The sequence below is a fragment of the Balaenoptera ricei genome, chromosome 5 (assembly GCF_028023285.1).
Source record: "Balaenoptera ricei isolate mBalRic1 chromosome 5, mBalRic1.hap2, whole genome shotgun sequence".
In the NCBI taxonomy this organism is placed as follows: Eukaryota; Metazoa; Chordata; class Mammalia; order Artiodactyla; family Balaenopteridae; genus Balaenoptera; species Balaenoptera ricei.
In genome coordinates, this window is record NC_082643.1 from 8121996 (window position 1) to 8182943 (window position 60948).

Consider the following 60948-nt stretch of genomic DNA (forward strand, 5'->3'; position numbering starts at 1 on the left):
TACTGGCTTAAAATAACACGCATTTATTCCTTATAGTTCTGCAGGTCAGAAGTCCAAAATCGGTTTTACTGGGTTACTGGGCTAGAGTTGAGATGAGGGCCAGTCTTTTTCGGAGGCTCTGAAGGGAGGCCGTTCCCCTGCCTCCTCAGCTTCTTGAACTCCTGAGCTTTCAGCTCCTTCCTCCATCACTCCAATTTCTGCTTGCACCATCACATTGCCTTCCCCCCACTCTAGCTCTGACTGCTGCCGAATCCTTCTGAAGAGGACCACTGGGACAACATCTGGCCTGTGGGTTAATCCAGTATAATCTCCTCTCTCAAGACCCTTCAGCTAATCACATCTACAAACTCTTTTTTTTTCATATAAGGTAACATTCACAGGTTGTGGAGATTAGGACACGAATATATTTGGGGGCCATTATTCAGTCCACCATACATGGCCACAAAGGAAACTAAAATGGAGGGGGTAATAAAAAAGAATTTAAAAAATGGTAAATGCAAGGAAAGAGGAAACTCAAGGATGTCTTAGTCAACCGTGTCCATTGACTGAGTTAAATAGAGACGCTCGTGGGAAAATACTGAGACAAAGGCACTAGATGTGTTAATAAAGAGCTTTGCCAGGTTGGTTTCAAGCAGAAACTATATCTCAGCAGATTGAAGGGCAAACAAAGAGGAATACATAAAGTCAGTAAGACAATTATTTCAAGAAGGGAAAGTGAAAGATTTGTTTAGGGAAGCAAGGGAACTCAGAGAAGATTTTTGCTTCATTTTCATTAAGAGTGCAAGAGACTTGAGCATGTTTATACCCTTAAGAAAGAAGCCAGTGGAGAAAAACTGAAGAGAGCCATAGAGAGAGGAGGCAGAGCACTCCATGGGTGCGTAGCTGCGGTACACCTAGCTGGTCATTGCTTTTTCAGTTAGTATTTCTGCTTCATTAATGAGAAAACAGCCTTGAACGGCTGAGTTGAGGAAAGAATGCGACATCAAGTATGATCATTCATACTGCAGTAAATAACTTGTGGACCACACAGTCTTTAGTCTCCAAGATTATACTTTGAGATGCTTTCCTAAAAAAAATTAATCATGAATTGATATTTGCACTCCCATGATCACTGCAGCGCTATTCATAGTAGCCAATATGCGGAAACGACCTAAATCTCCATTGATGGTGAATAAATAAAGAACACGTGGCACACACATACAATGAAATATCTTCAGCCTTAAAAAAGAAGGAAATTCTGCCCTTCGTGACAACATGGATGAACCCTGAGGACACCATGCTAAGTGACATAAGTCGGTCACAGTAGGACAAATAACTGCATGATTCCACTTATCTGAGGTATCTAAAATAGTCACGAAGTCTGCTCATGGGAGCAAAGACTAGAATTGTGGTTGCCAAGTGCTGGGAGGAGGGGAAAACAGGGATTTGCTACTTAGCAGGTACAAAGTTTTACTTATACAAGGTGAATAAACTCTAGAGATGCTATACAACATTACGCCCATACCCAGCAATGCTGTACTTAAGTGCTGTACACTTAAACATCAGTTAAGAGGGTAGATTGCATGTGAAGTGTGCTTAACACAATAAAAATTTTTAATTCATCATGCCAAATATTCACTGCATTTTACTGCACATACTGCATTAAAATTTTATTACATAACTAAAAATACGTTTTTGCGGGAAAAGTTCTAAAGTACATATAAGAACAAGGAGGAAAATCTACTGTTACCATTTAAAGATCAAATGTTGTTAAAATTTATATATACCATATATATATAAAATATATATATACCGTATGCCTTGTATGTACTTCTTTTTTTCATCAACATGGGATTATACTCTACAGTAACTGGCTTGTTTCGATTTGCAATGTTTTATAAACATTTTAAAAAATTAATATAGACCTGTTAATGGCAGCCTAACATACCGTTGTATTGCTGAGCCATAACTTATTTAACCAGTCCTTTACTTATTGGGCATTTCGTTTTGATTTTTTAATACATACCCAGTGCTGGATTAATATTTTTGTATAAACATCATTACACACTTGTCCTGTTTCCTTAGACGAATTCCTAGATAGGAATCACTGAGTCAAATGTTATGCACTGAGTCAAATGTTAAGGCAATTGATGCATAAATATTGTCAGACTGTCCCCCAGAAAGGGGATTAATGTGGTTTCTATTAACAACACCAGCTGCGAATGTCCACCCTTAGGGGTATCAGATCTCATGCAGCATTTACAAATAGAGCAGGGTCTAGACAGGGATGGTCTTAGTGTGAATCTTAATCTGATACTTACTAATATTTCCCCACTGTAGTCTTGGGCAAGGAATTTAACTTCTGCAGGTTCAGTTTCCTCTTCAGCAAAATACAAATAATAATAGTTTCTCTATCATAGGACTTTTGCCAGAGTTAAATGTGAAAAGAGAGGGAAAATACTTGAATAATGCCCAACTCAGAGTAACTGCCTGATAGCTATTATAAGTCTTCTTATCTGCTATAAATTATACTTTTATTGATAGTGAGATCGATATGCAATTATATAAATAGTTTTCTGTATCTATTTCCATTTTTGTTTTTCCTTGACTTGACTTGACTTCATTTCCTTTGCCTGTTTTTTACTGGACTGTTCATCTTTGTTCTCATTGATTCATAAGTGATTTATAACTTAATGATAATAATCCTATATATGACATATATTTAACAAATATTTCCCAAGTTTGTCAGTTGAGTCTTAACTTAGCATTTTGTGATTATCAATAGAAGGGTTTTTTCAACTTTTTGTTATGAAAATTTACAAACACACAGAAACATTGGAAGAACAATATATAAACATTTACCAAACAATCAGGTTCAACAGTATCTTAACAATGTGTCACATTTGCTTTATCTATCACTTTACGTTTTTGCTAAAACATTTCAAAATATGTTGCAGACAGCATACCACTCCACATCTACATGCTTTAGCAGATATCTCCTAAGAATTGAGATGTTCTCATATATCTACGCCAACATCATCATTACTCCAAACTTCACGTACACCTAGTTTAGAGAAGTTTTTAGTTGTCTCATTAAAATTCTAAAAATAAGTAAATAAATAAGGCTGTTAGTCTTCAAAATCAAAGGAGATCTTTCAGTGACTCAGTTCTTCATTCCTGTAAAATTTCTAGCAAGCCTAGAAGAAATTATAGATATCACAAGTAAAAACCACAAGATTTTACTTTTTTTGCACCACAGCTGCAGGGAGGAACGGGAGAACAGAGAATTCTCCCCAGGCTGTGAGAAGCCCAAGTCACCCTTGATCACCGCACTCTCTCTCTTTTCTAAATATTCCTCATAAAGTAATTCAAATGGGCCCAACAGCTCAACAAAAGACACCTGGGAATGAGTGCCTAAAAGGCGGCTGGGGCACTTGTTAGCCTCATATAAACGTGAGTAAACAGATTGAATAACAGCTTGGAATATTTAGTTGAGCCCTCCTTGAATCAGCCGGACATGCGAGTCATTTGTCTTTCGATTACCTGCCGTCTCCCAGGCACAAAGGTGTCTGTGTCAAACATTCACCCACAGAGCAGCCCTCCTTTCAACACGTCTTGGTGCAGTAAAAAAAAAAAAAAAGAAGGCTGGTGTTCCCAGAGTTTTTTTGCAACCACATATGTAATAAAGACAAATTTGTGTTTTTTTTCCAACCATTTATGCCTACTCAATAATTCTACCAGAAGAGGAAAAATGTTGTCACTGAAATCTAAACCTAACGGTGCAAAATAGAGATTATAAAATGTGTGCTCGTTTGAAGTCTCTCACTAATGGGACTATTGAAGTTTGGGAGGAATTCAAATATTTTACTTTTAACTACGACTTAGAGGCTGGCAGTCATTAAAGCCTGCAGAACTCAGCACCTGCTCAGTGATACTTAATGAAAAGCAGAAGCATCTCTCTTTTGCCATGAATTCAAACAATTTTAAATTATAACCAGTAATGGGCCTGAAACCCATTATGAAAAGCGTGGGCTTTTTGTGCCCTGGAATCTATATCATCAGCAACTCCCTGGAACCAGGAACATCGGCCGTATCAGCAGAGAGGGAAGCAGGCGTCCACAGTCACCCTGCCTCCAACCAGGCACCCACGAGGGCCCGATCCAGCCAGCCCAGCACCCAAACTACAGTGGGAGGTGTCGGTGGGTTTTCTTCTGTACCCAGCCACAGTCCTTCCTGGCATTTAAAGTTCAAATTCTATTCCAACATATGGATGCTACTTTTCCACATCTTACTGACTCATAAAAAAATGCACAGATAATAAAAGTACTAGCTGATATTTATTGATTTATTTTTTGAGTTTATGGGCTCCCGTTGTGTAAACTGTCTTACTGCATGACATGTAATAAACACGCGACCGAGTTCTGTTAATCTATCTTCTCATTTTTCAGTATTTCATAGTGATCCTTTAGGAGACTATGGATAAGTAATAAACCCATTTAACAGGTAATGAAAGTGGGGCTCAAAGCAATTTCATGGTCTCTCAAGGTCATACAGGAAAAGGATCCTAGGTCTCATCCTGTACGTGACAGGACTGAGACTGTTGCCGAAATTCTCTGTTAATCTGGTGCTTGTGCCGCCATGCTCTCTAGGTTTGGCTCATGTTAGTTCTTACTCTGCATGGGTGGCAAGGCTCTGGGTATTTCTGCCCTGGGCGCCATCCACCCCCAGGGAAGGCAACCTGGAAGAGAAGGGCTGGAGGAAATGTAGGAACTGAGACGCTATTTGCTGTGGTCGAGAGTCAAATCCCCACCCAACGGAGAAGGCAGACTCAAAGTCCCTGGCCACGGGAAAGAGCAAGAACACCGAGGTGACTCAGGGGAGAAGAGGACCAAGGAAATATGGAAGCTGCGCTGCTGAGTTTCAAGGAGATGTCACCGCATTTCTGGTGGAGGGCTGAGGCAGAGCTCTGGAAAGATGATCATGAATAGTATTAATAGTAAGATGGTTAAGACCCCTGGAATCATGAAAAGCCTCACATTACCCAGTTCAGTGTGTGATGCTATGTCCCCCTAGGTCCTGCCACCAGATAAAAAATGCCTCTGTTTTGCTCCTTCCTCTGGTTGTCAAATCTTCAGGTGACAGGTGACACAGGCAGCAGCACTGAGGTTAACGGGTCATGTCATCAGGAAGAAAGGGACTGTATGTCCTGCAGGTCCCACTCACACTAACTATGAGCCATGGTTGTCTCAACTTGCCTGTCATTTAAAATGTAATCAGTAGTGGGCTTCCCTGGTGGCGCAGTGGTTGAGAGTCTGCCTGCCAATGCAGGGGACACGGGTTCGAGCCCTGGTCTGGGAAGGTCCCACATGCCGCGGAGCAACTAGGCCCGTGAGCCACAACTACTGAGCCTGCGCGTCTGGAGCCTGTGCTCCGCAACAATAGAGGCCGCGATAATGAGAGGCCCGCGCACCGCGATGAAGAGTGGCCCCCACTTGCCGCAACTAGAGAAAGCCCTCGCACAGAAACGAAGACCCAGCACAGCCAAAAATAATGAATAAATAAATAAATAAATAAAGGGAAAAAGATGGTTCAATTAAAAATAAAAAAATGTAACCAGGAGCAAAAGGTGGCATTTCGCTCACCAGGCCCTGCACTGAGGGCTTGCTCTGCACTCTCATTTATGCCTCACTCCTTTCCTATTAGACTTGATCTCTGCTTACCGAGAAGAAACTTAAGAGCACACAGTTAATGTGTGGTGGAGCTAAGTTTTGCACCCAATCTTTCTGAGGCCAGATTATAGAGCTCTTTACTGTATTATACTGTCTTTACTGAAATAAATTGGTATATCTAAAAATTAAAATAAATGAAAAGAGAGAGAGGAATGGAAAAGAAAGAAATGCATAAATGCATGAGGGGATGCTATCTGCATTCTTTTGTAAAGGCAAATTCCATTCCCATGTGAAATATGCAGATGATGTTTCCTGCCACATACACAACATGTGACTGTAAATGACATCAATAAAACATTTTCTACACTACATGCATGTACGGCCAGCAGTTGGGTGAATGCCGTATCCAGCTGGGTCTGCTGACCCAGATGGTCTGGAAGAAGTGATGGTGGATGACTCCTTAGTGCTCTCCCCTGACTTGATTTCCACTGGAAAATAAGTATCTGCCCTTCCCGCTGCAAGTTACAATGTTCTACTGCTTCTTGATTTAGTAGCAAGCATCAAGATCAGCAACACAAAGAAGGAATGAAAGGTACAAGCATCAGTCTCTTGGGGGACATTATAATATATATTGCTATCCGCATTCCAAGGCTGAGAAGTGATGCTTTTCAGAGTATTTATGGATAAGTCTTCCCTGATGAGGACGATTTGAATGAAGTCAGTGAGCGTGAGAAGGAATTACTGCCTGAAAAAAGCAAAGATTATTTGTTTCTATTCCCTAGTTTGACCACTGCTATTGGGTTACTAGGTACTTCTAGACTGATAGTTATAGCCCGTTTAATCAGATGGAAACATTTGGAAATAAAAACACAGACAAATGGCTAAATTTGTTTGGATTATTCTAAATCATGAAATACTAATGTCTTTAAAACTTGACCTTCTTCAAAGTACCTGATGCCAAAATACTGCAGGCAGCCTTAATAAGAGAGCTATAAAGTTATCTGTTGTTTTTTAAAGTTAATGTTTGTTGACTATTTTGTGACAATAGCCACATCTATTTCAAAATGCTTTACTCAATACACTTACTGGGTACTAAGAGTACTAAGGATGTCAATATGAAAACACTTTGCAAGGTAGATCTTTGTCTGATATGTAATGTTAACATTCCCCGGGGTGAGGAGTTATCTGGGGAGATTTAAAAAAAAAACAAAACCTTTCCTTCTGCATAAAAGTCTTGACTATACCTCCTCCCCTTCCCTTCAGGTAATAGAAATAATATTGGCTCTTTTTCTTCTTGCATCTCTAGAAATTCATGCTAGTCCTAAAAAATGATGAGCATCTTATACTTTTAATTTTCTCTAAGTTACAAATTAATTTTCATATGTAAATTCCATAGAAGGAAATGTCTGAGAAGAGTGATGGTCAAAGAGGAGGCGGGCAATTCAGTTAAGTCTGAATTTGTCCCTCACACACACACACACTCACACACACAGGCACACACTCTCACACACTGCCGAGGCATGCCTGACTTGTCCATCTCACCATAATCCACGCATTTTGATAAGATCAGGATAAATCTTTCTCTTTTAATGGAGGTGAAACTAACACCAACTACACTAAAAGGCACTTACATTTATCTTAGAATATGCTAGGACAAAGAAAAACAAAAACAACTTTGCAACTGAACCATGTATATGGAGTTAAGCCATTCTGGTAGATTCTTGTTCAATGAATTAAGGTTTAATTCACAACTTTATTTTTTATACACAAATGAAAACTAGTGAGCAGTCCAAGCACCAACTTTAATTAACTGGAAACCATTAACTGTTCTTTCCTAATTCTTTGACTATATATTCTACTCAAAACCTGGATTCTTTCCCAAAGGAACTCCATTAATTACGGGGAACCTTTTTTAAGTTTGTTCCTTTCCATTCCTAAGCTTTTGTTTCTCTCTCTAAAAATGTATAGGGCATATTATCCTAATTTGGAGGAATGCAATTTCATAGCAGAATATTTTTTTTATAAATTATTCTGAGCTATCATTTAAAAAAAGAAAAACAACCAAAAGCCAAGCACAATTTTTTTAAGGCTATTCATTAAAGGACAAAAGTTAGTGAGACCAGCGCTCTCGTGTCTGACATGCTCTAAAGTACAAAACGATAGAACAAGTCACTCACCAAATGTAGAGTGACATATTCATTAGAATGTGGGACAATGTGAGAATAAGAATAGGGGAAAATATTTTTCAAGAAAGGAAGGAATACTTCAAAATTTTAATAGCGACTGCCTCCAAATGTAGAATTATGAGACATATTTTCTTCTTTCTCATATTTTTTCTATACTCACTCAGCTTTATTAAATTTAGGGTGGGTACAGAAAGAGCTATGATTCAAAATTCCAAAATCAGAATGGAAGAGGCTCAGATGTTTTTCGTTGGGAGTCATACGGTAAGTTGCTCTCAAACATCCTGTATTTGACATTTCTGTTGGTGCAGGCAGCTTCCATGGAGAATAAGACAGGCGGTTTTGCCAACATGATAAAATAATAATTGAATTAAAATACTTGCTTGTGTTTAAACTCGAAGATTTCAGAGAAAGTAAAAATAAAATGTAAAGGCCTTTCCAACATCCCTTCTGTAGTTCGTTATCTGAAAACCTGGACACAGTTTTTAAACCAAAGTAATTGATTCCTTCAGACCAAAGTGTTTTCGTTTCTCAGGGCTTACAAAAATCCCTGAGATGGGTACAGTTAATCTAATTTGTAAAGCACAAAGATTGAAGCTTTACACATTTGCATAAAATTAAACCTACCAGTCATTAATCCAGAGGTGACTTCTGTCAGTTGGCAGTTGTTTTCTGACTCTCTGGACATAAAGGGAGGGGATGGCATGTTTGAATGGTTCCCTGGGTCTGGCATTCTGTAATCCCCCAGACAGTTCTTTCAGCACACAATGAGTCAGCCCGGGGTTGTATTCTCTGTTCTGTGCAGACAGTGACAGAGTATTCTTGTGGGACTTCACCCTTACATTTGTCTGCAGGCCGTGCAAATTAGATGCTTTCACATAGTGAGAAAAATAACTTCCCAACTACATTACAGTATAAACATTTTCCCCTGAACTTAAGGATAGTTGAGTCATAAAAATGGCTTATAGCCTGGGTGGTCAGAATATAGAAGCATATACAAGGAAGATGAAATTTATTCTGGAAAATATCATTTCCCAGTCTGGTAAAGGCCCTCAGAAATGTTAAATTATTATGAAATGTTGCAGAAATGTTAAATTATATTCTGCTTGTTCTTTGTCCTTTAACCTTTCTTTGCCTTATGATTATTAAAAATAAATTAGTTCCCTTATATGTATGTATAGTTTTTATTTATTTATTTATTTGTATTTTGTTACTTAGAGTAAGGTTTTTGAACTTATGAAGGTTAGTATTTATGAACACCGATGAAGGTATTATCATGCAATATTATAGCAAAAGTCCAGGAGTTTCCTGCAGTGACAACAAAATCTTTACATCCTCCTTCTCCACACCCATAATTCACCCTGGTGTTCTTGTGGGGGAGCTTGGGTGTTCACGTCTGATTGACAGGGTGAATACAGAGCAGCAGATGGCAGAGCTCAAGCAGAGCCTCTTTGTATTCATTCAGTTATTCATCAAGTATTTATTGAGTGACTACTATGCACCATGCACTGTCCCAAGGTCTGTGAGTCAAAAGAGACAAGATCCCCACTTTCACAGAGTTTATATTCTAGTGGAGAGAGACTCACTAAACAAATATATTTTAAACATTTAAGAGCACATTTGAATATTCCAAAGATAAGAAAATAGGACAGTGCGAGAGCGTATACCTAGAGGGAGTAGCCAAAACCAGAAGGAAAAGCCACTGTAGGCAGGAAACCTCCACCCTCTTAGGATCCCTGGCTGGGTCTGCAAATGAAGCTGACAGAGTCACAGGAGAAAAGCATACACGTTTATTTCACGTAAGTTTTACGTGACATGGGAGCCTGCTGAGGGAAATAGAGACGTGAAGAAACAGGGGAGCTCTGGGTAGTTCACGCTGGGTTTGACGAGGAACGGGCAGTGGCGGAGGAGTACAGTAGGTTAGAGAGTGTGGGCTCGGGGTCGTAAATGGGGGGAAATGGCAAGGTCTGTTTGTCAACATCCTTCTCGCTGTCCCTTTGTCTTAGGAGATAAGGATGCTTCTTTCCCCCAGATATAGGGAGGGCACCTCTCAGATGAGGGTTTTATAACCTGTTTCATGGGAGATGGGAAGAGGGAAAGTCACAGTGACCTTCCTGCTGCCATTTTCTCAAATTCCTTCAGCTTAAAATATTCGACATGCCAGATGCCATATTTTGGGGTACTGTGTCCGGAACCCCATTACTATCCATGTGAAGATCTGAGGAAGGGAATTCCAAGAAGTGGGGGGACAGGTGCAAAGACCCTGCAGCAGGAAAATGTGTGGGTTTCATAAGCCATGGAACACAGCGCGGGGAAAGGAGGAGTGGGAAGCAAGGACGGGCCACACGACACAGCATGTGGAAGGAACTGGTGCCACGTTAGATTTTCTTCTGAGGGAAATCTATACCAAATGCCTCTCACCGTTTATGACTTTGCTTCTGAGACTCAAAGGGATCTTTGTTCAAGAGGAGCCTCTTTTTTATAAGCTGTTACTCTAGGCTGTTCCTTTGGCCACTGATAAAAGAAACTTTCCCATATTGTGGAATGGAGAAGTCATTCTGGCTTATACATGCGTTAACTTGAATTTTATCCTAACTAGAACAGCCTGTTTGTGGCCTATCAAACATACATTGTACATCTGATTTAATTAGTAAAGAAAAGGGCACATTGAGCAGAAGTAAAGAATGTCCATGTTAAAAGTAAAGATTAAATGTCTCCCTTCCTGGGACGCCCGTGCTTGTTCTTCCACAGTAAGACTCCCTTCCCAGGTACCAAGGTCATAGTGACTCACTGTGTATGTGCTGATCTGGCTTTTCTTGCAACCTTGAAGGTATATATCCCTGACTTGTTCGATCTTCTTTGTTCTGAGAAGACAGGAAAACCGTACTGAAAACCTTGCTTCCCTGGAGCAGTTCCTCCGAGTTATCTGAGAGGCCGTCTTCCGGGCTATAGTCCTCAAATAAAACTCTTTGACTCAAATAAAACTCTTTTCTATTCCTACCATAGATTGTTCGTTGACTCTTTTCATTGACACCACTCTTACCCCAACAAGTCCCAGTAGCCACATGAAGGATTAGTCTGTGTTTTACGTGATTATTTTCTAACTCCGTTTCTAAGCTCTTTAGTGTGAAAATTTTAAACATAAACAAAAGAAGAAAGAATAGTATAACAAACCCCAGTTTTCAACAATGATCAACTAATTTTTAATTGCACAAGCAATACATGCTTTCTGTAAATAATACAAAAAAAAAACCTCAAAGAAGAAAAAACACAATTCCTCTATGTAGAGAAAACTACTGATAACTACAGTATAATACTACATCTTTTTTTTTTTCATATACATATATAGGGTAGGGTTTTTGCTTGTTTCTTGTTTTTGTTGTCAAGATGAGTCCATGTTGTACGTGCTATTTTGGAAGCTCAGGCAACCTTTAAGCTATTTCCTCTACTCTCTCCTCACCCTTCCCATGGAAGTTTCCATCTTACCCCAGCTCATGACATGTTTATTTTGACATTCCTCCTGTTTATTCACCTTTGTACATGTCCAGCATAGCTGAACCATGTTGCTCGGGAATAATTTCCATGTTGGCAAACTATCTACATGGATGGAAGCTGAAGGTCAGGAGAGTGGTTAGAAATGTGAGCTCCAGATTCCAATCCTGACTCTGCCTCTTAACCCTCTGAAGACAGGCAAGTTATTAGCCTCTCTGTGGCTCAATTTCACTGCTCATAAAATGGAGAAACAATCGTTTCTACATCCTAGTCTTGTTATGGATAATGCAGAATAATGTATGTACTCAGGGCCCTTGCCATATATCATGAGCTCAGTAAATGGTTGCTATATTTATTATTAAAACACTGGTTATTGGTGAACTGAACTTTTATGCCAAATGATAATATATCAAGGATAGTGATTTAACTTCCCAAAAGCTGTACACAGCACCCGTGGCAAGTCACTGTCTTATAATAATACCACAAAAAGCACTCTTGCTTTTTAAGTCCTCAGTTGAAGTTAGACTAGATATAACCAAGCAAAGAGCTCATGTGCCCGCAGGGCAGAAAGCCAAACTCTGGCAGTGGGCGTTTGCCCCAAGGTAAGGGTCTACTGCAGGACACCAAGCAAGGGAGTGCGAGACAAGCCTCAGATCCACTCCCACTTGGTCTTTGGGTTGGGGGTGTTTTAAAACAAAGAGGCTGGATTAATCATCATCGTGTGACATTTCTTAATCTAGTTCAGGAGTCAGAATGTCTCTGGTTTAGATTCTCTGGCCAAGTGGTCCACAGCTCAGGGTCTGTGAGCTCATCTTGCCCTGGAGAAACAGCCTGAGTTTATATGTTAATGATGATATCCATAAGAGCAGTTTTAGTACATTAACTATGTTATTGACAGCAGCAATTTAAGTCATCCGATTCTGGTTGATTAGTGTTCAGTTAGCAAAGGACTGAGGTCAGAGGGGACAAGAAAGGGACTGACGTTTTGGATAGAGAGATTCATCATAAACTTGGTAAGGGAACTTGGTTTTAGGGGGACTCAGTTTCAACGTGCCACGTTGGCATCTTATTTATTAATCAGTGTATCCTATGTAATATGCTACTTAGTATATAGAATAGCACCACTTGGGAATACTGTATTTATGCTGAAAATATTTGGTCTTGGTCTGTGTTCAAGAGGGGCCAGCTAGTATATGATCAGCTCTCCCAGGTGAGGGAAGGAAAAGCCAGTAGTGTGGGAATAAAAAACATATTACCTGTCATTAATGAACAATAGTGAGGCTATGAGGGCAGGAGGAATCTTGCTAACACAGACCCTCATGACCGTTTGAGGGATAGTTTATGTGGGCTCCACCTAGCAATTCTCTGTGTGTGCTTCATTCCTCATCTGTAGGTAGCACTGAAAAATCATTAAAAGTAAAGGAATATGTTCTCCAAAAGGGTGAAGGAGAAAGCCATCTCCTTAGTAATTCTGCCTTGCAATTTTCCTTCCACCCTATTTTGCTGACATCAATCTTCTTGCATTAGATTTTTAAAAAGAATGAGACTAAAAAGGAATCAGAGAAACAGAGCAGAGATTCAGCAGAAAACTTAAAGTGAAGAGGTTGATCACCTTTGTCAATTTTAGTTTTAAGATGAGATTTTATGGAAAATGACACTGTATTGCCCTCTGCTATAATCAGGAGGAAACCAGCCTCTTTACCTCTCATGCTGAGGTGTGATTAGATGCCTAGCAAAGTATTTTCAAAATTTAAAGTTGTTTCCATAAGATTGTAATTCCAGCTCTACCACTTCCTTAAGTTCATTTAACATGATATGGCCTTAGTGTTACATTTTACTAGGAGCACTCATGCTGTGTGGTGATTAAATCTGTGAAACAGCTTTTCCTAAAAGTAAACAAATAAAGACTCCATTGAAATTCCTTAACATGCAAGCTCTCTCCCTTTGTCTCCCTCTATCCCCTTCTTTCTTTCTCTCCCATTTTTCCCTTTTGCTTGGCACTTTATTCCTTTCCCTTTCAAATGGCTAGCTTACCATAAACATTTTTCCTTCACACACACACACACACACACACACACACACACACAGGCACACCTGGCACCACTCACCCAACAGTGTCTGCTACTGATTGGCTTCCTCCAAAAAGGACAAAGGGTCAGTTAGAGGAGCCATCCTTCAGTTTGCAGTGGAAATCTGGCAAAATTGCTGAAATTGGTAGAACTGCCCTTACAACTCTGCAGACAAGTAATTGGATCCATATGTCCTGCCTTACAGAATATTTCAATGAAATTAACTTCAGCGTGGGGCTCTGATTTCAGTAAGAAAAGGGGCAGAAGTAAAAAGACACACCTACAATGATCCACCTAGTTTATTTCTTGGCAAGTGAGTATCACATCTTCTACAGAGACTTGTGCTTGTGTTACAGGGGAAGTGGGTGTCTTAAAGCTGTCCGCAAGAAAGCAGGAGCCTAACCTAAATTATTAAATGTCTCTAAGCACCTACATGCATGCATACATACTCTATAACTCCATAACCATTAGATTTCTGAAAAATAACATTTGACTGGGAGTTCATCAGTCAGAGATCTAATATGATTTGATCACTTGAAGACAAGAGCATGAATAAAACTTAAATTCAAATAAAGCTTTATTAAAAATGCAAATCACTTTCACTATAAATATTAAGGAAGGCTCCACGAAGTTTAACACATCAAAAAGATTGTTTTATTTCTGCAGCTGTGGAGAGGTAGCTAGCAACTCAGAAGAGGAACTCCAGGGTCTCACTGGCTAGGTTCAAATATTTCATCCTTTCAATCCTGAACTTCATCTCACTCCCTGGTAACATCCTGCAAAATATCATTTCTCTTTCCCAGAGAATCCAGTCTGGATTCTAGCTACATAACCTTGGAAAACTCTGTTTCTCTACACCTAAGTTGCCTAATTTGTAAAACAGACATAAGAGGGTTGTTGTGAGTATTAAACTAGTTAATTCAAGTAAAGTTCTTACAATAATGCTTGGTATATAGGAGGTGACAAACAGAAGACCTTTCACATTGAACTTGTCTCTAACAAGAACTATTATGGTGCATGCTTATTCTATCACTAACTTGCTTTGGCCTCTGCAAGCCAGTTAATGCCAGTTATCTTGCTTGTATGAAGGAAGAGATAGGACTTCATTTCTAACATTCTATATATATATAATACACATAGAATATTTACATTTCCAGGACGTTTATTGGACTTCAGTAGCACATAAACTAGTTTAAATATTGTTGTGTGTGATATGGGCTTAACAAATCTAAAACAGTCACAGTCATTGAGTAACTGATCGCAAACATTTCTAGTTCAGGTGCCAAGTTTGGGGAAGGCAGAGGTAGCACCATGATAAAAAATAATAATAAAATTCTCCTTCCAGCCAGGTCAAGAGACATGACAGAGAACTGTACCCAACATCCTTGTCAAATAGCTCATGAGGGCACTCACTGTATAAAAGAGAGTTGAAAATTCTTCTTGACTGATTATTGGGAAGAAAGTCAGGCAAAGTGTAGCAACGCTAGACAACTCACCAGAGCACCCTGGGATAACATTAATTGGACTGGATTCTCTGGGAAAGAGAAATGATATTTCGCAGGATGTTACTAGGGAGTGAAATAAAGGTCAAGATTGAAAGGATGAAGTGCTTAGAAATTGATCAACAAAGTTTTCTGTACTTTGTCAACCACACATCAGTTAGCATGTTACCACCGAGAGGTTAATTTAAGACATGGATGCTTTGGGCTTATATTTTTCTTTCTTATAAAATGCAACAAAATCCCTGCATATACCAACTGTTCACTTCATCTTTATTAAATCAATTAGTGATCCCTCTTAAATTTTCAGCCAGAGGAAACTGAAGTAGAGACAAACAGGGTTTCAGAGAACTTAAGAATGTGTAAATTTAAAGACTAAATACCTCACATTTTAAATGAAGCATATGATAAAACAACTTGACCAAAGCCATATGACTTAGTGACAGGAGCCAGGACTAAAAATTCAAGTTGCCTGACTCTAAGGTCATGCTAGTCCCATTACACCAAACTGCCTTCACTTTTGGAGATGAACAAAATCTTCACAAGCCAAGATTCAAATATCAAGTTTCTGTTCTATCAGTTACACTCTAGACCATTCAAGCTCTGTGGTTCAAAAGAGATTCAAAATTCCATGACTCTCAAAGTCTTAAATATACCCTCAAAGAATTCCAACACAAGGTTTACTAGTAGCTTTATAGCATATATATCTTGGGTTGGCCAAAAAGTTTGTTTGGGTTTTCCCATTATGGAAAAACCCAAACAAACTTTTTGGCCAACCCAGTAATTCATCCAATAAACAATAATTGTTGTCTTGGAATCATTTGGATTTATTATGAAAATTCTTGAGACTGTTTTTGAGAAAAATAAGCATATAAACAAGGTTAAAAATGGGGTAGAGAAGATAAATCCAAAATATCTCACTTCTGTCTTTCTTTTTTTTAAGAGAGAAATATTACTAATTGGGATTTCTCCTATGTCAATTGAATGATTTTTACCTAATTCACTCTTCATTACAAAAATATGTAAAGATTACAAATATCCCTTTTTAACCTACCGCAATGACAAAAGTTTTCTTGATGCCATTTGGTCGATCACTTTAACCCAGTAGCCTGGGTAAGAATCACCACAATGTAGGGGGGTGTCTGAATGTTCCACACATGTTGCAACTTCTATTATTTTTGTACTTGATATAACTGAAAGTCTACTAAACCCATGACTGTGTTAATTTTTTTTTTTTTTCAGGTTTGCCAGGCATATGAGGGCTAGAAAGCTATCCATACTGTCAATAGTGTGTGCCTTTTTTGGAGTTATGGTTTCTTGTGAAAATATATGTTTTGGCTCAGATATTAGCTTGATGCAGCATTTATGATCAGTAATGTTTTTTCAACTAGCACATGTGCCCAAGAAGATCCTGGGAAAATTTTTGAGTGAGCATTGTACTGAATAAATGCTTTAGCATACTCAGTGTTCTAACTGTATACATTTGATATCTCTAACATGTCTAATTCACCATTTCCTCTAAGCAGGGAGAATGCCAATTTTGGTCACACCTGTTTTCAAAACCAATAGTTTTTTTTATTTGCTAAGATTCTGTTTTCTATAACTTCTGTTGTTAGTTTCTTCTTCAGTGTTAATTTGGGACCCAAGAATCGCAGTAGATAAATAAGGGAGGCCTAGGAAAACTAATGTAGGGAACGAAAACTGAAAAGCATGGGATTGGTCTAGACCCAGAAGTGGTCACAATGGAACCAAGGATCAAAGGAAAGATGCATACCAAACCAGAGGTCAGTCAATGGCCTGGTGTGAAATCCAGAGAGTTGGAAAGCAGAGAAAGGGAAGAAATGGGAAGCCAGGAGGAAATGAGGTCTCAGGCAGAAAACTGAAGTCAGAGCAAGATTGGGAAGGGGAAGTTGACACACCACCCATCCAAGCAATCAAGAATCAAAGAGGAAACACTCTTGGGAAGAGAGACTCTAAACCCAAAGTCTGTCTCCACCAGGATTAGTTTTAAATGTTTCCATCTATGGGCAGGAGCTAAGCCCGCCACACAGAGAGACAGGTGGTTAACCAGGAATCAAGAGCAGATCCTGACAATATTAAGATCTACTTTACTAGGATACTTAGAGTGGAATTTTATTCAACAATAAATTAGATAACAAAGATATAATAATGAAGAAAACAGGTAAGATTTCCTACCCTCATGGAGTTTACATTTTATAGAGGTAGGTAAATACAGGTCATGGAGCATAGTTACAGAACACAACTTTTCAGACTTGAAAGGTAACCTAATTTCTATCCTTATCTAGGTCCACTTCCATAAACAGCTATCCTAGCATTTGCTCTAATTAATTCCTGAACTTGTCTCTTTTTTTTTCTTATTCACTTTTTCTAGGAAATTTTTTTTCACATATTCCTTTTCTTTGTTCCTATATTCACTTCTGGAGCCATTCTGGTTTTAAGTTCTCATTCATTTTTTTAATATCTCATGATTCCCATATCCAATTCAAATCAATATGAATTCAATATTTCTAGGCTCCAGAGAAGACATCAAAAGGAGAAAGGGCAAGTCTCTCCACTCAAGGAGATTTTATTTCTGCAGGAGTCCATATGTCCTCAAGAAGCTGTCAGACCAGGATGAATGTTATGATGGCCCACACGGGAGGCATTATGTACTGTGGTGGTAAAAAGGCTATGATAACAGAGGACAGTTTCCAGATTCCCAGAACAGAACTGAAATTGCTTTCAGTTGGCAGGCATCGGGAAATGCTTATAGAGGAAATCTAATGAATTTATAAGAAAATTAAATAAAATTAGATAAAATTTAATGAGTAAACATTAAATTCAAGAGTAGGGACTGTGTCTGATTCCTCATTTTATCCCTAGTACCTAGAACCAGAGCCTGGAATGTGGTAATAATTTAAGTACACAACAAATATTTGTTGAACTGATCTTGAATGATTGGATTAAATCCTGGACAACTAGGAGGACTTCAATTAAGTAAAACTGGGGCAAACAGAGCAGGTCTTTTCGAAGAAAAGAAAGACACGACATGAGCAAAAATAAGAAAAGAGAAAAATGTGAGCAGAGGGTAGCCTAATTTGGATGAAGTGTTTACAGAAAAGGCCCGTTTGAAAGCTTAATGATTTTATATGAGACTCGCTGGTTTCAGCATCGTGGTGAAAGCGTGCGCCCCATATCAAGGAAAATGGGGGAAGGAGTAAGATAACCAGGCAGACTCAATTCAGATGTCTGGCTGAGTGAGGCTAATAAGAAGGGGCCCAGGAGAGAAGTGTCAGATTGGAGAGAGCAGTATGGTAGGGAGAGAGCTAGAGGAACAAAGAGTGAGACCCAAGTGGGGAGGAAGACGGGACAGGTGGGGTAGGACCCCAGGACCAAAATCACAGGAGGAAGAAGCCTGGGCTGGGTGGACACAGGCCTCATCTCGGCTTCGCCATTAACTATTCGCTTTGGGGGCGAGTCACTTCCTTCTGAGTGTGTTCTCTCGTCTGTAAAATGGAGATGAAACCTACATCACCCTATCATGTCTACATAAGACAACTTTTGTTAGATACCTGATATATACAGTATACCACCATAAAAATAAGTATGTTTCTATAGAATTACATAGAGAATATGTTTACTCATAGAAAAGACGAATATATAGCAGTATTGGGTTGGCCAAAAAGTACGGAACATCATATGGAAAAACCCAAACGAACTTTTTGGCCAACCCAATACACTGATTTTCTAGGGCTGCTGTAACAAAGTACCACAAACTGCTGGTGTAGAACAACAGAAATGTGTTCTCTCATCATTCCAGGTGCCAGAAGTACGAAATCAAGGTGTTGGCAGAGTTGATTTTTTCTTGGAGGCTCAGAGGGAGAATCTTGCCTCTCTCTTAACTTCTGGTGGTTGTTGGCAATCCTTGGTGTTCCCATGCTTATAGTCGCCTAACTCCAATCTCCGCCTCTGTTGTCACATGGCGTCCTCCTTGTGTGTCTCTGTGTGTCTCCTTTTCTCACAAGGACGACAGTCATATTGGATTTAGGGCCCAATCTACCCCGCTATGACCTCATCTTAACTAATTACATCTGCAAAGACCCCATTTCCAAATAAGGTCACATTCTGAGGTTCCAGGTTGGCATGAATTTCAACCCAGCATAAGAAGTATATTCCTAACTTATTCTTATTTTTATAATAGCTTCGACAGGCTATTATTATAAGAACTAGGATTTGAGCCTTAGAGGGGAGGGGAACAAAACGGTTGAGGTCCCAGGTCAGGAAATCTGAATTCCATCTATTCCTCTTCCCACGTGTGTAGCCTCGGAGGCTACACCCTCTTTAGTGGTTAGTCTTCTCATCTGATAAACAGGGGGCAGAACTTCAGAGTGTTTGGGGAGGACTAAGGGAAGTAATGCGTGTGATGCACTTTGCATGGTACTGGCCCAGAGGGATGGTGCTCAGCTCACTCTAAGGAGGCTAACCTGTGCTGCAGGTGCCGGTGGGGGGGTGGATAGGGGGAGGGCAAAGTTTCTGCTCATGTGAACGTGACTCACCATTCATCCGGACACAGGCCGAAAGCACTACGTGGAGAGCCCCTCTCATCTTTACAATCTAGCACTCTGCCACTACGACTTCCCCAGGCCAGCTTGCTCAGTGCTAACCCAAGTGACTCGCCACCGCTCTTGATCCAGGTCCCATGGAAATGCCAGGCCACTGGCCACTGTCCAAAGTCTAGCACTTCAGTTTGCCCACCAGCTTTATACACTATATTATTGGACTCCGAAAACCAACTGCTTAATCCTCATCGTCAACTTCTTCTTAAGTTATTTTTGGAAAGAACAATTTAAAATATATGTAAATAATGCCTTAACTTTCATAAATCTGTAATACATTATCTTGCTAAAACTTTATAACTCTTTCAGGTGGAAAACCAGGTAGTTTATTTACATGACTTAAACACAACACTTCGCTGTATCCTGACTGGTGGGAACACCTTCCACAGTACGTGCTTATATTAGCCATATTCTAGGAGTTCATTGTTGGCCACCTGGTAATGAAATATACAAATCTGAATCAGTTACGCAGTTTGTGGTAGTCACTATCTTATCCACAAAGAAGGCTGACCATAGTAATACCTTTGAATAGACTTAAGACTTGGCCTGAAGTTATACTGTCAAAATCTAGATTGGTCTCCTGTTGGTTTGCTCGATTTAACACTCAGTTTTGTCAGCTTGCAGTTGGTTTTCCAGGGTGCTGTACTGAGAGCCTTACAGGAGGAGTAAAATCTGAACATTACCTTTGCTATTCGTGAGGCACTTTTATATCATGAGTCCATACTCTTGGATTCAATTGATGTTACGGAATGATGTATAAATGCAGCAGGGCTGCAGAGTGCCCTTTAACCCCCGGATGGGCAAATATTCTCAGGATTTTAAGAAAATGATTTTAAGAACTGCTGTATGCTCTTGCCTGTTATAAAGTTCTTGGATAAGCAGGCAGGCAGGGATTCTTACTGACTGATGTCTAAGATAAGCAAATCATGCATTATTTTCAAACCTTAGGAAGCCCAAGGTTGTGTACCAACCACCTGAATCTAGAAAAGTGAAATGCAACAAAATTCCTGGCAATTCACAAGTTGCAGATGCTTTACATTTGGTATTTGGGATCTACCTGAATTTGAGTGTGTCTACACTATCATTTCCATTTACTTTATAGTTAAGTACAGTCATTTTCATTTGTAACAGCTACATATGACAGGCAAGGAAACACTTAAAACCACAAGTGATCTTGGAGCATGTGTGCAAAAGATGACACGAGACTGCTTTTGTCTTCTGAGCTCATTCCTCATTTCTGTGTCCGAAATATATCAGCCACCATATATAAAACTTTTAACAGAACCCAGATTTCACGAATTTGTGGCTTGCCTGAACTTATTTTTTTTAAATCCTGGATGTACTGCAGATGAAAATGATCTCTATTACTTTAGAAATTGCACTTTACAAAATAAAAAAGATGAACATTTTTCAGATTTATTTCAGAACATTCTAAATCCCAGGAACGTTTATTGATGTAAATCCACACAGATTAAGCAATTTAGAGATTTGGGGCAAACAGGCACCACTCTGCAGTACGTTTGGAAAAGAGAAAGCATCTCAGCACATGTTCTGCCACAAAGCATTTGGCAGTCTAAGTTAGCGCTTCAGATTTCCTTCTGAAAGGGACAAGAGACTTCCTGTCATTCCTCTGGGTTTCTGCATGTGACACGGAGGTGCACGATGCAAAATGTAAACAGATGTAAATGGTGAGGGAGGGAGCCAGGCCAGTGTGTGCTTCTACACACTCTCCACAACCTGCTCGGGGCGCGGTCCGCCTCTCCTAGGAGCCGGCGGCGGACGTTTCCACCCAAGTCACAGGACTCTTGACTGGTTTATTTCACCAATATTTACTTATGGAAATCAAGGGGCGTGGCCGGGGCGGGAGGAGGGGTCTGGGGCCGAGGGGCTCCGACCGCAAAACAGCACCAGTAACCTTATCTGCAGGGATCATTAACCTTTCTGGAAAACGCAGCTGGCTGTGCTCTGAGGTTTGTCCTCAGAATGTGAGGAGAGCCACACAGATACCGCAGAAACTGTTCAAAGGCTGTTGGGTTTACCTTGCGAGCTTTTGCTCCACCGTAGTGCGGCAGAAAAATGAGATTGCAACAATTCTTTTTTCTGTTCCTTGTTTTTATGATGAGTCTTCTACCTATCCACGGACAGAGACCAGGTAGGACTTGGACGGATTTGTACCGAGTGACTTGTTTTCGTGCCTGTTTGTGTGAATGGGCCTCTGAGCATGACTGTGTCTGTGGAAAATCGCGTAGGTGTGCTTGGGGGTGAGTGTGTAGGATTTCAGAAGTATGTTATCTATCCCGTTAGGTCTGTTATTTGGATATTTAAAAAATAGCTGGATTTTAGAATGATGATAAATATTTGACCATTATTTTTCTAAATTTGAAGAAAATTGATCCCAAAGCTATCATAGATATGGTGTCCTTATAAGTAAAAAGAGAGCTGTTATTTCTAGATATATAGTTAGATGTGTCACTTCAAAAAGTGCCATTTTAGTATTACTGTGCTTACAGAGCCAAAAAAAGTCAAAAATATGTATGGTCAAGATAAATAATATTAATTTACTTGACACATTTTTCAAGGATTGTATCAGTCGTGTTGTTCTTAACTAACAGGAATTTAGTAAACAAAGTTATTTTTTTAAAGTGCTTTTACTTCAAAACCAAATATCTAAGATTTCAAAGCGCTGGCAAGTAAAAAAGAAAAAAAAATTAGAAAGTTTTCTAAGGAAAAAGCCAACCCAAATTTAAATAGAAAGATGACACCATTTATATCTAAATATGTTAGATTATTCACTTGATAATATACTTCTCCATTTACAACAGAAAATGGTGCATAACTGGTTAAACATTCAGTCTCTGCCTTTTAGTTAGAAGTTTGATCACTGAGACTATTTCAAATGATGCTTCCTGGTCTGACCTTTTTACATAAATAAGAAAAAAGTTTCAAATTAGCAATTCAGAAAGCAGCTGATCCCTTCTTACTGTTTATAGCAATTGCTATTCAAATCGTTTCTCCTCTCAAAATACAGAGCAACTTGGACAATAGTCTTGTAAAATATTTGTGATTAATTCACTACGTAAACTAAGAAGTCTAGAAACATTTAGAAAGAAGTCATGTAGGAGAAGAATTTTACTATTAAATCCCACCATCAACAATGAACTGTTAGGAATACCTGTCCTGAATTTGCATCCCATTAATTTTTTATATCACAATCACATCTGAACAGATAGCAAATAATCGCAGTATAATTTGGATCGAAAGTATTCCCTCACAGTCTTCAGATTAAACAACAACTAATTTTCTGTAAATGCCCCTGATATTTTCCTTTTTTTTTTTTTTCCAGCTAATTTGGCAATGAGAAGAAAATTGCACAGGTACAACTGCCTTCAGAGAAGATGTATGCCTCTCCATTCACGAGTGCCCTTCCCCTGAGGTATTTCTGACCGAAAGAGTTTTACTACATTTAGGCCATGTTCCAGATTAGATATACCTACGAATGCTTAAATGGCTTTAGAGTGATGTCAGTTTAAGGAATGCATACTAATGGTTTGCATACTAACAGTGAAATGAAATGATGTTTGGGAATGGCTTTAGTCATTTAATGGGATGGAGGAGGAAAATGTAGGAAAATCTTGATAATTGTTGAATCTGAGTGATAGTTATATGGGGATTAATACTATTGGGTGTGTTTGAAATTTTTCATAATTAAAAAAATCAGGCACGAGGAGAATGTAATGAATTATAAAGGTATCTTTAAACACGTGTTTTGAAAATCTCTGAACAGCTCCCTATGCTCTCCAGAACAAGCACGTTTCCCATTAACACCACTCTATGCTTGAAAGCATTCGGACACGTTTGCCCACCACCACCAAATGGATGATGTATTAGCCTCAATACTTAGTAATTTATTTTTCCTGAAAATATTTCTTTTCATATATAAAATCAAACTTAATATTAATGACATGGCAGCTTTCCAGCTTCACTAACAGAATTGGTCTTGATGGTTGCATCTTTAAGGATAAATTCTGAATAGAATTTTGTTCCTGATTTTACACTACCCCCATCACCAGTAATACTGCTTGAATCAGTTAACATCAAACACCGCCCAAGTTTGTTACTTCACACTAAAAAATAAGAAACTTGACAATCCATTGTAATTATTTTAAGCCCTTGAATTCACATGAAATATATCTTCCTTTAAAAAAAAGTCATAGAAATATCCCTCAGCTGGTTAACATAACACAGGCGGTTGCTAAATTAGCCTATTCATCTGGCCTGTGGACTGGAGCATTTATGGCACTATGCATTCAGGGAAAAGAATGATTGCTGTGCCTGGTGTTTAATACATGCTTTTCAAACCAGTGAAGACCCTGTAGTAGGATATTAAATAAAGGAAGAGCAGTTCAGTAATAAGCATTTACCAAGAGGACTGAGACAGACACCCAAGTTCTCTACGCCTGCATCTGCAACAAATTACTCTTTGCTATCAAAATATGAAAAAGAAATTTGGTGGAGAAATCCAGAAAGATACAAGAGGAAGTTCTTGAGAAGCCAATTCATAGGGACTAAAACATGCTTTAAAAGTGTTTTATATGTTAAAAAATCCTTTGGTGTATGTCGGTGATGAATTTCAGTCTCTCATATAAATAACGGTAAAATCTGTGCTTAGGAGGAGTGGAGAAGTTCAAGATTTTTCCAGCGCTCCTCCACAGATAACAAAGAGGCATTTCACAGTAGCAAGGGAATTCCTGCATATGCAGGAAAGGATGCCTCACAAATGCACACAAAAGCCCTTAGTCAGCCACAGGTTATACTGGCTTTCTCCACAAACCACCTGCCATAAAAACTAGGGCTGTAAGTAAACAAGATGGAGTAGTGAAATTTGAATTGTCAAAGTTAAGGAAAATTTTGACCTGTAAACCAAATTTGTAAACCAAAGGGAAACGTAAGTCGAAGCCATATAAACTATTTAATAATAGCAATCCTTTACAAAAGTTGGGTAATCCTTTTAAAGAACGGCTCAGGTTACAGCATCCATTTTCTCAGTGTTTAGACTGGTCCTACATTCCAGCTACAGTTCTTTGACGAATGTGTAAAAGTCACATTTTGGAATCCAGCATTAGTATGAGAGCCATTGAAAGAAAAACGTTAATTTCCCCACAGGGAACTATATTTAATATCCAGTGATAAACCATATAGAAAAGAACATGAAAAAATATATATATATATGTATAACTGAATCACTTTGCTGTACAGCAGAAATTAAAACATTATAAATCAACTATACTTCAATAAAATTTTCTTAAACATTAAAAAAAAAAAGATAATTTCCCAAGATGTTGCTCAACCAGTGCTCTAAGTGCTATCTTCAAGTTTGATAGCATGATTCTCGCTGCCCTAAATACTTGCATATTTTTTATATGTCTTGCAACAAAGGTACTTTGACTACTAGATAAAGGCACTATAGACATAAGTAGTGGAACTCTGAGGCTGAATCTCTCTTCATTTGTCCCCCTCTGTTTTCTACATGCTTTAGATAAAATCACATGTCTTGACTTCATTCAGTTAGGGTCAAGGAAGACTGTAAAGGGATAGGTAAGGTAAACATTTGACTTTGAAGTTTTACAGATTAACCTTTTAGAGTGGTTTAGACTTTCAGCTCACTTGATGGGAAAGCCTGATTACCTTTACTCCGTCAATTTTTCCTTCTCACAGAGTCCTCCTCAAAGATCCTCAGTGAGATTTCCTAACTGTTGAGGTAATTAAATAGAAAATCTTGCCATATAAAATTTATTTTCTGATACTTTTTTTTCTCACAAATATTTTGGCATTACCTTCAGCCCTAAGTGAATTAGAGTGAAGGAAAGCAAAAGAAGGGTGTCTGGAAATCCGAGCTTATAGGTTGATGTGGAAATGAGGTAGGGACTCTAATGATGTCCCCTTCCAACTGTATCATCTCACTACAGCCCTGATTGTATCGATAAATATGTGCTCTAGGTAACGGCACACTCCGCTAACACATACTCTTTCTAGCTTTTTAATAATAGTTATGATACATGTTCATGGTATAACATTTTTTTCTAACAGTCTGGAAGAATGTAAAGTCACAAGTAAAAGCCTTCCACCCTCCTCTGTTGCCCATTTTCCCTTCCCAGAGGTAGTGGCTATGAAAATATTTTTGGTAAAGTTACCTTTTAAAATTGAGACCCTTGATGACCATTCAAATGTAAATGCTTCTAGTTCTCTGTTTTCTGCCTTTTTAAAAAACTTATTTGTAGAAGTATAGTTGATTTACAATATTGTGTTAGTTTTAGGTGTACAGCCAAGTGATTCAGTTATATATTTTTTCAGATTTTTTTCCACTGTAGGTTATTACAAGCTATTGAATGTAGCTCCTTGTGCTACACAGTAGGTCCTTGGTGCTTATCTATGTTATGTATATAGTAGTTGCATCTGTTAATCCCCATACTCCTCACTTGTCCCTTTGGTAACCATAAGCTTGTCTTCTATGCCTGTGAGTCTGTTTTGTATATAGATTCAGTTGTATTATTTCATTCCACTCCTACGCTGGGTCTTTGTGTGCTTTCTCCACACCCAGACAACCAGCCTCTATACTGTCTGCCTTATTCCTACGCCCTTGAAGTCATGATCCCCCCACCCCTGACCAAATCTCGGCTCTGCCTCCAAACTTGATGCAACTGTCCTATTGTCCTGGCCCTTCTCACTCTATTCTGCCTCTTTGTCTTATCGAAAGCCAACTCTGCCTTCAGCACAGAATCTCCACTTTAGTGGAGCACTTCACCTCCAACTTTAGTGGCGCTCTCTGCAAATAACTCTTCTTACTTTTAAGCACCTCTGATTCCCATTCAGTAATATTTCAAGCCTTTAATGACCTCCAGTTTCCTTAAACGTTTTAACCTCCTTATCCAACTCACAGCCAGAGATGATTCCTCTTCCCAGCGAAAATGGAGGTAATCAAGCTTCAAAACCAGACCCTGCCCTCAAACCACAAACATCTACATCTGCAGCGTCTTCTGTTTTCCCCTCCTAGTCTTTCATTAGGAGATTCCTTTCTTGGTTATCGTTAATCTCTCCACACCTCAGGAACCTCGATCCAACAATTACTCCCTTTCTTCCCTAGCATATTCAGTATGTCAAAACTGATCCATTTCATCTTTAAAAAAAAAGAAAAAGAAAGAAGGTGCACCCTTGGCCCCATAGTGCTCTCTAGTGAGCAGCTCAGGTTCTTCTCTGCACAGCCAAATGTCTTGAAAAGTGGCTACTTCCTTTCCTCCCATGTATTTTCAATGCACTGTTCCCATTGCCTTCTGGGAAAGGTCCCTAGTGACTTCCTTCTTCTCAAATCCAGTGAACACATCAGCTGTCTCCGTGGGTCAAGTTGTAGAATGAATTTTCCTTGGTTTCAAAGATACCCTGCCCCCTTCTGACCATCTCTGGAATAAACCACTATTCCTTTCAGGACCTGAACAGGGTGTCCACCTGCCTACCCGGAATCACGTCAGCTGCCCCGCAGATACTTGAAGCCCATGGCCACAGTGCACGTGCAGATCTCCACCGTGGCTTCCGCACGGCTATTCCTGTGGCTCAGCTCTCTGTTCCGATACCAGGCATGTCATCAGGCAGGACTTCCCTGATGATCCTTTATGTAAAATAGCAGTACCAAAATAAAGTCTTAAAACAATTCTTCACCCTGCCCGAGATATTTCCATGTTCCTTTTCCTGGATGGTTTTTCTCCATAATACTTGATGCCATGTGACAGAACATATATTTACTCTGTTGTTTGTTTAGCATCTTCCTCTCTTCATTAGCATGTAAGTTTCATGAGAACAGGAACTTTGCTTTGGTCATCAGCTATTCAGAAATATCTGATGAGTGACTGAATGAATAGCTAAAAGTAAATTCTTTAATTCCTTCCCCTCAAATATTTCTCCTGTGTTCTCAAAGTTACTGTGTATTAGGCACTGTGCTGTGAAACATAACGTGGTACTGTCCCAACCTAAACTTCTGAGCAGAGTGCCCTAGTGTCCAGTTCTGTTTGGTTGCTCAGCCTGTCATTTCTACCTGACAACCTGCTTCCTCCTTTTCGTCTCTTTACTACTATTTCAGTGCCTGTTATAGCTCTCCAACATGACTGCCACACCTTAACTGATCACTCCAGCCTCCAGGTCTCTTCTGGAAAGTCCATTTTTTGTTTTATCATCTGATCTTTTTAAACTGTAAAGCCAATCATGTCACACCTTGATTAAAATCCTTAACTGTCTCTGTAGCCTTCAAGACAGTGAGAACTCCCATAATTTAACAAATGACACATCACAAAGGGTACCTCCCTGCGGCATCACCTCTTCTCCCCTGCCCTTTCTCAGACTGGATAAGAGTTAAGACGGGACTGCCTAGGTTCTAGCTCTGGCCACACAGCTCACCCACTGGTGATCTCTGGTAGGTCCCTTGTCTCTTCTAAGCCTCCTTTCACTTCCAGACCTGTAAAATGGAGCTGGTAATGGTATGTACCTTATCGTAACTGTACCTAGCACATAGTAAGTGCTAAACAGATAGCAGCTAGAATTATTAACATGGCTTTAAAGTCAGTCCATTCTTCACCTCTTGCCCTTCCTCAAGCTACACTTCTGCCTACTTACTCTTTTCCTCACTATCAAGTCCTTCAAGACACCTTCCCTGGTTTTGATACCCCTACAAATTTTGTTAGATGCCCACTTTTTGCTCTCAGCGCCGTTTGCATACTTCTGTCAAAATACTCGACTCACCGCCCTGTAATAACGTGTGACCGGACTGGACTCCTCCCTACCGCCCCCCGCACGCTAGAAATTCTCGGAAGGCAGAGTGTGCGTGCTCCGACTTTGTTCAATTAACATTTGTCAAGTGGAGCACAGAGTACAGAATAGCGAGCCTTACTGCTACAGCTGACCACAGATACGCTGAAACAGAGAAGTTTATTACAGTCCTGGAGGACGCACCCGGCACGCCTCAAGGGGCCACATGGGGAGGCCAAGGCAGAGCGCAGACGGAGAGAGGGGACCTGGGGGACACACGTGCCTTTAGCGGGGTCTGTGGTGGAGTCCTTTGGATTCCTGGGCAAGGGCCTGATAAGTCGATTCAGACCAAAAGAGCATGGTTTTGGTAAGCCCCAGGGGGTCTCATCGAAGGGGCACGTAAGGTAAGCGGGCCCTGGGAGACAGGGAGACTGTTGATCACGAGGGCTGCTGGGGAAGTCACGTCAGGAGCTTCCATTTGCTTGTGACCCTGCACTGCTCTCCAGGGCTTGTGCTTCGTTTGTGGGAGGCGCTGGCGTCAGTTTAAAGCCGCACACAAAGTGCATTCCTGGCAGCAGCGCCATGGGGCGGCTTAGCTGGACTCTCATCATTGGGCTGTATGTGTTTATCTTCCTACCTTCAGCCGAAAAATGTGCCTGCAATACAGCAGACACTCCAAAACTTTTACTCAAAGAAATGAAATGAAACTTTTATCGCTATTTATTGTCTTAGCATTTAAGAGGTACTACCATCAGGCCCCAACACACATTTTCAGCTTTATTTCCTGGTATTAACTGCCAGACTGAACTCTTGCTCCCTCATCTCACCAAGTGCAAACCCTGCCTCTCCCCCAGGGTTCTCTTCCAACTCCATTTCCTATATGAGGCCCACCCTGATCCAAAGAGCGTAAAATACTTTCCCACTCTCAACAATCACTGCATTTTTATCAGTAGGCTTTTAAAGTCATTTATCATATTCTACTTTATTTCATCAAATTTTACCAGTACTGGAATGTGAGCTCCTTGAAGAGAAGACTTGGCCCCTAAAGTTTAGACTATAAACCTTTATAGTGCGTGAATAGCGGAGAGCAGCTTGAAGTACAGGGGATTCTGGCATGGACTGTAGTATCTGTAGGACGTCTTGCTCAAGACTAAATAAAATATAGAAAATTACTGTTTTCTCAATTAATCATAGTCTAGTGTCCAAAGACCACGTCAGGGAAAATCCTTAACGTTCCTAATTTACCGATGAAATAAAACTTTTTTATAAAGACCCTGATGCCTTTCTGATAATATATACAATATAACATACTGAATATTTAAATATACAGCTATGTTTTACATACATATTATTATAATAAATGTACAGTCCCCTATGCAAAATATGCATATGATGGACTAAAGCCAAATTGCAGAGTGTTCTTCACTTTGGAAACTGATTTCTCATTACAAAGTGTGTAATAATTCTTTTTGCAGATATTTAGTTAAGGTAGCTGTTGTCTAACATGTTTAGGAATCTAAAATTTCTTTGTAGCATAAAGTTTTTGTTTGTTCTCAATTATGTATTCAATTAGTGACCTAGTGATATCAGGTAAACTTTATTATTGCATAACAGTAATGTATTCGAAAAATATATTATCCTTAGACAATAACAAGAGAATATTTTTTAAGTGACTTGAGAAAGACAAAATCACTTATTATCTTCTTCAATACATTCCACTTTTGGATGTATTTTTTTTTAATAGTGATGTGTGATATTCAATGCCACAATTCTCTCCACACTACCAATAATATCAAAATGTTAGATGAATTCTAAACTTTCCTGATCTTAACAAAATTATTAGCAATTTTCACCAGAAACATTCAAAATCTTGTCAGTGTATCTATAATTCCTCAGAATATTGCCAATTTATAATTAAAATCCTTGATAGTTTCCCTGTTACCACTCGGAATATTTATAAATAAAATAATAATGCAAACCACACGTCTTCTGCTTTGCTTTGCTAAAATTCTATTAGAGAAGAAAAATAGGCAGAATAGACAGGCTTTCCCAAGGCCTCCTTCACTGGTCTTAGCCCTGCACACCTGTGGTCATGTCTAGAGCTTGGGTCAGCCACTGCCACTATTCTAACCCCATCAGGCCTTCCAGAGCATTGACCCTTGACTGGTCCCTTTCTCCGCTAAGATTGTATAATTCATTAGTTCCGTAATTGCTGCCAGTATCACAGGTTTTCCTGCTGCTCTGTCTTATTGTTCTGGAAGAATCCTGAAGTCTTCAAACAGGCATGTTATTGCTGCTGGAGAATACGTAAGAAGTCACACTGGAAATGCTTCAGATTCTTCATCGAATCCCAAACTGTACAGCAAACCTACATTTCTGTGGTCAACTTGCTGCCTGGCGCTCCACAATAACTGTTTCTTTTTCTATTCACCTCAAATTTTAGGCCCTTATCTTAAGGCAGATGGCCTTGCCTCATATCACAGAGAAAAGAGAAGTCATCACACGGTATACCCCTCAGCCTCCAAGTATAAAACAAGACTCCCATCTAATCCACCTCCTACTCTGCCCACCCCGACCCTCCTCTTCCTCTGGGTTTCATGGAAGGTACGACTGTTGCTCCATCTGTGTGTGGATCCCTTCCCTTGCCACCTTCTCAGGAATCTCAAACTGCCACTTTCACACGGTCTTCATTCTCTTTGCCCTCTGGATCGCCATGTCAACACTGAGGTGTAAACGCTGGTGAGACTACACAGTAAAACAACACTGGCACACGTTCCTTAGTCAGGGCTCTCAGGTGAGTCTTCTGTACTCCTCGTCTCCAATTCATGATTTCCCATTCACATTTCAACCTACTCTAATCTTACACCTTCTTTAAAATAACGTCAATCATCTTCATTTGCTTAGCTTTCCCTCTGATTTCTCAGCAGAATTTAGCAACTGACTACACTCAATCTGCAAAAATCCCTTCCCTTAAATTCCAGGATACCATACTTACACTTTTCTGCTAAATTCTCAGCTGACTCTGGCTCCTAGGCAGGTGTTATCTTACCTGGAAAGACTTGCATGGCGGAGTTTCTCTACTCTCCCCTGCTCCATTTCAGCCATTCCTTTGTCCTCAATTACCTCTTCACGCGGAGTGGTAATACTCTGCAGGAAAAAAGGAAGATCATCTCAATGAGAACAAGCAAAGCCTATTTATTCAGAGCTTGCTATGGCAAGGGAGTAAGCCACCATGACTATTTGGCTATTAAGAATAATTCTGTTCTGAACATTCGTGTACAAGTTTTTGTTTGAACATATGTTTTCAGTTCTCTTGGGTGTATACCCAAGAGTGAAATTGCTGGATTATACGGTTACTCTATGTTTAACTTATTGAGGAACTGCCAAACTATTTTCTACAGTGGTTACAGCAATTTACATTCCTAACAACAATATGTAAGTGTTCCAATTTCTCTACATTCTCACCAGTACCTGTTATTATAGCCGTGCTAGTGCGTGTGAAGTGGTATCTCGTCATTTTGATTTACATTTCCCTAATGACTAACAATGTACAGCACCTTTTCATGTATCCATTGGCCATTTGTCTATCTTCTATGGAGAAACAGCTACCCAAATCCTTTGCCCATGTTTTTCAATTGACTTACTTGTCTTTTTATTGTCAAGTTGTAAAAATGCTTTAGATACTTTGAATACATGGCCCTCATCAGATATATGATTTGCAAATTAGTTTCTTCCATTCTATTGATTGTCCTTTCACTTTCTTGGTGTTGCCCTTTGAGAACAAAAGTTTTTAGTTTTGTTAGAGTCCAGTTTGTCTATCTTTTCTTTGGTTGCTTGTGCTTTATATGTTAAAACACCATTGACTAATCCAAGGTCATGTATATTTACATTTTATTTTCTTCGAAAAGTTTTATAGTTTTGTATCTTACACTTACGTCTATGATCCGTTTTGAGTTAAATTTTGTGTATGGTGTGAGGAAGGAGTCCAACTTCTTTTGCATATGGATATCCAATTGTTCTAGCACAATTTGTTGAAATTACTATTCTTTCCTCCATTGAATTACCTTGGCACTACTGTCAAAAATCTGTTGACCACTAGTGTAAGGGTTTATTTCTGGACTCTCAGTTCTATTTCATTGATGTAATGTCAATCCTTGAACTAATCCTATAATAGTTCTATTGATTATTGCATTATTTTAGCAAGTTTTTTAATCAGGATGTGTGAGTTCTCCAATTTTGTAGTTCTTCAAGATCGTTTTGGTTATTCTGGTTCCTTGAATTTCCATATGAATTTTAATATCAGCTTGTCAGTTTCTGCAAAGAGCCAGCTGTGATTTGGATAGCATTATGTTTAATCTGTAGATCAATGTGGGAAGTATTGCCATCTTCACAATTATGTTTTTCTATACATGAACGTGGACCCTTGAGCAACATGGGTTTGCATTGTGTAGGTCCACTTATGTGGATTTTTTTCACTAAGTAAGTGCCACAGTCCTACACAATCCATGGTTGATTGAATCTGTGGATGTAGAACTGCAGATACAGAGGGCCAACTGTAAGGTTATACGCAGATTTTCAACTGTGTGAAGGGTCAGTCCCCCTAATCGCCACGTTGTTCAAGGGTCAACTGTAATCAGATCTAACTTAGTTTATCTCAACATTTTATAATTTTTTAGAATACAATTTTTATACCTCTTTTGTTTAGCTTACTCCTGATATTTTATTCTTTTGGTGCTATTGTAAATGGAATTTTCTTAATTTATATTTTTGAATTATTCATTGCTAATATATAGAACTGTAATTGAGTTTTGCTTATCGACCTTATATCCTATAACCTTAATGAAATTATTAATTCTCATAGATTTTAGTTGGTTCCTTAGGATTTGCTATGTATGAGCTCATGTCATCTGCAAATAGATGTAGTTTTACTTCTTCATTTCTAATCTGGATGCCTTTTATTTCTTTTCCTTGTCTAATTGCCCTAACTAGTCTGGTGCAATGTTGAATAGAAGTGGTGAGAACAGACATCCTTGCCTTATTCCTGATCTAAGATGGAAAGCATTCAGTCTTTCACCATTAAGTATGATGTTAGCTGTGGAACTCTGTAGACGTCCTTTATCAGGTTGAAGAAGATCCCTTCTGTTCCTAGTTTGTCGAATATTTTTATCATGAAACAAGAGTGTTGAGTTGTGTCAACTGTTTTCTCTTTATCTATTACTATTGTGCATTTTCATCCTTTATTCTATTGAAATCATATATTACAGTAAATGATTTTTGGATGTTAAACCAATCTTGCGTTCCTGGGTTAAATCCCACTAGGTATGATTTTTATATATTGCTGGATTCAGTGTGCTAGTATTTCAATATATTTTTGTATCAATACATTCACATTGGTCTGTAGTAGTTTTCTTTTCTTGTGATGTCCTTTTCTGGTTTTGGTATCAGGGTAACACTGATCTCACAGAATGAGTTGGGAAGTGTTTCTACCTCTTCTATATTCTGGAAATGTTTGTAAAGGATTAATACTAATTATTTAAATGTGTGGTAGAATTCACCAGTAGAGCCATTTGCCTAGGGCTTTTCTTTGTCAAAGATTTTAAATTGCTAATTCAATGTTTTTATTTGTTAAAGGTATATTCAGATTTCACTGTTTCTTCTTGAGTCACTTTTGCTAGTTTGTGTTGTTCCAGGAATTTGTTCATTTCATCTAAGTTATCTAACTTTCTGGCATACGATACAGAATATTTATAATTTGTTCTTTATTTCTATAAGGTCTGTGGTGATGTTTTCTCTTTCATTCCCAAGTTTAGCAATTTGAGTCTTTTCCTTTTTATTCGTGGTCAGTCTAGATAAGGTTAGTCAATGTTGTTGACCTTTTCATAGGACCAAATTTTGGTTTTGTTCATTTTCTCTACACTTTTCCCATTCTCTATTTCATTCATTTCTGTTCTACTCCTTACTATTTTCTTCCTTCTGTTTGCTTTAGGTTTCATTTGCTCTTTTTTTCCTAGTGTTTTAAGGTGGAATGTTAGCCTATTGATTGACATATTTCTTCTCTTTTATTTATTTTTATTGATCTTCTTTTTTAATATGGATGTTTAGTTATAAATTTTCAGCTAAGCACAACTTTAGCTGCATCCCATACGTTTTCATATTCATCTCAAAGTATTTTCTTATTTCCCTTGTGATTTCTTCTTTGATCTAATGGTTGTTTAGAAGTGTGTTGTTAATTTCCAATTATTTGTGAATTTCCCAGATTTATTTGCTATTGATTCCTAATTTCATCCTGATGTTAAATCATCTATTTCTCATTTCAATTGTGTCAGTTTTTGCTTCATGTACTTTGGGACTCTGTTTTTAGGTGTATATATCGTCATAATTATTTTATCTTTCTCAGTTGACCCTTTTATCATTACAAAATATCTTGTAATAATAATTTTTGTCTTAGAGTTTATTTTATCTGACATTAGTATATCCACTTCAGTTCTCTTATGGTTGCTGTTTGCATATTATCTTTTTCTATCCTTTTACTTTCAATCTGTTTTGTGACATTGAATAAAAAGTGTGTCTCTTGTAGACCATATAGTTGGATCATTTTTCTTTTACTGTCTGATAATATCTACCTTTTGAATGGTTTGTTTAGTAGATTCACATTTAGTATAATTATTGATATGGCTGGGCATATACTTGATATTTTACTTTTTGTTTTCTATGTCTCACGTATTTTTTTCCCTCTGTTCCTCCATTCCTCCTTTACTTTTTTTTTTTTTTTGCATTAAGTGAATATTTTCTAGTGTAATATTTTAATTCTTTTAACTTTTTTTCACTACATTATTTTCTTAGTGGTTGCTCTAGGACTTAAACAATACATATCTAAACTTATCTGAATCTAATTCAGATTATACTACTTTAAGTCCAGTAAGATGTAGAAATACATATATAGTGCTATTGTCTCTTCCCTTTTAATTCTATTATAGTTATACATATTGCATACACACACACACACACACACACATATATAACACATCCAACTTTGTTGTAATTTTCACTTTATACAATTTTAGGTCCTTTAAAGCTGAGGGAATAAAGGAAAGGAAGTATATATTTATAGAGTTGTTATATCAACCTTCTTATTTATCATTTCTGGTTCTTGTCATTAGTAGATTTTTCTGATATGTTAGTCTGTCAGGCTGTTTTAACAAAGTACCATAGACTGGGTGGTTTATAAACAACAGAGATTTATTTCTCACAGTTCTTGAGGCTGGGAAGTCCAAGAACAAGGCACCAGCAGACTCAGTGTCTAGTGTGAGCCTATTCTTGGTTCATAGATGGTCATCTTCTTATGTGTCTTCACATGGTGGTAGGGAGTTCTCTGGTTTCTACATTAAAAGGGCACTAATCCCAATCATGAGGGCTCCACCCTCATGACCTAAACACCTCCCAAAAGCCACACCTCCAAATACCATCCACTGGGGTTAGGTTCCAACATATGAGTTTTGGGGGAAAACAAACATTCATCCTATAGCACCTGAATAAATGTTTCTCTGTTTGCGCTATTTCCTTAAGACAATTTCTGTAAACTTTAAATACTTTGAAAAAAAAAATTTCACCAGCTATAGTTGATTCACAGGTTAGAAGGACCACAGAGTTCCTTATACCACCACTTTAAGTACTCTGCAAATTATGCATATTTTAAACATTGGTACTTAGTGGCAAATTGCTCTCTAGAAAAGCTTCACCACTTTGCATTTCCAGTAACAAGTCATGAGAATGTGTATTCCCCATACTCTTGCCAACACTGAGTATTATCAATACTTCTTATTTTTGCCTAGCTCATAAGCAAAAAAACTCATCTCTTTTTTATGTTCAAAATTTAGACAGTCTGAGTTGAGAGATGATTCCTAGAAGAGGCATACCTGCATATTCTTACTGCTAAATTATAGTTGACACTCCAACAGGACTATCAGGAAAGTGAAGGAGAAAGAAGCTTCTAGAAATGAAGCAAGAGACTGTTTTCATGTCTTTGGGAAGTGGTCAAAACAAACTGTCTAGGACAAGCCCCAGGAATCCCCTGGATGCACAGCCAGCCATGCTCGTATCCAGTCCTACAAACCAACTGGCTGGTACAAGCCCTGGGATACATAGGCCACACAGCCAGCATCACCATGACCTGGCCCTGTCCACCAGTGGACTGGCAGCCACCACGTGAAGCAGAGCCTGACAGCCAACTGAGCAGGGGGTCAGCCCCACCTACCAACATGCCCAAAGGACTCAGCCCTGCCACAACTGAAGAACTCACACAACCAATATAGGGGACACCCCTAGAGCATATAACCGATGACCAGAGAGGAGTGTGCTGCTGGGCCCCATAGGATGTCTTCTACATAAGGCCACTTATCCCAAGATTGGGAAATTAACTGACCTACCTAAGACCTAGAAATAAATACAGAGAATCAGGCAAAATGAGGCAACAAAGGAATCTGTTCCAAACAAAGGAACAAGATAAAAATCCAGAAGTAGAACTAAGTGCAGTAGAGATTAAAAAATCTAACCAATCAAGAGTTCAAAGCAATGATGATGAAGTTGCTCAACATTCTTGGGAGAAAATAAACACAGTGAGAAGTTTAACAAAGAGCTGGAAAATATAAAGAAGAACCAAAGAGAGCTGAAATATACAATAACTGAAGTGAAAAAAAATACACAAGAAGGAATCAAGAGTAGAGGAGATGATACAGAGGAACGTACCAAGGAACAGGAAGAGAGAGTAGTGAATATCACCCAAGCTGAAAAGAAAAAAAAAACTTAAAAAAAAATTTTTTATTGGAGTATAGTTGCTTTACAATGTTGTGTTAGTTTCTATTGTACAGCAAAGTGAATCAGCTATATGTATACATATATCCCCACTTTTTTGGATTTCCTTCCCATTTAGGTCACCACAGCACTGAGTAGAGTTCCCTGTGCTATACAGTAGGTTCTCATTAGTTATCTATTTTATACACAGTAGTGTATATATGTCAATCCCAATCTCCCAATTCATCCCACCTTCCCCTTCCCCCTTGGTATCCATACGTTTGATCTCTATGTCTGTGTCTCTATTTCTGCTTTGTAAATAAGATCATCTATACCATTTTTCTAGATTCCACATATATACATTAACATATGTTATTTGTTTTTCTCTTTCTGACTTACTTCACTCTGTATGACAGTCTCTGGGTCCATCCACATCTCTACAAATGACTCAGTTTCATTCCTTTTTATGGCTGAATAATATTCCATTGTATATATGTACCACATCTTCTTTATCCTTTCCTCTGTTGATGGACATTTAGGTTGCTTCCATGTCCTGGCTATTGTAAATAGTGCTGCAATGAACATTGTGGTGCATGAATTATGGTTTTTGAATAATGGTTTTCTCTGGGTTTATGTCCAGTAGTGAGATTGCTGGATCATATGGTAGTTCTATTTTTAGTTGTTTTTTTTTTTTTTTTTAGCACAGTTTTCCATTAGCTTTTTTTTTTTTTTTAAATACTTTATTTATTTATTTATTTATTTATTTATGGCTGTGTTGGGTCTCTTAGTTTTCGTGTGAGGGCTTTCTCTAGTTGCGGCAAGTGGGGGCCACTCTTCATCGCGGTGCGGAGGCCGCTCTTCATCGCGGTGCGCGGGCCTTTCACTATCGCGGCCCCTCCCGTTGCGGGGCACAGGCTCCAGACGCGCAGGCTCAGTAGTTGTGGCTCACAGGCCCAGTTGCTCCGTGGCATGTGGGATCTTCCCAGACCAGGGCTCGAACCCGTGTCCCCTGCATTGGCAGGCAGATTCTCAACCACTGCGCCACCAGGGAAGCCCCTATTTTTAGTTTTTTAAGGAACCTCCATACTGTTCTCCATAGTGGCTGTATCAGTTTACATTCCCACCAGCAGTGCCAGAGGGTTCCCTTTTCTCCACACCCTCTCCAGCATTTATTGTTTGTAGAGTTTTTGATGATGGCCATTCTGACTGGTGTGAGGTGATACCTCATTTTTAATGAAGACAGTTTAAGAGACGTCTGAGACAACATCAAACATACTAACATTCACATGGTAGGGGTCCTAGAAAGAGAAGAGAGAAAGGGGCAGAGAACTTATTTGAAAAATAATAGCTGAAAACTTCCCTAACCTGGGAGAGAAAACAGACTTCCAAATCCAGGAATCACAGAAAGTCCCAAACAAGGTGAACCCAAAGAAGTCCACACCAAGACACACTGCAAATAAAATGGGAAAAATTAAAGATAAAGAGATGACCTTAAAAGCAGCAAGATAAAATAAGCTAATTACATACAAGGGAACCCCCTAAGTCTATGAGCTGACTTTGCAGCAGAAATTTTGCTGGCCAAAAGAGAGTGGCATGATATGCTGAAAGTGATGAAAGGGAAAACCTACAGCCAAGAATATGCTATCATTCAGATTTGAAGGAGAGATAAAAAGTTTTATAGAAAAGCAAAAGCTAAGAATTCCTGACTACTAAACTGGCTTTGTAAGAATGTTAAAGGGACTTCTCTAAGTGGAAAAGACCACAGCTAGAAATATGCAAATTACAAAGGGAAAAGTCTCATTGGTAAAGGCAAACATGCAGTAAAGGTAAGTAGATCAACCACTTAAAAAGCTAGTGGTAGGGTTAAATAAAAGACAAAGGTAGTAAGATCATCTATACCCATAAGTAGTTAAGGGATACACAAAGCAAAAAGATGTAAAATGTGAGGTCAAAAATGTTGCGGGAGTGGGGAGTAAAAGTGCAGATTTGTTAGAATGTGTTGGAACTTAAGGGATCATCAACTTAAAAAAAAATCACATTTACAAATAGATTGTTATATATGAACCTCAGAGTAACCACAAACCAAAAATCTAAAGTATATACACACACAAAAAAGGGAAAGGGGTCCAAAGATTTGATTGACTAAAGATATGTCAATAAAATCACAAGAAAAGAGAGCAAAAGAAGAAAAAAGGACCAAAAGAGAACCTCAAAACAACCAGAAAACAATTAACAAAATGGCAATAAGTGCATATCAGTAAATAACTTCAATGTAAATTGACTAAATTCTCCAAGAAAAAGAGTGGATGAGTAGATTAAAAAAATAATAAGACCAATATATATGCTGCCTACAAGAGAGTCACATCAGATCTAAAAACACAGACTGAAAGTGAAAGGATAGAAAAAGGTATTCCTTGCAAATGGAAACAAAAAGAAAGCTGGGGTAGCAATACTTATATCAGACAAAATAGACTTTAAAACAAAAACTGTAAAAAGTAACAAAGAAGGACATTACATAATGAAAGTGATCAATCCAACAAATGATATAAAGATTGTAAATATATATATCCACCTAAATACATAAAGCAAATATTAATAAACATGAAGGGAGAAATTGACAGTAACACAGTAATATTAGGGGATTTTAAAATCCTCTGGCCTTACAGGACACATTAGACCAGATGGACTTAAATATATTTACAAACTATATAAACTTTATATATATGTGTGTGTGTGTGTGTGTGTGCGTGTGTGTATTCCAGCCAAAGGCAGCAGGATACATATTCTTTTTAACTGAACATGGTATATTCTCCAGGATAGATAGATCACATATTAAGTCCCAAAACAAATGCCAATAATTTAAGAAGACCGAAATCATCAAGTAATTTTTCCAGCCACAATGGTATGAATATAGAAATCAACTACAAGAAAAAAACTGCAAGAAACCACAAACACATGTAGGCTAAACAATATGTTACTAAACAACCAATAGGTCACTATAGAAATAAAAGAGGAAATCAAAAAATACCTTGCAACAGAGAAAAATGGAAACACAATGATCCAAAATTCATGGAACACAGCAAAAAGCCGTTCAAAGAGGGAAGTTTATAGTGAGACAAGCCTACCTCAGGAACCAAGAAAAATCTGAAGTAAACTATCTAACCTTACACCTAAAGGAATTAGAAAAAAGAAAAACAAAACCTGAAGTTAGTTGAAGGAAAGAAATAATAAAGATTGGGGCTGAAATAAATGAAATAATAACAAAAAAATTAAAAATAAAAAAGATCAATGAAACTAAGAAATGATTCATTGAAAAGATAAAGAAAATTGATAAGCCTTTAGCCATACTCATCAAGAAAAAAAAGGGCCCAAATAAGTAAAATTAGAAATGAAAAAGGAGAACTTGCAACTAACACCACAGGAATACAAAGAATCATAAGAGATTACTATGAACAATTATACTCCAATAAAATGGACAACCTGGAAGAAATGGATAAATACCTAGAAATGTACAATCTCCCAAGACTATATCAGAAAAAAATAGAAAATATGAACAGACTTATTACCAGTAATAAAATTTATCAGTAATCAAAAAACTCCCAACAAACAAAAGTCTAGGACCAGAGTGCTTCACAGGTGAATTCTACCAAACAGTTAAAGAAGAGTTAGCACCTTTCTCCTTAAAGTAATGTAAAAAACTGAAGAAGGAGGAACACCCAAACTCATTCTATGAAGCCAGGATCACCCTGATACCAAAAGCAGAAAAAGACAACACAAAATAAGGTAATTACAGACCAATATCACTGATGAATATAGATGCAAAAATTCTCAACATAGTATTAGCAAACCGAATTCAACAATCTATTAAAAGGATCATTCACCATGGTCAAGTGGGATTTATCACAGGGATGGTTCCATATCCACAAATCAGTCAATATGATAGAACCACATTAACATATTGAATAAAAGTCATATGATCTTTTCAATAGCTTTTGACATCATGCAACATCTATTTTTGATAAAAAGTCTCAAAAAAGTGGGGAAACCATACCTAAACATAATAAAGGTCATATAAGACAAAACTAGAGCCAATATCATCCTCAACAGTGAAAAGCTGAAAGTATTTCCTCTAAGATCAGGGACAAGACAAGGTTGCCCACTCTTGCTACTAGAAGTCCTAGCTACAGCACTCAGACAAGAAAAAGATATAAAAGGATTCTAAATTGGAAAGGAAGAAATAAACTGTCACTGCTTGCAGATGACATGATACTATACATAGAATCCTAAGGATATCATTTAAAAAAACTACTAGAACTCATCAGTGAATTAAGTAAAGTAGCAGTATACAAAATTAATACACAGAAATCTGTTGCATTTCTATGCATTAACAATGGGCTAGCAGAAAGAGGAATTAAGAAAACAATCCCATTTACAATTCCATCAAGAAGACTAAAATACCTAGAAGTAAATCTAACCAAGGAGATAAAAGACCTATACTCAGAATACTTTAAGACACTGATGAAAGAAATTAAAGACGACACAAACGAATGGAAAAATATACCATGCTCATGAAATGGAAGAATTGATATTGTTAAAGTGACCATATTACCAAAGGCAATCTACAGATTCAATGCAATCCCCATCAAAATACCAATGGCATTTTTCTCACAAATAATTTTAAAAGTTGTATGGAAACATGAAAAACAAACAATCTTGAGAAAGAATAACAAAGTTTGAGGTATCATGGTCCCTGATTTCAAACTATACTACAAAGATACAGTAATTAAAATAGTATAGTACTGGCACAAAAACAGACACAGACCAATGGAACAGAATAGCGAGGCCAGAAGTAAACTCATGCACTTACGGTCAATTAATCTACAAAAAAGAAGGCAAGATTATACAATGGGGGAAAGGCAGCCCCTTCAACAAATGGTGTTAGGAGAACTGGACAACTACATGCAAAAGAATCAAACTGGACTACTTTCTGACACCATATAAAAAATAAATTCAAATGCATTAAAAACTTAAGTGTAAGACCTGAAACCATAAAACTTCTAGAAGAATACATAGGCAGTATGTTCTCTGACATCAGTCTTAGCAATATGTTTTCGGATCTGCCTCCTCATGCAAGTGCAACAAAAGCAAAAATAAACAAATGGGACTACATCAAACTAAAAAGCTTTTGCACAGTGTAGGAAACTACCAACAAAACAAAAAGGTAGCCTAGTCATGGGAGATATTTTCAAAGGATAATCCAATCAGGGGTAATATCCAAAATATACAGAGAACTCATACAACTCAACATCAAAAAAAAACAACAACCTGATTAAAAAATAGGCAGAGGACCTGAATAGACATTTTGCTAAAGACATACATATGGCCAACATACATATGAAAAGATGCTCAACAATTTCTAATTATTAGGGAAATGCAAATCCAAACCACAACAAAATATCACCTCACACCTCTCAGAATTGCTATTATCAAAATAAATTACCAGTGCTTTCAAGGATGTGGGGAAAAGGGCACCCTTAGGAATTGTTGGTGAGATTGTAAATTGGTGCAGTCACTACGGAAAATAATATGGAGGTTCCTCAAAAAATGAAAAATATAACTACAATACAATCCAGCTATTCCACTTTTGGATATTTTTCCAAAGGAAATAAAAACACTAATTTGAAAAGATAAATGCACCCCTATATTCATTGCAGCATTATTTACTATAGCCAAGATATGGAAGCAAAATAAGTGTCCACTGATCAATGAATTAGTAAAGAAGATTGTATAAACAATGGAATACTACTCAGCCATAAAAAAGAATGAAATCTTGTCATTTGCGACAACACAGATGGACCAGAGGGTATTTACCCTAAGTGAAATAAGTCATATAGAGAAAGGTAAATATCAAGTGATTTCACTTACATATGGTATCTGGAAAACAAACGGAAGCAGACTCATCAATAAGGGAACAAACTTGTGGTTGCCAGAGGGCATGGGGATCAGGGGTTGAGTGAAATGGTGAGGTATATTAAGAGGTTCTGACTTCCAGTTACAAAATAAATGAGTCATATGCATGAAATGTGCAGCATGGGAAATAATATAGTCTATAATATTGTAATGATTTTGTCTGGTGACAGATGGTAACCAGACTTGTGGTGATAATTTGTATTGTATAAAAATATCAAATCACTATGTTGTACACCTAAAACTAATATATTTTAAGTCATTTATACTTTTTTAAAAAGATGAATAAGTTTTTGAGATTTACATGGTGATTATAATTAATAACACTATATTATATACTTGAAATTTGCCAGAAGAGTAGATCTTAAATGTTCTCACAGCAAAAATGAAATGGTAATTAAGTGACATGATGGAGATGTTAAAGCTATGGTGGTAATCATATTGCAATGTACAATTGTATCAAATCATCACTTTTTACACTTTAAACTTATACAATGTTGTTATATGTCAATTATCTCTATTAAAGCTGGAAGTAAATTTAAAAAAATTTATACTGCCTAGGGAAACCCTGGCACCAGTAATTCTCTTCCTGTAAAAGATCCATTATCCTCTTAAGTGAAAATTAGTTATATTTTCCCCTACCATATATTTAAAATGTATTGCTAAGTACTAATTATTAAATAGTCTTGTAGTATTAAGATTCCTCAGAACAATTTTTAAAAATTGAAGTATAGTTAATGGACAATATTACACAAGTAACAGGTATGCAATATAGTGATTCACAATTTTGAAAGTTTATACTCCATTTATAGTTATAAAATATTGGTTATTTTCCCTGTGTTGTACAATATATCATTGTAGTTTATTTTATATATAATAGTGTGTACTTCTTAATCCCCTACCCCTATCTTGCCCCTCCCCATTTCCCTGTCCCTAAAGGTAATCACTAGTTTGTACTCTATATCTGTGAGTCTGTTTCTTTTTTGTTATATTCACTAGTTTGTTGTATTTTTTAGATTCCACATATAAGTGATATCATACAGTATTTGTCTTTCTCTGGGACCATTCTGTTTGTTAAATAAAATACCCCGAAGTAAGATTTTGGTTCTGATATCTTTCTTTGACCTGCTCCAAATAACTTTCTTAGCTGGTATAAATATCAGGAATCAATATCCATAATATTAAAAAAAAAATAGTTGAGACTACCAATGTGGGTCACTGAGCAAATAAAGATTATTAGATGAAAAATAATTTAATGTAAAACCTCTTTAATAGGATAAATTCAGACTTTTAAACAAATACAGTGCTGTATTTATATTGAAAGGTAAGAAAATATGAAGTTGCTTTCAGCACTGACAAACCGTGGTAACTTTTCATAATTCATTGGCTATAAAAAGAAATTAAGCATGAGTAAATTGGTCTGCTGGATAGCATTTCTTATTGTTTCTTTCTCCTTTGCTTCCAAATCTAGGTCTTCTCTATCTAACTTCTCCAGGTCTACCAGAAGAGGAGTGAAGGAAAAGATACCCACCCACGTAATAGTGTGATTGCTTAGAAGTTTCTGTATGAAAAGGAATTGTTTGAAAGCAATGGGATGGTTTATTAGTTTCACACGATTCTCTTCTTCCTGGTTTCTCTTTAGAGAGAAAATAAATTCAAAAGCAATTCCACTCTGAAGTATAATTATTTGCTTGCATAACAAAATTCTCTTATCTTTTTCTGCACATTATTCTTCTTACCTGGTTTAAGAAGAAAAACTCTTTAATGTCTTAGAATTCTCTAACAGTAAAAAGTGTAGGAGTTTAAAATTGTCCTTTCATATTCTTATAATTTTCCGAAGGTATTAAAATTACTTTTTATATGTTTGAGTGATTGTTAAAAAAAATCCTAAATCTGAAATCAGTTGCATTGGCTATTTGGCTTTGCAGAATAGGGAGAAAATTATTGGTTCATTGATTGTTTATATAGAGAGACAAAGAAAGAAACTATTAACTGCTACCAATGTTATATAATAGGCTTTAATGTTTATGAAGGTATTTTTTACTTTGAATAATATCCATTTATAGTTGTAAAATAAAGTCTGAAATACTAATTGTAGTTCAGTTTATATTACAGCTGAAATGTTTATTTCTGAACCTATTTTTCAACATGTCGTCATAAGAAGCCAATGTCTGATTTCTTTTGAAGTTCTGTTTTATGCCCTTTATTCATCTGTATAGACAGCTTCTTAGAAAGGCCAACTTAAAATTGAAATTTAAAAGACACTTATGCCAATAAAGTCTCAAGCAGAGCGCTGTCTCCACTACACGAGTGCTCATCAGTCTGCTAGGCTTTATTTTGGTGTGGTGGTGAGACATGTAAGTAAAAACTCAGAGGGAATTTAAGGATATGATTACCAAAGAAGGACACTATCCTAAGTCTGAACTGTATTGATAATTAGTTGTTCTCAAGTTGTTAAATATGCTCCTAATTTGTATTTATTCAAAGACTGTTAGCTCACTGCCATAAAGTTTTAATTATTTTACTGTAAGTTAAAGCTAGATATGAAATTTACATATTCATATCTTGACTAGAAATTTTACTTTGTAAACATTCTCGAGTGGGAGAAGCCATAAACCTTTAATCCCTATTTTGCCAAAATAAAAAACTGAGATTTATATATAAAGAATTTGAAATATAAATTCTGATACATGCAAGTTTGTCTCCCTTTCATAGCTTGTTAACAGTGTTTTGGGGGGATGGGAGGTGCTTACAAAAGTACTGTAATTAAATTTACACACAAACAAAAGATGTTTTATGAAATATGTCATTTCATTATTTAAATTGGATATTTGGGGGGAACTCTAAATGGTTTTCTAAATGAATTATAATTCCTTTGCACAAGTGCATTTAAGTAGAAACATAGCTATTAACAATTATATTTGTAGAAAACATATATGTACTTGTTTATATAATTTGTACAAAAAAAGAAAAGATCCATACAGCTCAGATACATCTCATGGAATACAACCTACACTTTTGCAAGATCAGAGTCTCACATTCACAGAAAAAGTTTAAAACCAGCCGTAATTAAATGGTTATAGATTTCTGCTCATACAACTTCAGTAACTGTTCAATAAAACACTCAGTGATTTGAGTGTCTAGTTGTCCTTACTTGTGTAAGTTCAGAGTATTGAGCACAGCATGGTAGAAATGTTCCTGTACTTGTCTCTTTTTCTATTGTTCCTTTTCATTGGGGCATTTAAGACTGATCATACCCTGTCAATGCAGATCTTTTACCTAATTCAAGATTACCAGAGGAAAGGCAAAGATTCTCTCAAAATTTATTTAAAAACTCAATAACCAGTGGCATGTATGTTGAAAGTGACACACCAGAATAAGTCCATGGCAGTGTAGGCATATTTTATTCACTGGCAAGGTGAAGGGGGAGACCAGAGGAGTGTCAAATATGTGTACTTGAAAATTTACCTTCTCTGTGATTTGGTGTTTGTTTTATTATTTTTCTATTAAAAGTTCTTTGCAATTTCTAACATTTTCAGAACACAAAGGGAAAGAAATTTTATATAGTTTAATCAAGATAGCTAAGGGTATCAGAAGTAATGGTGCCACCTCAATTTGGAGGCATGGGTGAGTCAGTGAAGTGAGCAGATAGAGAGTAGTGGACCAAAGAAGAGATGTAAATGTTGATCCCTTCTTTCTTGGCTCAGTCCCTTCCAAACTCCGTGAAATCAGTGAGGGCTTTGGTCCCTTCATCATTTTCACTCTCCTTCCCAGCGCCAGTACTAGAATAAGTGGGCACAAAACTTAAGGGTGTGCCCAAAACCTCAGTAGTCAAGACAAGTAACACCATTTTTAACATCATTTTTGAAAAAAAAAAAGGACAATGAACAAAATATCAAGCTTTTAGATAAGTACAGGATGAGCTGAGCCATGTCAGAGCCTAAGGAAAAAGATAAAAATTGTTAATTCTAGTCCTGTCAGTAACTATAGCCTTGTTTTAACACATTAGAGCCTGAATTCCAACCCTCTGTTTCTTCCCTTTGTTCTCACTTCAACAAATGACTTCACTCCCTAAACTCCAGATCTATATTTCATCTTCCATTCTTGGCTTCCACCTGGCCAGAGTGATCAAGGAAAGAACACTGGATTCTAGCCCCAGCTTCTTTTTATATCTAAGCTCTCATCCTACTATAAAATCATATAATTGGATTCCAATGAGTCTTGGTAAGAGACAGTGTGGTTGATAATTTGAGGCTCTGGCCCCTGTCAGCTGCTCTGCAGAAAAGTCCTATCAACCTCCTCTGGAAATTTGTCATCTGATTGTACACTAAGAATCCACAAGAACTACCTACACCACCTCCTGACTGTACACTTTCAGGATTATCACATTACTCTATTTTTGCAAGTTCTCATAATACCTTATATCAACTGTTTTGTGGCAGTTGCTATGGAAATGGCCATATAATATTCTTCAAAGTCTTTAACTTGGTATTAAGAGCAAAGAATATTTTGGTATATAACCATTTTTGTTTTTCTATTTTTTAATATAATGTTTCCTGTGATGATGTGTTAGTAGGTCAGTTTGCACACTATTTTCTTCCTTCCAAAGGAAGGAAGCTTTTGTATTTCATAACTGAAATAGTTATGCTTAACTAAATATGACTTGTATAAACTGAGCCACAAGTGTCATGAAAAGTTCAAATACTATAAGTAAACCAAAACAAAAATATTTCCAATTTTTCAGCATTTGGAAAAATCTCTTAATGATATTAGCTTTGAAAAATGAAAAACAGTTCTAAACTTGCAATCTGATTTTTAAAAATTGTGTTTTCTGTTAAACACTCTTTCCTGTGATAAGACTTTAGATGACTGTTATTCATATTGTAATTTTTGGTGTTCTGTTTTTAGAGTGTTTGAGCCCTCTTCCTTTTTTTTTAATTATCTAGGTTTAATTTAAAGTGCACTTGTTAGTAAGGACAGGACAGAAGAAGGGAGAAAAGAAGGGGTTCCGCCTCTGCAAAGTGATTTCCCCAAAACCTTATGGGATTAAGTATCATTTTGCCAGTTTTTAGATGAGGAAACGGGAACTAAGAAAATGAGAGTAACATTAGCTACATACAGCTAGTAAATTAATCGTAGTAGTTGGAATACAAAGCCAAGCGCCTTCCAAAATGTGCTCTTAAGCACTAGGATATAAGAGAAGTTTTAAACTATTTATTAAAGCCACAAATTATACAACATGAAATTAAAATTAGTTTCCTGACCTGCAACTGAAAAATGAAGAAAAATTTTTGGTTCGTGGGTTTATGCCTTTGAAATCAAGCAGGACCTGTGGGATCTCCCTGGGTACAAATCCTTTCTGTGTCCCCTGTTTCTTGTTTGTAGGAAAAAAGGCTTCAGCATCCTAGACCTTCCCTGAGTACGAAAGGGCAGATTCAAATAGGTGCTAATCAAGGAAGTGAGAGAATGCTAAAACAAAGGAGGAGCAGTCAAGAAACAGTAGTGCAGGGACTTCCCTGGTGGTGCAGTGGTTAAGAATCTGCCTGCCAATGCAGGGGACATGGGTTCGAGCCCTGGTCTGGGAAGATCCCACATACCGTGGAGCAACTAAGCCCGTGAGCCACAACTACTGAAGCCTGCGTGCTCTAGAGCCCATAAGCCACAACTACTGAGCCCGCGTGCCACAACTACTGAAGCCCACATGCCTAGAGCCCATGCTCCACAACAAGAGAAGCCACTGCAATGAGAAGCCCGCGCACGGCAACGAAAAGTAGCCCCCGCTCGCCGCAACTAGAGAAAGCCCACACGCAGCAACGAAGACCCAACGCAGCCAAAAATAAATAAATAAATAAATAAATAAATAAATAAATAAATAATAAATTTATTAAAAAAAAAAAAGAAACAAGTGCAGCCATGGGTGCACAGTCCTGGTTCCTCCTGAAGGACTATACATAACTATATCTTTCAGTTCTGTAGGAACTAAGGCCTCAACCCAAGGGGAGGATGGTAACTTCAGGCTGAGCACTAGATTCCTGGAGCACTGCTCCGTTACCTCACCACCAACCAATGTAAAGAAAGTCACACACCCTGCAGCCCTCACCCCAAATTTTGCCTATAAAAACTTCTCCTGGAAAACCATCAGGGAGTTTGTGTTTTTTGAGCACAAGCCACCCACTCTCCTTGCTTAGCCCTGCAATAAACCTTTCTCTGCTCCAAGCTCCACTTCGGTTTGTTTGGCCTCACTTTTTGCACTGAGGCAGATCAGTGTAGTGATCACCACTCAGCTTACTTAACCAGAGACCTGTGTATTTCTCTGTATGTACAACTCATACTTCATTCAACAAAGTTTGGCTTCATTCCCTCTCAATTTTCTTTCCTCTCCTTTCAAGGACTTTTAAAAATTATTCAGTTTACTTATCTTTTAAAGAGAAAAAATATCTGCATAAAATAAAACTCTTTCTTTTGTTTATTGTCATATTTAGGCAGAATATTTTAACTATTCTAAAAATAATTGTATCAAAATGAGACAGGAGGGAAGAGGGCAGGGCACAACTTTTACAAGAATGACATAGCCATTGAGCATACAACAAAAACTGGTTAGAACCTACTGGGCCCAAGATGGCTGAAGATTCGACTTCCAGTAGACTTTGAGCCTCATTATATGCTCATTGTGATACATTAGCATATGCTAAATTGAAATAGGAGGGAATGGGATAGGGTACAACCTTTAAAAGAATGACATAGCTGCTGAGGACATGACAAAAACTGGTTAGAACCAACTAGGTCCAAGATTGATACTGAGCAGGGCCTCCATGACCTGCCACCATGACCCTCCCTGAGTTCCAACCCGCAGATTCAAACAATTGTTAATTAGAGAAGGGAGGGGATGCGAGACCAGGGAGAAAGAGTCAAGAGAAACAGTAGTGCAGCCTTGGTGCAACGTCCTGGTTTCCCCTCGATGGATACACACAACAATATCTTTGAGCTGTTTTGCAGATACTGAAACCCCCTCCAGGTGGGAAAAGTTAACAATTAACGATGGTATGCTGCCCACAAGCATGCAGACCCCAGACCAGTTGGAACCTGAAGGTTGATGATGCTGACTCCTACTTACCTCACCACCAACCAATCAGAAGAATGTCCACGAGCTGATCACACGCTCTTTGATCCATTACTATAAAACTTCTCACTAACCTCTCCAAGTGGGGACGCATAGTTTTTCGAGGCAGGAGTTTTTCGAGGCAGGAGCCTGCTGTGTCCCCCTTTGCCTCACAAAGTAATAAAGCTCTCCTTTTCTACTTCACCCAAAACTCTGTCTCTGAGATTGGATTCAGCACCAACATACAGAGAAGCTGAGCTTTCAGCATCAAGATGGTGAAAGATTTAACTTCCAGTGGACCTTGGGCCTCATTATATGTTCATTGTAATACATTAGCAGATGTTAAATGACACAACCACAGGTGCCATGACAGTTCCGAGGCTGACCATAAAAGCTCAAAAAGTGGGCAGTGGTCCAATTCCTGGAAATCTCCACCCCCTTCTCCAAAATAGTTGGAATAATCCTCCCACTCATTTGTCTATGAAATTACCTAGCCCATAAAAACTAACCACCCCATACTTTGGGGCCTCTCACCTTCTGAGATGGCCCACACTCTGGGGAGTATGTTTCTCCTAGTGTTGTTCTTGCCTTTTGAGACAGACCACATTCTGTCTATGGAATGGGTATCACTCTAAATAAATTCACTTCTTACCTTCCCCTGGTCTCTCACTGAATTCTTTCTGCAACAAGACACCAAGAACCTAAGCTTCATTAAGTCCTGAGACCAGGTGTGTGATCTCAATTAAAAGACGGGGGGGGGCTTCCCTGGTGGCGCAGTGGTTGGGAGTCCACCCGCCGATGCAGGAGACACGGGTTCGAGCCCTGGTCTGGGAGGATCCCGCATGCCGTGGAGCAACTAGGCCCGTGAGCCACAATTGCTGAGCCTGCGCGTCTGGAGCCTGTGCTCCGCAACAAGAGAGGCCGCGATAATGAGAGGCCCGCACACCGCGATGAGGAGTGGCCCCCGCTCGCCGCAACTAGAGAAAGCCCTCACACAGAAACGAAGACCCAACACAGCCAAAAATAAATATAAATAAATAAATTTAAAAAAAAAAAAAAAGACAGGGGGTTCAAGTCCTGATCTGGGTTTTGGCTGGGTTCAAGTCCTGACCCGTGGGTCCAAGTCCCAATCTGAGTTGCATGGTTTCAAAATGACACACCCACAGGTGCCATGACAGTTCAGAGGCCAACCATAAAAGGCCAAAAAGTGGATGGTGCCCCATTTCCTGGAAATGCCCGCTTCCCCAAAATAGTTCCCCCAAATAGTTCATATCTACTCATTAGATATGAAATTATCCAGCCCATAAAAACTAACCACTGTATATTATTTCGGGACTGCTCACACCGTCTGAGACAGACTGCATTCTGTCTTTGAAATGTTTATCTCCCAGGGCTGTTCTTGCCTTCTGAGATGGACTGCATTCTACCTATGAAGTGTGTATCTCTCTAAATAAACCTGCTTTCACTTAATATGGCTTGCTCTTGAATTATTTCCTGCAGGAAGCCAAGGACCCTCACTTGGCAGCCCATCCCAGGGACTCACCTGAGACCTGGGACATGACCATCCTCTCTCACGCCATTCTCCTGCAACAAAAATAACAAAAATAACTTGGCTTTTTCTCTTTAAAAAGTTGTTTTCAAATTGCAAAGAAAGTAAATACATTTTAGTGTTGTTTTGTTTTTTTAAAAAATGGTTTACAAAACAAAATGGCACACTTAGACCTGCTCCCTCTAAATCTCACTTCTGCAGGAAACAGATATAGGCATTTTTAGATGAATTTATAGATAATGTACGTGTGCATATCTATAAATGCACATAGACATGCCTGTGTGTGCCCATACACACACACATACATATATATGTTTCACACTACATATTAAAAGTTTGTTGCGTGCCTTTGCAGGCATATGCAGGAAGGGGAAGGAGAGGAAGAGCAACTTGCTAAAACAAGTTGGAGCAACCAGAGCTCAAGACTGTAAAGTGTCTCAGAGAGCAACATAGATAAAAAATATTCCTTGGCTGAGAAACTAGATCACTGATAAATTTAGAACAGTTTCAGTTTTTACACAGGAGGTGTAAGGGTAAAAGCCAGATAACTTCGGAAGTAGTCTTGTAGGGAAGACGATGGTAATTCTTAAAAGCAATGGGTCCAAAGGAAGATTCAATGCATAACAATGAACTCTTTAGGTTAACTAGCATCTAGCAGGTAGGCTGGCCCCATCCTGTTGAATTACACTGTACCTTACAAAGCAGGGCCAGCCTTTCAGGATTCAGTATCATACTGACGGGGTTCCTGTCTTAAGGAATCTTGTGTGACATGAACTGTGATAGGGAATGAGTCATATTTTGTATCTTAGAGTATTTAAATTAAAACCAAATACTCATCCCATAGTAAAAGAACAAACAAAAAGAGGGGAAGCTGATGGCACCAGCAATTCAAAAGGTTTAGAGGAGACCTTCAAGATGGTGGAGGAGTAAGACGTGGAGATCACCTTCCTCTCCACAAATACATCCACATGTGGAACAAGCCCTACTGAATGCTGGCAGAAGACCTCAGACCTCCCAAAAGGCAAGAAACTCCCCACGTACCAGGGTAGGGCAAAAGAAAAAATGAAAAACAGAGACAAAAAAATAGGGACGGGACCTGCAACAGTGGGAGGGAGCCGTGAAGGAGGAAAGGTTTCCACACACTAGAAAGCCCCTTCACTGGCGGAGACGGGGTGAGGGGGGAAGGGGGGAAGCTTTGGAGCCATGGAGGAGAGCACAGCCACAGGGGTGCAGAGGGCAAAGCGGAGAGATTCCCGCACAGAGGATCGGTGCCGACCAGCACTCACCAGCCCGAGAGGCTTGTCTGCTCACCTGCCGGGGCAGGCGGGGCTGCGAGCTGAGGCTCGGGCTTCGGAGGTCAGATCCCAGGGAGAGGACCGGGGTTGGTTGCATGAACACAGTCTGAAGGAGGCTAGTGCACCACAGATCACGGGGAGGGAGTCCGGGAAAAGGTCTGGACCTGCCAAAGAGGAAAGAGACCATTGTTTTGGGGTGCGCGAGGAGAGGGGATTCAGAGCACCACCTAAATGAGCTCCAGAGACGGGCGTGAGCCGCGGCGATCAGCGCGGACCCCAGAGACGGGCATGAGACGCTAAGGCTGCTGCTGCCGCCACCAAGAAGCCTGTGTGCGAGCACAGGTCACTCTCCACACCGCCCCTCCCGGGAGCCGGTGCAGCCCACCACGGCCAGGCTCCCGTGACCCGGGGACAACTTCCCCGGGAGAACACACGGCACGCCTCAGGCTGGTGCAACGTCACACGGCCTCTGCCGCTGCAGGCTCGCCCTGAATTCCGAACCCCTTCCTCCCCCGGCCTGAGTGAGCCAGAGCCCCCGAATCAGCTGCTCCTTTAACCCCCTCCTGTCTGAATGAAGGACAGATGCCCTCAGGTGACCAACATGCAGAGGCAGAGCCAAAATCAAAGCTGAACCCCAGGAGCTGTGCAAACAAATACGAGAAAGGGAAATCTCTCCCAGCAGCCTCAGGAGCAGTGGATTGAATCTCCACAGTCAACTGGATGTACCCTGCATCTCTGGAATACCAGAATAGACAACGAATAAGCCCAAATTTGAGGCGGTGGACTTTGGGAATAACTGTAGACTTGGGGTTTGCTTTCTGCATCTAATATTTTTCTTGTTTTATGTTTATCTTAGTTTAGTATTTAGAGTTTATTATCATTAGTAGATTTGTTTATTGATTTTAGTTGCTCTCTTCCTTTTTTTTTAAATATATAAATATATATATATTTCTTTCCTTTTTCTCTTTTTGTGAGTGTGCATGTGTATGCTTGTGTGATTTGGTCTGTATAACTTTGTTTTTACCATTTGTCCTAGGTTTCTGCCTGTCCATTTTTTTTTTTTTTTGTATAGATTTTAGTGCTTGTTATCATTGGTGGATTTGTTTTTTGGTTTGGTTGCTCTCTTCTTTCCTTTTTTTTTTTCTTTTTTAAATTACTTTTTAATTTTTTTATTTTTAATAACTTTTTTATTTTTTATTTTAATAACTTTATTTTATTTTTTTGTTTCTTTGTTTGGTTCTTTCTTTCTTTTATTCTCCCTTTTCTTCTGAGCCTTGTGGCTGACAGGGTCTTGGTGCTCTGGCTGGGTGTTAGGCCTGTGCCTCTGAGGTGGGAGAGCTGAGTTCAGGACATTGGTCCACCAGAGACCTCCCAGCTCCATGTAATATCAAATGGTGAAAGCTCTACAAGAGATCTCCATCTCAACGCTAAGACCCAGCTCGACTCAACAACCAGCAAGCTACAGTGCTGGACACGCTGTGCAAAACAACTGGCAAGACAGGAACACAACCCCACCCATTAGCAGAGAGGGTGCCTAAAATCATAATAAAGTCACAGGCACCCCAAAACACACCACCAGATGTGGTCCTACCCACCAGAAAGACAAGATCAAGCCTCATCTACCAGAACACAGGCACCAGTCTGCTCCACCAGGAAGCTTACACAACCCACTGAACCAACCTTAGCCATTGGGGGCAGACACTAAAAACAACGAGAACCTGCAGCCTGTGAAAAGGAGACGCCAAACACAGTAAGTTAAGCAAGATGAGAAGACAGAGAAGCACACAGCAGATGAACGAGCAAGGTAAAAACCCACCAGACCAAACAAATGAAGAGGAAATAGGCAGTCTACCTGAAAAAGAATTCAGAGTAATCATAGAAAAGATGATCCAAAATTGTGGAAACAGAATGGAGAAAATACAAGAAATGTTTAACAAGGACCTAGAAGAACTAAAGAGCAAACAAACAATGATGAACAACACAATAAATGAAATTAAAAATTCTCTAGAAGGAATCAATAGCAGAATAACTGAGGCAGAAAAACGGATAAGTGACCTAGAAGATAAACTAGTGGAAATAACTACCACAGACTAGAATAAAGAAAAAAGAATGAAAAGAATTGAGGACAGTCTCAGAGACCTCCGGAACAACATTAATCGCACCAACATTCGAATTATAGGGGTCCAAGAAGAAGAGAAAAAAGAAAGGGACTGAGAAAATATCTGAAGAGATTATAGTTGAAAACTTCCCTAATATGGGAAAGGAAATAGTCAATCAAGTCCAGGAAGCACAGAGAGTCCCATACAGGATAAATCCAAGGAGGAAGATTCCAATACACATATTAATCAAACTATCAAAAAGTAAATACAAAGAAAAAATATTAGAAGCAACAAGAGAAAAACAACAAATAACATACAAGGGAATCCCCATAAGGTTAACAGCTGATCTTTCAGCAGAAACTCTGCAAGCCAGAAGGAAGTGGCAGGACATATTTAAAGTGATGAAGGGGAAAAACCTACAACCAAGATTACTCTACCCAGCAAGGATCTCATTCAGATTCGACAGAGAAATTAAAAACTTTACAGACAAGCAAAAGCTACGAGAATTCAGCACCACCAAACCAGCTCTACAACAAGTGCTAAAGGAACTTCTCTAGGCAGGAAACACAAGAGAAGGAAAAGACCTACAGTAACAAACCCAAAACAATTAAGAAAATGGTAATAAGAACATACGTATCGATATCTATCTTAAATGTAAATGGATTAAATGCTCCAACCAAAAGACATAGACTTGTTGAATGAACACAAATACAAGACCCATATACATGCTGTCTACAAGAGACCCACTTCAGACCTAGGGACACATACAGACTGAAAGTGAGGGGATGGAAAAAGAGATTCTATGCAAATGAAAATCAAAAGAAAGCTGGAGTAGCAATTCTCATATCAGACAAAATAGGCTTTAAAATAAAGACTATTACAAGAGACAAAAAAAGATACTACATAATGACCAAGGGATCAATCCAAGAAGAAGATATAACAATTGTAAATATTTATGTACCCAATATAGGAGCACCTCAATACATAAGGCAAATGCTAACAGCCATAAAAGGGGAAATCGACAGTAACACAATCACAGTAGGGGACTTTAACACCCCACTTTCACCAACGGACGGATAATCCAAAATGGAAATAAATACGGAAACACAAGCATTAAATGACACGTTAAACAAGATGGACTTAATTGATATTTATAGCACATTCCATCCAAAAACAACAGAATACACTTTCTTCTCAAGTGCTCATGGAACATTCTCCAGGATAGATAATATCTTAGGTCACAAATCAAGCCTTGGTAAATTTAAGAAAATTGAAATCGTATCAAATATCTTTTCCGACCACAGCACTATGAGACTAGATATCAATTACAGGAAAAAATCTGTAAAAAACACAAACACATGGAGATTAAAAAATACACTAATAAATAACCAAGAGATCACTGAAGAAATCAAAGAGGAAATCAAATAAACCTAGAAACAAATGACAATGAAAACACGACGACCCAAAACCTATGGGATGCAGCAAAAGCAGTTCTAAGAGGGAAGTTTATAGCAACACAATCCTACCTCAAGAAACAAAAAATATCTCAAATGAACAACCTAACCTTACACCTAAAGCAATTAGAGAAAGAAGAACAAAAATACCCCAAAGTTAGCAGAAGGAAAGAAATCATAAAGATCAGATCAGAAATAAATGAATAAGAAATGAAGTAAACAGTATCAAAGATCAATAAAACTAAAAGCTGGTTCTTTGAGAACATAAACAAAATTGATAAACCATTAGCCAGACTCATTAAGAAAAAAGGAAGAAGACTCAAATCAATAGAATTAGAAATAAAAAAGGAGAAGTAGCAACGGACACTGTAGAAATACAAAGGATCATGAGAGATTACTACAAGCCATTATATGCCAATAAAATTGACATCTGGAAGAAATGGACAAATTCGTAGAAAAGCACAACTTTCCGAGTCTGAAGCAGGAAGAAATAGAAAATATAAACAGACCAATCACAAGCACTTAAATTGAGAATGTGATTAAAAATCTTCCAACAAACAAAAGCCTAGGACAAGATGGCTTCAGAGGTGAATTCTATCAAACATTTAGAGACGATCTAACACCTATCCTTCTCAAACTCCTCCAAAATATAGCAGAGGGAGGAGCACTCCCAAACTCATTCGACAAGACCACCATCATCCTGATACTAAAACCAGACAAAGATGTCGCAAAGAAAGAAAACTACAGGCCAATATCACTGATGAATACAGATGCAAAAATCTTCAACAAAATACTAGCAAACAGAATCCAACAGCACATTAAAATGATCATACGCCATGATCAAGTGGGGTTTATCCCAGGAATGCAAGGATTCTTCAATATATGCAAATCAATCAATGTGATACACCACATTAACAAACTGAAGGAGAAAAACCATATGATCATCTCAATAGATGCAGAAAAAGCTTTCAACAAAATTCAACACCCATTTATGATAAAAACCCTCCAGAAAGTAGGCATAGAGGGAACTTTACTCAACATAGTAAAGGCCATATATGACAAGCCCACAGCCAACATCGTCCTCAATGGTGAAAAACTGAAACCATTTCCACTAAGATCAGGAACAAGACAAGGTTGCCCACTCTCACCACTATTATTCAACATAGTTTGGGAAGTGTTAGCCACAGCAGAGAAGACAAAGAAATAAAAGGAATCCAAATCGGAAAAGAAGAAGCAAAGCTGTCACTGTTTGCAGATTACATGATACTATACATAGAGAATCCTAAAGATGCTACCAGAAAACTACTAGAGCTAATCAATAAATTTGGTAAAGTAGCAGGATACAAAATTGATGCACCGAAATCTCTTGCATTCCTATACACTAATGATGAAAAATCTGAAAGAGAAATTAAGGAAACACTCCCATTTACCACTGCAACAAAAAGAATAAAATACCTAGGAATAAACCTACCTAAGGAGACAAAAGACCTGTATGCAGAAAACTGTAAGACACTGATGAAAGAAATTAAAGATAATACAGACAGATGGAGAGATATACCATGTTCTTGGATTGGAAGAATCAACATTGTGAAAATGACTATACCACCCAAAGCAATCTACAGATTCATTGCAATCCCTATCAAACTACCAACAGCATTTTTCATAGAAGTAGAACAAAAAATTCCACAATTTGTATGGAAACACAAAAGAACCCGAATAGCCAAAGCAATCTTGAGAAAGAAAACCAGAGCTGGAGGAATCAGGCTCCCTGACTTCAGACTATACTACAAAGGTACAGTAATCAAGACAGTATGGTACTGGCACAAAAACAGAAATATAGATCAATGGAACAGGATAGAAAGCCTAGAGATAAACCCAGGCACAGATGGTCACCTCATTTTTGATAAAGGAGGCAAGAATATACAATGGAGAAAAGACAGCCTCTTCAATAAGTGGTGCTGGGAAAACTGGACAGCTACATGTAAAAGAATGAAATTAGAACACTCCCTAACACCATACACAAAAGTAAACTCAAAATGGATTAAAGACCTAAATGTAAGGCGAGACACTATAAAACTCTTAGAGGAAAACATAGGCAGAACACTCTATGACATAAATCACAGCAAGATCCTTTTTGACCCACCTCCTAGAGGAATGGAAATAAAAACCAAAATAAACAAATGGGACCTAATGAGACTTAAAAGCTTTTGCACAGCAAAGGAAAACATTAACAAGATGAAAAGACAATCCTCAGAATACGACAAAATATCTGCAAATGAAGCAACTGACAAAGGATTAATCTCCAAAATTTACAAGCAGCTCATGCAGCTCAATATCAAAAAAACAAACAACCCAATCCAAACATGGGCAGAAGACCTAAACAGACATTTCTCCAAAGAAGATATACAGATTGCCAACAAACACATGAAAGGATGCTCAACATCACTAAGCATTAGAGAAATGCAAATCAAAACTACAATGAGGTATCACCTCACCCCAGTCAGAATGGCCATCATCAAAAAATCTACAAACAATAAACGCTGGAGAGGGTGTGGAGAAAGGGGAACCCTCTTGCACTATTGGTGGGAATGTAAATTGATACAGCCACTATGGAGAATAGTATAGAGGTTCCTTAAAAAAACTAAAAATAAAACTGCCATATAACCCAGCAATCCCACTACTGGGTATATACACTGAGAAAACCATAATTCAGAATGAGTCATGTACCACAATGTTCACTGCAGCTCTATTTACAATAACCAGGACATGGAAGCAACTTAAGTGTCCATCGACAGATGAATGGATAAAGAAGATGTGGCACATATATACAATGGAATATTACTCAGCCATAAAAGGAAACAAAACTGACTTATTTGTAGTGAGGTGGATGGACCTAGAGTCTGTCATACAGGTTGAAGTAAGTCAGAAAGAGAAAAACAAATACTGTATGCTAACACATATATATGGAATCTAAAAAAAAAAAAAATTGGTTCTGAAGAACCTAGCGGCAGGACAGGTATAAAGACACAGACGTGGGCTTCCCTGGTGGCACAGTGGTTGGGAATCTGCCTGCCAATGCAGGGGACACGGGTTCGAGCCCTGGTCTGGGAGGATCCCGTATGCCGCGGAGCAGCTGGGCCCGTGAGCCACAATTGCTGAGCCTGCGCGTCTGGAGCCTGTGCTCCGCAACAAGAGAGGCCGCGATAGTGAGAGGCCCGCACACCGCGATGAAGAGTGGCCCCCGCTTGCCACAACTAGAGAGGGCCCTGGCACAGAAACGAGGACCCAACACAGCCATAAATAAATAAATAAATAAAAATTAAAAAAAAAAAGAGTAATAAGATATCTTTGTAAAGATCTTACATTAAAAAAAAAGACACAGACTTAGAGCATGGACTTGAGGACACGCGGATGGGGAAGGGTAAGCTGGGATGAAGAGAGAGAGTGGCATGGACATATATACACTACCAAATGTAAAATAGATAGTGGGAAGCAGCCGCATAGCACAGGGAGATCAGCTCAGTGCATTGTAACCACCTAGAGGGGTGGGATAGGGAAGTTGGGAGTGAGACGCAAGAGGCAGGAGATATGGGGATATATGTAAATGTATAGCTGATTCATTTTGTTGTATAGCTGATTCATTTTGTTGTACAGCAGAAACTAATACACCATTGTAAAGCAATCATACTCCAATTAAGATGTTAAAAAACCGCCCTTTCGGTCCTTGCCCACAGGGGAACAAGGTCGTGAAGAAAGGAGTGCTGGGTGTGCTGCCGCCATTTCTTCCGCCTTAAGTTTCTGCGCCTTTCGCAGGGCTTCCAACAGCGCTATGTTGGGACAAAGCATCCGGAGGTTCACAACCTCTGTGGTCCGTAGGAGCCACTATGAGGAGGGTCCAGGGAAGAATATACCATTTTCAGTGGAAAACAAGTGGCGGTTACTAGCTATGATGACTTTGTACTTTGGGTCTGGATTTGCTGCACCTTTCTATATAGTAAGACACCAACTGCTTAAAAAATAATCCATGAGACAGATACGAAGAGGAACATTTTAAGATGTGCAGTCTCTTTGAAAAAAGGATCAAACTCTTGAACTCAGCATCCTAGATATGTTTGTAAATAAACATAGCATAAATCCTTAAAAAAAAAAAAAAAAGATGTTAAAAAACCAAAAACAAAGGTTTAGAAACCACAACTTTAACAAAATCTGTTGAGGATTCTCTAACTCGCACCTGTATTTAACTGCTCACCATGCACGACTTCTTGGATCTCTTAAAGACATCAAAAGACCTGTTTCCTGAATTGTCAGCCTTTCAAAATTCAAATATTATTATATCATGTCATAATGCTTCACGGGATTTCCTTTGCACTTGATAAAGACCCCGATCCTCATTTTTTG

The 60948-nt window shown here is 38.5% G+C and overlaps 2 protein-coding genes across 3 annotated transcripts; both read left to right on the forward strand.

Annotated features, from left to right (window-relative positions):
• The first annotated feature begins 21395 nt into the window (after positions 1-21395).
• APELA (apelin receptor early endogenous ligand) lies at positions 21396-45722 on the forward strand. 2 transcript variants are annotated; one of them, XM_059922377.1, is made up of 3 exons: positions 21396-21659; positions 22851-22940; positions 44526-45722. In XM_059922377.1, exons 1-2 carry the CDS (start codon positions 21584-21586, stop codon positions 22937-22939), a joined length of 165 nt encoding a protein of 54 aa, XP_059778360.1. In that variant the 5' UTR covers positions 21396-21583; the 3' UTR covers position 22940; positions 44526-45722. The 2 variants fall into 2 exon arrangements, with proteins under 2 accessions (XP_059778360.1, XP_059778361.1); XM_059922378.1 differs by lacking the exon at positions 44526-45722 and adding an exon at positions 26988-27216.
• A 14547-nt stretch (positions 45723-60269) lies between these two features.
• Positions 60270-60684, forward strand: LOC132366327 (cytochrome c oxidase subunit 7C, mitochondrial). Its single transcript, XM_059923883.1, has one exon. The coding sequence runs from the start codon at positions 60380-60382 to the stop codon at positions 60569-60571; it is 192 nt and encodes a 63-aa protein (XP_059779866.1). The 5' UTR covers positions 60270-60379; the 3' UTR covers positions 60572-60684.
• The last annotated feature ends 264 nt before the right edge of the window (positions 60685-60948 follow it).

Excerpts from the sequence above, each read along its gene's own strand:
- APELA (XM_059922377.1), top strand. The coding sequence starts at position 21,584 with ATGAGATTGCAACAATTCTTTTTTCTGTTCCTTGTTTTTATGATGAGT. Across the intron at positions 21,660-22,850 it reads TATCCACGGACAGAGACCAG|CTAATTTGGCAATGAGAAGA; the intron begins GTAGGACTTGGA and ends TTTTTTTTCCAG.
- LOC132366327 (XM_059923883.1), top strand. The coding sequence starts at position 60,380 with ATGTTGGGACAAAGCATCCGGAGGTTCACAACCTCTGTGGTCCGTAGG.